This window comes from Dermacentor andersoni, chromosome 1 (assembly GCF_023375885.2).
Source record: "Dermacentor andersoni chromosome 1, qqDerAnde1_hic_scaffold, whole genome shotgun sequence".
In the NCBI taxonomy this organism is placed as follows: Eukaryota; Metazoa; Arthropoda; class Arachnida; order Ixodida; family Ixodidae; genus Dermacentor; species Dermacentor andersoni.
This window is the reverse complement of record NC_092814.1, coordinates 59,796,493-59,868,581: the sequence shown is the minus strand read 5'-3', so window position 1 is coordinate 59,868,581 and position 72,089 is coordinate 59,796,493. Positions and strand designations below refer to the sequence as shown.

The 72,089-nt window shown below is 49.0% G+C and overlaps 1 long non-coding RNA gene across 1 annotated transcript; it reads right to left on the bottom strand.

The window, feature by feature from the left end:
• Positions 1–16,605: 16,605 nt before the first annotated feature.
• LOC140215222 (uncharacterized) lies at positions 16,606–69,845 on the bottom strand. Its single transcript, XR_011892161.1, has 2 exons — positions 69,376–69,845; positions 16,606–16,898 (listed from the first exon to the last, which is right to left on the bottom strand). It is a non-coding gene; the product is annotated as an uncharacterized lncRNA (long non-coding RNA).
• Positions 69,846–72,089: the final 2,244 nt, after the last annotated feature.

Genomic DNA, 72,089 nt, shown 5'->3' with positions numbered 1-72,089 from the left:
ACTGTGTATTGGAAATTCTGATATCATGCATTACGTTGTTGGTGGAATAAAACCTTCCCTTGGTGTAGAGCACGGAACAAGCGCTTCTACCGACGCCCCTGCGTGTTCCACGTCGGGGACGTCCACCTCTCACGCCATGGCGCCTACAGCGTCATGGACTCCCTCGAAGGCCCACGTCTTCGATGTTGTTGTCCCTACGGGGAATGGTCCCGAGACCGTCGTCGACGCGACGGCCTCAATAGTTGGCCTCTCTGAGGTCTACTGCGTTCAGCACATGGGAGGCCTCAACTTCCAAGTCACCGTCAAGAGCATGGCTTCCATGTCTCTAATCGTCGATGCTGGCTGCCTCGTCATCGGTGGCGAGCGTTGTCCCGTCGTCCCCGTCGGCCCGCAGGTAACCAACGTAACCTGCCTCTTTTTGCCGTCCTTCGTCCCGAACGAAGTCCTCGTCCAGGCACTATCACCATACGGCAAGGTTCTGTCTGTCAACGCTGGTCTTATGAGCGGACGACGTGGCGTGCTCACGGGCACACGCTTCGTGCGTATGGAAATGAGTACCACAACCCCGGTCCCAAATTATCTGCGAGTCTCTGGTCATCGTGTGACGTTCGACTACCGCGGCTTGCAACGCGTGTGTCGTCGGTGCGGTTCCAGCGACCACTACCGTGCACAGTGCACCGCCGCGTTCTGTGGCCGTTGTGGCGTCCATGGCCACGAAAGCGACGGGTGTGACCGTCCTTGTCGGCGTTGCGGGGATAGTCACCCTACGGTCGCGTGCCCTGTGCGGCGTTCATACTCAGATGCTGCTGCTGGAGCCTTTCCACCCTTACCGCCGGCGTCAACTGCGGTTGCGACTGCGCGTGACGCCGTAACCAAAGAAATCGCACTGACACTGCAAGAAGCAGCGTCAAGAAATGAAAAAGAAGAGGCATGCAGCTCGGGAAGTCACAACGCGCCATCTTCGCCGGCCTCCTCTACTGAGAAAGAAGATCATGACGTGGCGGATCGCAACACGCCATGTTCGCTGGCCTTCCAAGCAGCGAAGGACACGGGTGCTGTGGCCGAAAGCGCCTCCCCTTCGGCTGCTACCATCAGTCCTCCTGATCGCAGCAACGGTTTAAATGCAGATAAAACACCTGACCCTGCAATCACTACAGTCGATATACCCACGAAATCTGCTGTAGCTTCATCCGCCTCAATTACATCTTCTACAATGGCGCAACCATTACATCTGAACGAGCCTCCAGCTGCCGAAGTTGTCGGCGACGATGAACTCAATCCCGCCGCCCTACCGCTACCGACGTCATCCTCATCAGAAAACAGCTTCAGCCTCGGAGTTGATAGCAGCGTTGGACTCTCGCCAAGCTTGGATGAACTCGACATAGAAATGGCGGCCCCACGAGACGTAAAGCGCGCTCATGCGTCAGCCTCTGGCTCGGACGGCGGCCCCGATCGCCGTGCCGAGTTACAGCGGCCCAAAAAACCTCGGCCTTCTTCGAGAGGGTCGAAGAAGTGACGCGTGCACTGCTTAACCCCTGGACTTGTTCCCAGGGCGCCGACTAGAACAACACGACCAGGTCAGTTTGGTGATACATTTAATTAATTATGGCTGACACCCTGAAGATTATTTCATTAAATGCACAAGGGTTCCGAAGCCCTGTAAAACAAGCCGAAATTATCAGCGTGGCCCGCGCAAAAAATTGTGACATACTGTGTTTACAAGAAACAAATTTTTTCACCATTGGACATGTCCTTAATTTCAAACGCACTTTTAACCTAGACTGTTTCTTCTCTTTCGCGACATCACGATCTAGCGGAGTTGGTATTATTATTTTCAACAGAGCTCTCTTGCGAGATCATCATGTCTTTTATGATGGGACTGGGCGAATATTGGCATTTGATTGTGTACTATCTTCATTAAGGTTACGGATTTTGTGCATATATGGACCCGCGCAGGCCATTAAGTCCAATGATTTTTTCCGTGACCTGGACGTGTATTTCCTTGACGGTCGTCACGTGGTGCTCGTTGGGGATTTTAACTGCGTCTTAGACACGCGAGCAGATGTGCAAGGCCCGGGCTGGGGTCGCCCTGATTGGAACGCACGGGAGTTGCGTCGCCTCGTCCAGCATTTTTCGTTGCTGGATACGTATCAACTTTTTCATGGTTCTTTATTTGCCTGGACCTGGCGACGTGGTGTGTCGTCAAGCAGGTTAGACCGTGCCTATGTGCCAAGCATTTTAGCTCAGTATGTCACCCGGTGTGATGTGATAACGTTTCCTTTATCCCCTGTTTATATTTCCGACCACAAACCAGTAATACTTGAAATTCGTTTCCCTGCTTCCTCATCAGTAAAACCCTGGCGTCTGGACATCCGCGTTCTACATGACGCGCGCTTGCGCTCTTGTTTGTCAAGAGTCTTGGGCGCCTCTGTTTCTAGATCTGACCGAGAGTCATGGGATACGCTCAAGGTGCAGTGGCGTCTGCACTGTTCAGTTGAAGGACGTGCACTCAGACGACGTATGTCAGAAGAACTGGCGGATACTGCCACGAAGCTCCGCATCGCCCTTCGGGTCAATCAACTGACTCCGTTGATGCTGTCCTGGCAGCGTGAGCTACGGAGGCGTTTCCAACGCCTCATCGCGGCGTCGTCTTTGTCAGCTGCTGCTTGGCGATGCAGACGTAATCCGAGTGCACACCCCGAAGTTCTGCGTTTTTCAAGAAACTCGCTTTTTAGACAGCCGAATGCATTTGGTTCTGCGGCCCCAAGAGCACTTCCTGTTACACCACCTCCCACGCGTGATTATTCGCTCTTCGTAACGCACTTTGAAAACATGGCGCGTACGACCATGCAAATAGATTCGGGCTCTCGAGGATTTCATACATTGCTTAGTGGTCTGCCTCAGGTTCCACCTGAGGTAGCTGACCGTCTTTGTGCACGACCATCAGCCGAGGAAGTGAAGGCAGCATTATCTTCCATGAAGCGTGGCTCGGCCCCAGGGCCGGACGGGTTACCCGTTGAGTTTTATCTCACGTTCTGGGAAGATATTGGTGCCACTTTCGTATCTGTCATCAGCCAATGCTTTGAGAACCTTGATTTCCCGCTTAGTTTTCGGGACGGTCGCATTGTGCTAATACCTAAACACGATCCGTCATCAGTTCACCCAGAGGAATGGAGGCCAATCACGCTTCTCAACGTTGACTACAAAACCTTCACAGCTGTTCTCACCCGGCGCTTGAGAAGCCTGATGCCTTCCCTAATAGGACACCATCAGGCATGCTCAGTCCCTGGCAGAGAGATACACAGTCTTTCGTTCGTTACGCGTGACATAATGACATACACGCTGACCAGGTCGGCACGTGGTCTCTTAGTTTCACTAGATCAAGAAAAGGCATTCGATCGCCTTGAACATAACTACATTTTTTATGTACTGACCTCGTTCGGCTTCTCTTCAAATTTTGTTGAACTTATTAGGAATACCTATTCTAATATCCGAAGTACATTGTTCCTTGATGGTCGAGAAAGTGCACCGTTTCCCGTTACTCGTGGCGTTCGCCAAGGGTGCCCTCTATCCCCAGTACTCTTTGTGCTCAGCCTTGAACCATTTCTGCGCTCAATAGTGAGAGACCCTTACGTATGCGGTCTCCCACTGCCTGGTAGCGGTGTTGTGAAGGTGACAGCCTTCGCCGATGACATCACATTGTATCTCAGGAATGAAGATAGCTTAACCCGTAGCCTTCGAATTTTCACTGAGTACGGAAATATTTCAGGTGCTGCGCTAAATTTTTCAAAATGTCGTTATTTGTTCATTGGTTCGCCACAGACACGCCTAAGTCCCCTTTTCCGTCTTCAAAAGAGCAATTCTCTTCGCATTTTAGGCCTTGACTACACCTCTAATGGCATATCAGACTCTGTGTGGCTCTCAATTCTTGAAGATGTAAGGCGAAATATTGAAGATGTTCAAGGGTATGATTTACCCCTATCAGAAAGAAGGTACTTAGCGCAGTCTGTATTTTGCGGTCGAGTGTGGTACGTTTGTCACGTCGTACAGCCACCATTGCGGGTTACTAGGTCCTTGCAGTCCCTTCTTGGTGCCTTCTTCTGGTCGGGCCGTACAGAACTGGTCTGTCGCGCGGCGTTTGGCCAACCACGCTCTCGCGGTGGGTTCGCCTTCCCATCCGTGTCTGTCCGCTGCCGGCTGCTTGCTCTGCGATTTCTGCTCCGTCTATTACAGCATGATCAGTGTCCAGCGCGTGAACTCGCTTGCTATTTCCTTGGCACGAAAATTCGCTACATGTTACCGGGCGTACACTTAAATCACGGACCACAAGTGTTAAACGCACCTACATTTTACTGTACGGCCGTGGCATTTTATCGCCACATACAACAGGTATGTCCTGATGTAGACGTTCTCCAAAACCGTGTAGTAGATACTATGTCAGCCTTACTGCTTCCTCTAGTTCCCCCAGCGCGCCTCGCACGTTCCAATAATGTGTCGTGGGATGCGATAACGGCGTCATTTTTGCCTGGCCACCTACGCGACTTCATGTGGCGTCTAGGGTGGCAAGTGCTTCCAACTCGGGACAGGCTTGAGCGATGGGGCGTTGTCCCATCTTTGCAGTGTCCCAATTGCCCCCTTCAAGAATCTAATAAACATGTACTGCTGCAATGCGTCGTTGCCAGGATATTCTGGAGGGCCGTGCATACTGGATTTCGTGGCCTTGGAGTTAACCGCTTTATTACATCTGGTCGCTGCTCACGTGGCCGCTTCGCGCGACTTTTAATTGCTGCGGGGGCCTTCTGTCTATGGCGTAACCGGTGCGAGGCAGTTGCCATGGGACGTCGTCAGCGCGCTCTGTTTCCACTTATGGGAAGGCTCTACTCTGAGCTACTATCGTTTCTGTCGGAGGAGTTGTTCTTCCTTGGAGAAGAAGAGTTCCTTCGACAGTGGTCATGTCGTTTCCTGTCGGTGGTTGATGGACGCGTATGGCTCAATTTTCGTCCAGCCTGGTTCTTGTAGCCAGACCATCAGAAGTATTAATTTAATGCACATAGAATGCAGGTGCCCGTGATTTCTGTGTGTGTGTCCTCTAGTATACATGATCATATTGTATATACACATCTCGTGCACATCACTTCAAAATTGTGTAAAGTGTTCTATGACATCATCATTGTACATAACCATTGTGTACACTGTATATATTGAAAATCATTTTGTACATATGACATTTAGTTTATGTGTAACTGTGCTTTTCTGTAGGTATACGTGTTTATATGTTGGTGCGTGAGGACTCGGACATTACTTACATTGAAAACGTGCAGTGTTTCGTTTCTTACATGTTATCGTACCGGTGGAATTGTGCCGTGATTGTGACTCAGTGTTCGTATCCGTCTCTTGTCGAAATAAACTTTTTCTAAACACACCTTTGTATATGCATATCTCAGCATCGCTACTGAACTATGTGAAGTCACATCATCATTGTACGTACACATCGCGTAGGCTGTACATATTGAAGAACATTTTGTGTATTGTGACGATTAGTTCATGTGTAACTGTGCGTTTCCTTGGGCCCATGTGGTTATAATGGTAGTGAGTGTGTGCTCGGTCACTTCTTTCAAAACGTGCCATGTATACGATGCTTCGTCCTTTGTTTATGTTATCGTCCTGGTGGATTTGTGCCGTAATTGTGACTCCGTGTTCGTATCGTAATGAGCCTCCCTTTCAGTTTTCATAAATTGTTTCTTTCCTGATTTCGTTTTTTCCTGTTAAGTAGTTACTCATGGCAGATTTCTTTTCCGTTGCCGCTACCCTTGAGATTATTTCAGCTTCTCTGACTATTTCAGCCTCTATTAAGCTTGACGTTCTTTGTTGCTGTGTTGCTCACGCTACAGGCCGCACACTTGCTGGTAAGCTTCCTAGTTCTTTTCCTCCACGGTGAATCAATGTTTTTCCTGTACAAATACCTCAACACGCTCCCAGCCCATTCACTTTCTTCCATATTCCTCAGTCGTTCTTCATACTCAATTGTACTGCGAGCTTCCCTCATTTCAAAACTAGTCCAGCCCATATCACCCTGCACAGCTTCGTTTGTAGTCTTCCCGTGAGCGCCCAATGCAAGGCGTCCCATTGACCTTTCGTTGCCCTCGAGTCCTGATTGTACCCCTGATTTAAAGCAAACAACCCTATTTCCAAAAGTAAGTCCTGGAACCATTACACCTTTCCACGTACCTCGGAGCACCTTGTATCTATTGTGCCCCCATAGTGCTCTGTGCTTCATTGTCGCTGCATTTCTCTTCCCCTTCACTGTTATTGTTTTTTCCTGTGTTTCCATATATCTATTGCCATCGTTTATCCATATACCAAGGTATTTATATTCTGTTACCCGAGGTATTTCCTGGCCCTGTATTGCCACTGTCTGTTCACTGTTCTCATTGAATACCATAACACCTGATTTTCTAAACGGTATTTTTTCTGCTAGGGGCGCTCAAGACGGCTAAATATTGGATCTATAAATGTACATATAATGACCGTCAAATATAGTTAACGTGCAGTTTGTTTTTTTTTCAATATAAACAAACAGGCAATCCTTTTTATTAAACCTACGGTATTAAAACCAGTGCTTTATTACTTGAATAAAAATTTTCAGACCATACTGACGTGTGATACGCAGCAGCCCACTGGTATTGATTGCAGTCCGTGCCGTTTATCGATTCAAATTGTACGGCGGCTATATTTGCGAACACCCCGGGGTGGTCGTTTCCTTTGTGCAGCATCACGCATGTTCGTTTTAATTAGAAAATAATAATATCTCAGCCAGCCTGTGCGTCCGACGTTCGATAGCCGCTACCAGGCGAACGTGTTTAAAGACTGTGAGTTTTATCAGCTGCGGTGTTTCAGTGGCGTTATTGTTACATAAACGGTTTCCGTCGTCAGTGATCTGCCGCGTCTTGCCACGTGATGATGGATTGCTTGAAAAAAATGTACTAGCTAGCGTGAAAACTCGTCGCTGGAACCGAGCACAGTCTGTCTGGAAACTACCTAAGAAAGCGGATTAACCTTGCAGCCTCTGGGTGTGTGCACCGGTGAGTAAAAAAACACTGCTTCGCATTTTCAACTTTCAATTTCTTCGGTTGCGAGGCGGATAAAACAGATTGCTGCAGTCAATTTTTTTTTTTTCAAAGTGGAAAATTATAATAAAGTTATTGCTCTTGAAAGACAAATTAAACAAGGCTCTTGTTATTTTGCCGTGTTGCTAAAATTCCTAACACGACAGTATAAAAAATAAATAGTTTTGGCTGTGTCTGCATGAATGATACACTGCGATAAATTCACAGCACATTAGTGCAAGTGTACTTCCGATCATACAGTTCGATTAATATCATTCGATACATAATAAGATTTCTGTATTTATTACCTAGTAGCTGGCAAAAAACTTAATCGAGGCTTCACTAAGTACAGCCCGCACAAGGACACCATTGAAAGAAATGCAGTGTTCTTAGTCATACATGAATCACAAACTCACCCACGCTTCCACCATAGTAATTGAGGCTTTCTTCTTTTGCCTCCAGCCTCCAAGAGGCTGCTCATATTTGATCACCGCTTTGGTCTCTATTGTCTCTGGACGTACAAGTCAACAGTGAATGTGTCACCACAGAGCCAGAATCGTCGCAAGGTATGTTTCTGAACACTTCAACTAGAACTGTGATTTGTTCTTTAATTGGACAAACTTTTGTTTCACCATTGTTTGCTTGCATGTTTGTCATGGCTTCATGATTTCTCTTTTCAGGAAGGAGGACAAAAGAGAGATTATCGGATTGCAAGCTGCACACGCCAAGCTAAACGGTCACCATAATGACAACAGGTCCTCTTAAACTACGTGCCTCACCATGAAATGTTTGCAAGTTTACCAGATAGAGGGCTTTGAGCGCTATCAGGAAAGCAGCAGTCTACAGTTTTGTATCGTACCGAGCGGGAGTGCTAAAATTTGACATACAAGCTTACTTGATTTTAAGGGCAATCGGAGAAGTAACAAGTTAAGCTTCAGCATGGGAACTTAGCTTCGTCACGGCCCTCACAAATATGTTTGATTGTTGAAGCGTTGGCTACAGACTGAGGCTTCCATTGCTTATCTCTGTTACTCAACTGAAGTGTTCATCTCCTTGTAACCTTTTTGCATTGTTTGAACTCACAAACCGAGATGTTTTTTTTTTTTTTAACATGAAACCGTAAATTGCATTTTACAAGGATCCGTGAGCATTAGTTCGGCATACTTATACGTTTATTTAGTGTCTTTGTTTATACACAATATTTGCAGAGGTCCTTGTAAGCACTGTCGTCTCCGTAACGTTCCTCGAGTACTCCGCTTGTGTCAAAGCCTTTACTGCTGCATCTGAACACTAAATGTGCAGTAGAAATATCTAGAACTCACAATATGTGATCTAAAATTTAGCATAACGTTTTTTTTTTTTCTCTCTACACTTCGTGTCTATCGCCAATATGTTATGAATACAATGCGACATTGCAGCTCGAGCTTACCTTACTGACAGTACATCTTTGCCGAGCACTTCTTATGTTTATTTTTTTAATCTAGCTGAAATCCTCGAAGGCAGACAACATACGTATAGTATGAAACACGTCAAACAGCACTGTACGCAACACAAGTACGATTGTAGCCGAGCACAATATCGTTGTCCTTGCTTTAGCGGCACGCCAAACACGATGAGAAAATTTCGCTCGATTTCAGTTTTTAATTCCATTAAATAGATTACTATCTGTGATTCTGTATGTTGTAAACTCAGTGATCGACAGCATTAGCTCCACCTGACCTGTACGAAAATTGTGGGCGTGTACTGTTTTATTCACGATTGACAATAAACAATGTAAGCTTACTTGTCTAACGTGTTTTTTAGCCAGCTGAGGCCTCTCGGTCACCTGGCGATATAATAAAGGTATCGGTAGTCATCTTAGAGTATCGTACACACGAACACCGCTGCGGAAGCGGTAGCAAAAGGCCAAAAACCAGCGAGCGAGCAGCGCAACGAACCCAACCAGCTCACTACGTAATAATGATGATATGACAGTTTTGATTTTGCCAGCGCCATCTCTCGGTCACATACTTTAGTTCACAACGCCACCGCTACTCTTATTTCCGTTGCACTGCGGAAGGTACAGTTTCCCTTCTCTAAGTTTATATAGGTGTTCTGGGGTATTACTTGGAAGAATTCTTCTAGCGTGTCTGTGCTCCGAGATATCCGACTCCAAGTTTTAATTGTCGTTCGCATGATTATGCATGCAAGAGAGGGTAGGCGCAAAGCTCCGCCCTGATGTGACACGGCTGTTGCGTGCGGCGTTTAGTCTGGCAACGGGGCGGAGGCATAGGCAAAGATGATATCTGTTCCCCTTCCCCTCTCGGCTGCACTGCTGAATATCACGTTTTGCTGAATATCATTAGATTACATGTATAAAGCAACGAGGTAGGGCACAAATGGAATTAAACATCTATAAAAGACGACATTTGACATCTTCCACACTCCCTGGCATTCTTTTCGATTTTTATTTGTAAACGTGGCGTGATCTAACAGTTCCTACGTTCAAATACAGTAAACCCTCGTTATAGCGAAGTCATCAGAACAGCAAACAGACTTCATTGTAAGCGACATTTCGTTAAAAAACAGAGCTCTAAAAGAGCATGACGACGCGGGACTCATCCCCCAAGAGCACAGGGGCATGCAGAACGCTTACTTAAACAAAGCCGCACTGGATAGTGGCACCCTGCAGAGTGGCGAAATTCCGCTTACGCCCGGCCGTAAGCAGCTGCCATGTTCATCACGTGATACAGTTAGTGCCAATGAGCTGCCCCTCCAATGAGATCTTAGCCCCTCCAGGCTGATACATACAAAGCAATGGGTCATTGTGCATGCTACACCGAACGGTCCTGTGCGAATTTGCTGCTTCGCGCACTTCGTACTAAGCGCAGTACAGCGCCGTTGCACTTCGAATGATCCGGTAATGAAGTGTACACGCCGCAGGTGGGACCACTTAAGAACTTTGAATAAAGCAATAGTTCGTATAAAACAATTTCGCTATCACGAGGGTTTACTGTATTTGTATGCGTTTCTCTGCTTCACATCTATGCTGAAAAGTTACATGGATCCCTTTGCCAACAAGGCACTGAACACATTATAGAGGGCATAGAAAGGGTTAATGAAGAGTACGTGTATCCATTCGCTTTATATATTATCTTCATTATATTGTCTTTATACAGTGTCTTCATTAGAGAGAGAGGGAAATTGAAGAAAGGAAAGGCAGGGAAGTTAACCAGACGCACATCCGGTTTGTTACCCTGAAATTGGGAAAGGGGGGCATAGGAATGCAAAGTAAGAGAGGGGTGTGAGAGAGAGCACAGTTTCGCGCACATCTGAAGGTATGCATCGATGTGCAAACGGTCGCCAAGACCTTTCGACTTGATGTACTGCGATAAAGCATTCAATCTTCATTAGAATGATCACTGCGCCTGTAAACCTGGCCTAATAGCATTGCTGTTGTGATCGCATTGGTATGAGAGTGTAGTAGCTCTCCTAAAGGAACAATACGCAAAGTATAAAAGGAAAGCATATTGGCCATTTTGTTATTCTATAGTAGCAGATTAGACACGCGAGGCCTTTGAACACTGTTGCCGACCCGCGAACGAAGCTCGCGCTACCATTAACTATGAAGCGGTGACTGAACGGGTATGCGGCGTCCGAGCGCAAAGTGACGGGCTCGACTCCAGGTCGGAGCGCCCACATTCTCATAGATCTCGGTGCACGTCAAAGCAAGTCTGGTGTTCGAAATTAGCCCGGAAACATCCGCGCAGGAATCCTCAGGCGTTCCTTAAGGCGATGAAAACGTTTAAATAATAATAATAATAATAATAATAATAATAATAATAATAATAAAATGCTCATCGGCCGTAATTCTCCATTGTAGCGAAACATGAGGCATTCGAACCGCGGATCAACACTGCACGTGTGGGGCTCCTGCACCGCTCCGAAGGAGGGCGGCCGGACCACGCGTTCCGAGCGGCCCTCTTGTTTCCCAACGCGGTTGCGCGCGCTCGTCTTCAGGCGAGTGTCAACCTTAACCCGAATAATGCGTGTCCCTCTTCTCAGGTGCTCACTGCATTCCTCGCACTGGCGCTCTCCCCGGGAGAGCAAGGAGACGGCCATCCGAAGAGCACTTTCTCGTCCTCTCCCTCGACCGGCTGCAATCGCATCCAATGTGGAGCGACCCGCGCGCACCGCAGGTCGCGCCCGCCGCGGGGCAACGGCGCGTCGCAGCGCACGCGAGGAGCGGCGCCCCTGTGAACGGAAGCGCCCTCCGGAGCGCGCGATTAATGGCGGAGGCCCTTCCTCGGTCGCTCGAGCGGAAAAGCGGGCCGCCGAGCCCGCGGGACCTTTCCCACCGCCGGCGATCCACCGGCCGGCACACGGCGAGCGCGCGCGCCGCTATGCGAGCCGGCTGACCAGCGGCCGTTACCCTCGGCGCGTGGGAATCCGCTCGGGCTTGTGTCAACCCCGGCCCTCGGAGTGTGTCGCCCGCGGCGCTGCGCCCGGGGCGACGGCGGCCGCCCGTCGTCGGGCCGGAGGGGAGGCGGCGAAAGTGCGGCCGCGCCAGTCTCGCGACGAGGGACATCTCCGCTAGCCTTTAATAGGGAACATGGTAACGAGCAACTTGCTGGGCGTGATGGTGCCCTGCCACCTCCCTCCCACACACACAAAAGAAGTACAAGCACACCGACGAGACGAAAGAAAACAAAACGATAAAAAAGACAAAAAGGAAAGATGACATTCCGGCGAGTAGGTAAGGTGACCTCTACTACGCAACGAGGGAGTAAGGCATGACAAGGGAAGAGAGACAGCCCGTGGTGCACTCTTTTGCATGCGTGTCGTTTCTTGCTGTGCAGAATTTAAAGGGACATTGAAGATGCTAAGCAATTGGGCTGCCCTGACAGAGACGAGTCCCTTTGTCGAAACGTTGGCTACAGATACATATCCCTTGTTCAACCAGTGTTGATCGCCTAAGAGGAATAATAAACTGGATTGGTAGCTCTCTCTTTTATGACACTCGTGACTTTACGTTTGCGATCCAGGTGTTCCAACCACTGTACGACGGCAGTTACGTTAGTTCTAGGGCACTAGAGCTTTCCAACCTGTCCGTAAAGATATTGCAGTTTACGAAATAATGGAAATACAGCCTTGTGGAATACGGCGCTCGTCGCGCCATCATGGGACACTGACGTAAACTAGAGCACACGGAACAGTAACTTCAACGGCCAAGATCTATAACTATCTGCCGGTGCACGGGCATCAGAAGCAGAAATCACTTTAGTGGCTTAATGTCTAGCTCTCTTTTGCAAAAATATGACTCATTACAAGACATTCTCTCAGGCCAACATGGCGTCAGCTCAGATGATGGGACTGTGGTGGCTAGTAAGGCCTTGTAGCCACCATAACGGGTCAGTATTACGAACAGGACAGATGTGCTGAACACGTCCTTTTGTGACAGCCGCTCCTTCCTGTTCGTATATTTCTTGTCCCGTCGTCAGCGCCGTTCGCTGTGCTTAATGTAAACCAACTAGCCCAGCTTAGAACCTCTGTGCAGTTTCTAAGGCGCTGCAGCTGAAGGAGATCATGATATGGCGCTCTCAGTGTTGCTGGTGCCGTCGACGTCCCTGCTGTTCCGGCATTCCATAAACTGTAATGCGTTTTAAGGACACAGCTCTTTGCTGAAAATGTCACTGTTACTATGCATGCCCGGAATCTGGATAAGCTAGAAAAGATACAGAAACAAAGGGTATGAGGGGGGAGGGGACGTTGGAGACGATACTTTCAATTTCCCGCTCTAGGTTCCCATGACGTCATGGGTCTTGGCAGCGTCTGTTTGGAACTGAGGTTGAACAGCACGAAAAGACAAGGGCACAAGAAAACAAATACCGCAGACAAGCACTGTTTGGGTCTCGTTAATGGTTTATCGATAAAAGAGGAGAATTAGATTGCGTTCTAAAGGAGCTCAAGACTCAACCTAGAGAGCCGTGAGGAGTTTCACAGCACAAAAACCACGCAAACGCGCCAAGATTCCGCAGTCCGTGCTGTCAGAATGACGTACCCGCACCGCGGTTTGGCAAAAGGAAAAAAAAAAAAAGAGCACGAGCTTGCGTTTTCATAAATAGGGATAAACTATATATACTTTCGTGGTAGCGCATGCGTCAGATCGGATAAAGAAATCGCCAAGCAAACAATTAAACGCATTATGGAGAAAGTCGGAATGTTATAGCTTGCGATGACAAAGTGTAGGCCCCTTTCTGCACGAGTTCAAGGCGCCGATTGGCTGGTAACATGAGTACTGGGTATATCGTTCTCAGAATAAATTATGTGCGTATATGCTCATCTCGAAAAAAAAATGCAAACAAGTGTCGAAAGTAAAGGCCACTGCTTCCATACTTACATGAGGGGGGCCTGCACACTATCATTTAGACACCGACGTATGGTGCAGGGCAAGCAGTTGCACTTAAAAATAATAATGAAGACAGAAAAAAGAAAATGATAACAATGTCGAACGTAACCTGCTTAAGTAGCCTAACATACTATTTGTCTTTCTTTTTTTTTTTTGTCTACTTGATGCATTCTAGGGTGTGTTCCAATTCTGGCCAGCATCGGAGATAGTCTACGTAGACAACTAAGGAGACAGCCGAGAAAGCTTCGAGGCCATCTAATGGAACGCGTTTCTAGCATTAGTTGCATAGTGTTTTCCCAATATATTTTGAGTGAAAAAAAAAAAAGCTTTTTGGTCACGTGAGGGCGATTTCAATTTCACGAAACAGTGGAAAACCAGGTGCGAAACAAAATATGTCAAAAATCGACCGTCTCGCGTATTCTTTCAGTTTCCATTTTTGCGTTGTCTGATAATTTGTTTTCATGAGAAAACAGTTTCACAAATTACTTTTATGTTTTTTAACCCTTAACGCCGAAGTAAAAATGCGTAAGTTAAAGCGTTCTTGGGAAATTTTTTCACATAAAATGTCCACGAAAGAAAACCTGGAATTATTTTCATAGCACTGTCCCTGAAACGTACTATCCTATAAAATTTTATTTTGGCCTCTGTGATGCGCCCAGGCTCAAAAATAAAAGCCTGAATTCGGCACAAATACTATTTCGGTCTGTGTTCACACATCAGTGCCACACTAAGGTGGTACGTGAAAAAATACGCAGAAAAGCGGATATAGTTGAGAAGCATAACTGCTTTCGCCACGGAAATTTTAATCGAAGTAATTTGCGTTATCACCTGAAAGAACTGTTTGAATTTGAGTCCCATCATTGCAAAATTTTGGTTCGCGCTTCGACTTCACCTCATAGCAAATTGGCGGGAAATACAAACCAGGATGGTGCACGTAGTGGCGTGTGCGGAGAGGAATGATCACCAGAAGTTCGTATGAATATAAATCCTAAAGGTATGCCTACTTTAAGTAGATCGACATGGCGAACTTTTCCGTGCTACTGGTAGTATTGCATATGCAGCCGCCTACGCGTGAAGTGGTAGAGCGGGCCACAAATCGCTTTTATAAGCGCGAATTGGGAGCACAATTTCACGACACACGTTCAGTCACCGTGAAATCAGCAAAAAAAAAAAAAAAAAAGATGAACACATACGGTGAATAATATTGATTGGCGGCTTTAGTGAGCATATTTCGCAAATTACGTTATATACATATATTTAATGTATACATATACTTCCAGCTAATTGGGGCCAGATAGACAGTAGTCAATAAAGTTTTTGTTGGGATGCGCAGCACAAGGCCAATACAGCTCCTTTTTATTAGGTGCATTGTGGTACTTAATATTGTTATACTTTAACTGTGTTTGTGATCGCGCTTATATGCTGTATAATATGCAAAGAAAACTGTACGAAAATAAGGACCGAAAAACGTATGCTAAAGATACACCACCTTTTTTTTTTTTTTTTTTCGTACGCAGAAAGTTCATTTGGTTTGTGTTTCCAACCAACATGCTATGAGGTGAAGTCGAAGCGCGAACAAAATATTTCAATCGTGGGACTGAAATTCAAAACTGTTTTTCTCGGTGCAAGCGTAAACTGCTTCGAATAACATTCCCGCGGCGAAAGTTATGCTTCTCAGTAATATCCATTTTTCTGCGTATTTTCGCATGGACCATCTTAGTGTGTTACCAACGTCTAAGCATAAGCCGAAATAGCGCTTTTGCCAAAGTAAGGCTTTTCCTTTTTATCTTAGAGCCTGTGTGCAGCACATTGGCGAAAATAAGATTTTAGAAGAAAGTACATTTTAGGGACAGTTCTACATAAATAATTTCTGGTTTCCACCCGCAACGGTTCTTTGTTTAAAATTTCCCCCAAATCACCATAATTTGCGCATTTTTACCTCAGCGCTAAGGATTGAAAAACATCTTTTTGTAATACTGTTTTATAATAAAAGCACAATGTTCATTCAGGCAACGCAAGAATTCAAAGTTTGAAAGAATGCGCGATACTGTATATTTTTGGAAAGAAAAGAAATGGTAGGTGACCCGAATCTTCGACTTAGGTGTCTCTTAGTGGCACTCGGACCTCGGCGTTGGTGTTCTTCAGGTTACCTTTAGGCGAACGCAACGCATGAGCCGAACTCGGAGGCGAATGTTTTCCATTAATTAGCCGGTGATTTCTACGATTCTGTGCTTTGGTGCGCGGTAATCAGTGATTTCTAATTAATTCTAATTACTCTAGACACTTCCAAAATATGCCACCTTCTTGTGTGTGACGTCATTTGTGACGTCATGACTTCCGCTTTCTACTTTCGGGTTTCCAGGAATTTCGTCAAAGTCGTGCTCACGTGGCGGGTCTCTAAAGTCTACGCTTCCGTGCTTTGGTGTGCGGTAATCAGTGATTTCTAATTAATTGTAATTATTCGAGACACTTCAGTGACTCACCTTGTAACTAAACTTATGCTCTGATATCATATATGTAATGAAACTAATGAATTCTGTACTGTACAATTTTTTATAATTTTTTAATGATTTATTTTGAATTTCGTCCCTGGTCGTCTCAGGGATTTCTAATTAATTATAATTATTTCAAATAATTCAGTAACTCAACTTGTAATTTTATGCTGTGATATCATATCTATAATCGAACCCATGAATTTTGTACTGTACTATATTTTTTCTATTTTTCTGATCTATTTTGAATTTGTTCCACGCTTGTCTCGGGAGACGAACCGGAAGTGCTGCGTAAGTAACAAGAGTGTCGCTCGATGCTCGTGCAACTAAAAAATTTTTTTTTTTTTTGCACCGGGTTTTCCACCGTTTCAGGAAATTCAAATGGCCCTCACGGGCACTACATTTTCTTTATGCTCAAAATATTTTGTGAAAATATTGCGCAAGTAACGCTTACAAACGTGTATTTTTTTTTTTGTAAACTTTTGAGAGATTTTATTTTTCGGAAGTCATTCTTGATAGACGTGGTCAAGTTTTCGATAGTTGGTTTGTAATGATTCTTATTCAAGGCGGTGAACGAAGAAAAAGGGAAAAACGTCAACGTATACAGTGTTCCAGCCGCTCCCTCTGTATGAACTATTCCCGTTTGTTTACAAACATGCAGCCTGTCTACGTGTAGGGCGAGTACGAGAAGTATGGACGAGAGAATCGCCAGATTTCAGTGGTTCCTCCGGCCCTGAAGCCATTTCCTGCTACCGCAGCATCCATGTTCTTGCAGCGACACCGCCGACTTGTCAAGAACGACTTCAACTTCTTTGCGATGAGGGCGCAACGTCGTCTTCGATCCTCCACTACAGTGTTGCCTGCTGTGGAATTCCGCGATAATGCGTGGAGAGTCGCCACCGCTCTCAGCATCTGCGTAGCACACAAAACCCAGCACAGATTGTGGGCGTCTCACACGTGCCGTTGGGACAAAGGAACGACAGCACAGTAGTGCAGACAATCACAAGGGCGTTATACACCAATCTATAGCTAGCCGAATTATTACCGATAGAACATGCCGATGGGCGCGCGACAAATCGAAGAAGTCCGACTCACCACGACCGGATAGCGAGCGAATATGTTCGTCCGCATGCTAGACACCAACGCCTAATCGTTCGCATGTACGGTCACGCGAACGGTGGTGCGTTCGAACGATCGTGTTTGTGCGTTCCGGCGTCGTGCTCTAGTCTTTCCCAGGACGGTCCCGCGAAGCATGGATCGGCGCAAGCGCGGAACGCCCCCGCCGCTTGCCGACCCCCAAGAGGAAGGGTCGACTCCCTGTATGTCCCTGTCGTGCCCGGGTAGCCCCGCCGTTAGGTGGCGTTAGCGGCGCAACACTCGTGACATCTCTCGTAATATGCCGCAACCACACCGACCGCCGCCGCCGCTTGATACGGGGAGAAGTCGGAGTTCAGGAGACGCGAGAGCCATGCGGAGAAAACAACATCAGGGGACGCGTGAGGGTCGAGCGTCCCCACAGGTTTACCAGACACTTCTGTTGCGCCTTATAGCTACGTGAACCCGCCGTGGTTGCTCAGTGGCTATGGTGTTAGGCTGCTGAGCACATGGTCGCGGGATGGAATCCCGGCCATGGCGGCCGCATTTCGATGGGGGCGAAATGCGAAAACACCCGTGTACTTAGATATAGGTGCACGTTAAAGAACCCCAGGTGGTCGAAATTTCCGGAGCCCTTCACTACGACGTGCCTCATAATCAGAAAGTGGTTTTGGCACGTAAAACCCCATAATTTAATTTCTATAGCTACGTGGGTCCGAATCGCAACTGCGCAATGCCGCAGGGACGCGATGCACTTCGATCTCCATTGGCGTTGGCCGGTGAGGCTTTATTTTTCTTTGCCGTGTGATGACGGTAAGCTGAGCATGAGGAAACGGCCTGACGACAATGACACGCTAACAATGAGTATACGACGAAAATGTAAGGAAGGACAAAACAAACCCAGTTTCGAGCGCTTAACTGTTGTCACACGCAAAACGCAGTGCAGTCGAATTCTGGTTTTATTAACTCTGCGGCCGCTAGCTATACTACAGGCGACTGAGATGGAAGACGGAAGCAACGTAAAATCTCCGCGTCAAAATCACGTCGATGTTATAAGGTGGGACGGCCTCAATGAGTGGGCAGCTTACGAAAAATCCTGGTTCTGCGTACTGTTTGCCATGGTGAAAGAACCAAGCAGACGGAGTGCCCCCGAAACAAGGACCGGGCATTACTGTGCACACATCAGTGACCTTCCAGGAACAAAGGATAGCTTCAGAATTTCGCCGAGGCAGTTTACCGATTGTCAGCCGCGAACAGAAGCAAACAGTTGCGGCTCCACCGTTCATCCGTTTCCCGTGTTGCTCTTTACGGATACTGCATAGTGCGTATACTTGTTTTGCGCAACAAATGCTGATAGAGATCTTCCTCAGGTTGTTTTCCTATCTGTAGTGAAAGAAAGACACAAGAGGGAGGGGGTAGTAGGGGGCAAGGCAGGAACAGGAAGGATGAAAAACGGTGTTGTTATGCTTTGCTAAACACGTGCGACAAAGGACGCCTGGGAACGCCGCCAAGGCGTGCGCTCATCCCCGGGGTGTCCTCGCGGCTGCCGTGCAGAGGAAGGGGAAAAAAAGACAAGAAATGTGGCGCTGGCCGCTCAGTTTTATCGAAGTGCACCACTGATGCAAGACGCTCTTGTGCAACCATTTCCGTGCGGCGCTCGTGCCAGCAGCGCGGAAGGAGAGGGTCGAGCACCCGAGGAGGGCATCCGCGTCCTCTTCTCGGATTTGGCTATTTACGGCACCCGCGGAAAAGGAGAGATGAAGAGACGGAAAATGATCGGCCGGCGTTCCCAGGATTGGCCCGTCTTGCGCCGCCGAGAAGAGCACGCAGACAAAGAGCCACGAATCACAAAGGCCGCCGTACTAGGGCACGCATGACGGAGCGATGAATCGGTAATGGCCGCGGAACGCCCGGTCGTCTTAATTAACCGCGCGGTCGTGCAACCGGAAATAGAGTCGTGCTTTTGTCTCGGCTATCGAGCGATTTCTTCGCGCGAGTCCTTCGCACGCGCGTCCTCGGGCCCCCATTCGATTCGGGTGTTCAGCCTTGGCTCCGCGCAGAGGAGAGAGCCACGCGAAAAAGACCGCGTCGATTTCAATACCAAAGTGGGAGCTCGCTCGTCCGACGCCGCGCTGGCTGCCGCTGCTGGCAGCGGGCACGCACGCGCGCCTCCCCCCCCCCCCCCCCCCCCCTCGACGTCACTGGCGCGCAGTCCGCATCATTGGGCGCCCGCACCAAGGCCCGCTTATAGAAGCCGCGTTTTAGTGTCAGCCGCTCGCGGATCGCCGACAGATCTGTTTAAGATTCGGTCCAGAAGAACGCAGGCGTAAATCGCGTTAATCGCTTCATCCGGCGGGGCAGCCTTGTAATTGCGCCGCAAATCGGCGCGCAATTGCCACGTTTGGCTCGGACGCCGCTTGGCGCCGCTTTCCTCCGTGGCAGCCCGGGCACTTTCATCACCGCCGTAAGCATTTTATATTCAAGGTCTCGCCATCTTTTTTGGTCCGGAATTATCCTCAGACTCTTGCGGTTTAACAAGGCCCCGTAATGGTGAGCATTATTCTTAGCCGCGAGAGGCGAAACACGAGACGGGGTCCGCACGGTCAATTACTCGCGAACAACGGACACCCCGAACGGTTCCATGTGAGAACATGGGCCGGCCAACCTTTGTTTGCAACACTTCACGGGCGCGGACATCCCGCCGTTTCCCATGGCGAGGTTGTGTCCCCTGTGCTCGCCTCCGGGGCAGAGATGCTAACGAACTTGCCCGATCTGCGCACTTGTCACAGGTCCTCTCGCGGCTGCTCGCATTGAGCCGTTCCCTTCCTGCTCCATCGCCGCACTGCCCTGGCAAGACTTTTCTCCGAGCCACGGTCACGTGGCTCACGAGCTCGTCCACCGCTCTGTCTCGGTCACCGCAGGCCCACGCTGTTTTGGCCTTTCGAAATCCCGGTCTCACACAAATGCAACCTGGCAATGACTCCGGCATCTATAGTTCCGCGAGCATGAAGGTCGTCCGCCGACCAATCTTCTCAGTGAGGAATCAGAGGCCTAATAATAGAATAATGGCTGCAAGATGACTGAAAGACGCCAAGGTATACGTGGGTGTAATTTCAGCTCAAGTTGGCACGTGCGTGTTGAGCAACGAACCATGGAAACGGGGTTTATCGCCACGATGTGTTCCTGAGCTGCCCCGACAGATGTGCAGTGGTGCCGAAAACTCGGTTCCGTTTGTGTGTTTCTCATCTACGATAGAGACCGTGAGTGGGGGTGAGCAGCTCTCTTCTTCCTCGTGAATTCGTTAACGGTTCAGTTCAAGTTCATGCCACACACAAAGCGTCCTAACACACACACACACACACACACACACACACACACACACACACACACACACACACACACACACACACACACGCACACGCACACGCACACGCACACGCACACGCACACACACGCACACGCACGCGCGCGCGCACGCACACGCACACACACACACACACACACACGCGCGCGCGCACGCACACGCACACACACACACACACACACACACACACACACGCGCGCGCGCGCAGAGGTAGCCAGAGATACGGCCGCGTTGTCTTTCTGGAGCAAAACACTACTTTGAGAGGCAAACAGACACATAAACCAGATAGCTTTGAAGATTTCAATGTATGTTGATTGGGTTTCAAAAACGGTAATGTTTCCCAAAGTCCTAGGACAACTATACGTGACAGCGAGTTCACATTCCGTGCCTTTCGGTGTTACTGAGTGTTTGAATTGTCTTTAAGAATAGTGTAGTATGGTTCATATAGAAGACATGTTTCCGGCGACAAATTATTCGTGTCGATGGACATCAGGAATTGTGCGATATTTACTTAGAAATTTATAAGTTCAACTAATTAAATAGTTATAAGTTATTTACCTTATGACATGTGTTGCAATATCGATATTCAGACCGGTCAGGTCTCATATGACCTGTTAATTTAGTATGAAAGTGGTGGTGCTGGTGTTACAGGCGGTTTTAGCCTGGGAGACGAGGCTGGCAATTGCATGCGCCAGGTGTAGCGCCTATTTCTGGATATACAGTTTGTCACCACATGTCCGCCCCTAAGAAACGCAAGAAGGCGTAGTACCTTTTCTTATAGGATGATCTGGTGACTTTCTGGAAACACCAGACGTACGTTGTGCGCAATCGTATCAGAGAAACTTCTTCCTCCCGTGGCCCCAAAAATGTAATGTTTCCTTCCACAGTGCAACGCTGGCAAGACCACTTGAAGGGCTTCGCGTCACCCATCTCTCCACAGTTTCCACAGAGAGGGGAAGACGTGCTCCCAGTCTTAAATGCCGAAGCTGCCGTGTACACGCCCAACCCGTTGTGACGCAAAAGAAAGTAGTGTGGCCTCCGAGCGCGTTAGTCTCGACCACGCAGGGCTCATGCGGCGGCATCCAAAGTTTTGGAAGATAACGGCGAGTGGCATTCTTTGTTAGTTGGAAAGTTTTAAGTGGTTTCTCTTTTGAGGAGTTTGGTAACGCTACACGTGCGGTAGAGTCAACATTTTTCACTTACGGAAAGGCCAACATGGGAAGGTATCCATTGAAATTTGACTGTAAATTCCCCCTTTATTTTTTTGAGTTCTCTTAAAAGGTTTAGAGATTGTCGACTGAACTTGTTTGATGGCAAACCGCGCGACAACTGAAGAAGAGCGCATTTTGAGTCGACAAGAATGACCATGTTCTGGGCAGTGCATCTCTTCTGTTTCCTCAGTGCAGCATTTATAGCGGCTGCCTTTGTGGCCTTCGCTGGAAGCAGGTTGTCGTCATACAGCCCAGCTGAAGCCGACGGTCGAAATCCAAAATGCAGCAGCACAACTATCTATATGCCGACGGGCCATCTGTGTAAGCTTGCAGGTGATTCTTGTATGTTAGTTCCAAACGTTCCCGCACCAGTGACCGACATATAGTAGGAGTCCTTTAGACTACCATGCACAAGTTTCGAGATATTTGTTTCTAAAATTTGCTGCAGCGGAATACATTCGCGTTCTATGTAGTTTTATGCCGCAGTGCATAAAGGAGGCCTTTCGGATAATCTTAAGTGGAACGCCAGTGAATTCACCGGAAGTTTAGAAATGACTTACTTCACATCTTCACTTGAGCACCAGCGATGCACTGAAGCGTTCTGGGCCCCTGATTCCAACACCGAAAGACTTCGTGAATTCTCAGCGGTGTGTTTGCATTTACAAAAGAGAATAGTTTTGAAACAGAGCTAGTTGGTGCGAAGTCGTGTCTTGAAAGCTGCACAAAAAAAGTCCTCACATACCGTCTCTTTGCTGCTTTCAATACACGATTTGAAACGAGGTGTTTTATTTATCTGTGTTTTCCGGCTACCAATCTTATCTGACGATGGATGCGCTCTCCGAACGCATCCATCGCCAGGTTTAGTATGTACGCAAAAAAAGCGTCTGTAGCAGGCGCACCACACGACGTTCAGTCAATGAAATGATGCGATGCCAGATACGAGGAAGTCGTTTCCCGACGACTGGGCCTGCCGCAGCAGTACATGCGCGAGCAAAGAGCAAGAGCGCGCGTCGCGTCAAAGGGCAGCCGCTCGAGCGCCGGCGATTTCAGCGAGCTCCGGCAACGCGTCAAGCTACGGCGGCGTCGCCGGCGCACGCGACGAGGGGAGTTTATTCGGGAAGCGCGCGCACGGGTCGAGTCACGTTTCGCGTATGCAGGCGCGTCCATTCGCGCACGGCTCGGGACCCCGGAGGCCGCCACACCGGCGCGATGTGCGCGCTCACGTCTTAAGTAGCCTTCGTCAAATTCCGAACGTTTCCAGGCTGGAAGCCTTGAGGGGCGCGCTTTTTCGGCGGCTGACACGCTTCGCGGCCCAGTATATGCGCCAGCGAGTGAACCGCCGAGCGAAAGCCTCGGGGCACCCGAGCGTCGTGAGCGTAATACTATTATGTGCTCTCTCGCCGGCCCGCTCGATATACCTGTAATGCACGTCAGCTGTTGGCAACCAGCGTGAAGAGCCCTATTCGGCGGACGGCCTGACGCGGCACGTTTCGCGGTCTCGCGTCGTGCCCCCTGTCAGCTGATGCGCTCTCGCCGGCACGCCCTCCCGTATACGCAGCATCCCGAGCAGGAGGAGAGGGACGCGCTGTGCGGAAGTTTGCTCGGTTCATCTCACGGCGGCCACGTCCGTCGTGCGAGAGAGTGCACCGTTACCAAACAAGCCTATTGTCTGTTTTTCTGAATGAGACCGGGGGCTTAAAAAACGAGAAGCAGGCAGTTGAGCCAGGAGTGGGGGGCTCAATGTAATGATTCGATAAAGATAGCAACCGTTCTGATTCGACTTTCCCTCCGGGTTACGAGAAGTTGGAAAAAGGGAACGCCATATAATGATTACAGACCATTTCACGGAGGTGGAATGAAGGGGATCACACGGCATAGGAAGCATTCGTATGCGTCAATCAAACGAAAGGCGCCCACAATGGGGGGAGGTTTGATGTCCGGTCGCCGGAAAAGCGGTGCATGAGCCGGCACGCGCCTGATTTTATAGGCGTGTTCGAGACCCAAAAGTTTGGTTGGTTGGTTTTATTATTCAAAAACAAGGATGCGAAGAGGATAGGCTGCGGAAGTCGTAACTCTATCATCTGTCGGTGGAAAACAAAACAAACATAAATGAACAAAACAGACTCAAAATTTGCAAAAAGAAAATAATAATAAACAAACGTCTAAGCAGATGAACAACATATAGTATTCAAATACGCAAAATGGACGCCGACACATACTGCGCAGTCGTCTGCCTAGCGTTAATTGTGATGCGCGCCTACAGGCCACTCTCCTCCAAGAAAGACGCGAGGGAAGCGTGCGTGCTTCCCCGAGCAGCCGCGCCACGAACACAGGGAAAAGCAACGCGTTCCCGCAGTCGGCCAGCGAGGCCCAAGCTTCTGAAGGCACAGCTGGCGGTGCGCAGTGGCGTGCACTGCCGAAGAAGCAGGCGCACCGTGCGCGGCACAGGTGCGGGGCAGACACCGGATGTCGCGAGAGGATGTGTAGAAAGACATGGAGGTTAACCAGAGGTAGTTCCTGTTGACTACCCTGCATGCGGGAAGAGTAAGCAACAAGGGGGAGAAAAGGGCGGCCTGCTACGCGGAACTTTACGAGAGCAGGACGCGAATCAGTGATGGGTGCGGCACTTAACGGGCGTCAACCGAAGCTCCAGTGGGCAGGTCTGGGCCCACCTTTTAGCGCCAAGAGCTCGGCTGTCGTCGATGAAGCCTGCGGGTCGACGAGGCGGTTCTTGCTGGCGTGTAGCGGGGCTAGCCGCGGCGCTGTAGCCTTGATATTGTGTCGTTGCGTTTGGCCTCTGAACGAATTATTCATGGATGCAAGGATGCACGGTACGAAATTATTGGCTTCCGGGGCGTACCCAAATGTACTGTGAACGAAAAGTCCCTACATTGGGTAGGGTTTCGGGGTCCTGTGAAAATTGTGGATGGTGTCGCGTTATAGAGAATCCTGTTCCGCGGTATTTCGTCACCAACCGCGAACATGTGAGCTTCCACTGGGGGGAATTTCCCAACCCGGAATAGCGAAAGGACAGCCACCACTGCCGTAGCTCAATTAGTAGAACATCACATGCGCAATGCGGAGGTTTTAGGTTCGGCTCCCACCGGCGGCAAGTATTATGGCGATAGCAATTATATGGACACTCCAGGTGCATTTCTGCCGTCGGCGTCGCTGTGAGGTTCCGTATAAAGTCCACGAGCGATAAAATCCTCGCCGCCCGCCGTATGCTGTATGTGCGAGTGAAAGTGTGCGAGGGCGAGCCGGCGGTCGCGGCTCAGTCTCGCGCACGCAAGGGAGGAAAATGGGGAGGAAGCGCGCAGCCTTCTATCACGCGCAAGGCTTCAGGAGGAGGATAGGGAGGACGGAGGAGGGAGGGATGGAGGGTTCTTCCCTGGAAGACCCGGGCGGCCGTGGGCGCCCGGCCGGGCCGCTGGAAAGCCATAAGCAAAGCCATATGAGGGCACAGAGTCCGCGCTGCCCCGAGTTTTCCAGGTGTAGTTCGCGTTCAGGCGAGCGGCTGCACGAAGGTCAATTCGCTCACTGCTGCTGCCGCGTTTCCTCACTGCAGCGTTTTGACAGCAAATTTTCACGGTCATTTAGTGAGATGTGTTCATGTAGGCTTGTGCGCGCGTGACACCATGCTTTTTCAGTTATACTCACAGACAACTTTCTGTGGCTATGAACGCAAAGCTACGGAGGCAAAGCGTGCGCAAGTGAGAGCACTTGTGAAAAGAGTCTCGCATTTTAATCCACATTACTTTAGTCTGGGGAAGAGGAAACATAAACACCTTATTAGCAATAGTTAAATAAGATAGAACGCACCACTGAGCGTTAAGGTTTATTTATTTTGACTTTTTCTTTCCGCGTCTGGGCAGACGCGAAACCGTCGCACGTGGAAGATGCGTCGATTCAGCATCTGTTCCGAGCAACCAAAAGCACTTTCAAACGTTGCTGGACTATATACTTGGCGCGGTAAGACATGTGCAGAAGCTCCGCCCCCGTACCTTTCCCTTCATAGCCACAGAAAGTTGTCCGCCAGTATAGTATGCCTATGTTTACAAGTTTGTACTGCCGATAAAAGTACTATCCTTATTTCGTATAGCTGTCTACTAATTTGCTATCGGAACCGATGGTTTGCCTTTCAGCCGAAACTGCAACATTTCTTTCTTTTATTTGACTTTTCCTTTATTAAACATATCAACTTCTTTGATTGTAATGCATATAGATTTCAACTAACGAAAAAAACATTGCATATACACATTGCCCATAAATGCTTTCCTTGGCTTCATAAGGTTCAATCAATCAATTTATTTCACTTTTCTCACAATGAGAAACCGAGGATGGCAACAGACATCCCGTCTCAACGACTGCTTGACGAACCTCGCCGACCCTATAGAACTAGTACTGTCAGCAGCACCTAAGCGATGTGGTACTATGCATACAAAACTACATAACAGTATGCCGGGTAGCTGGCAAATTAGTGATGGTAGTATGAAATAGCTTTCAGAACAGAGGCACACTGAGAATAATGATAAACACAATACACGCCAGATTGCATAACGTTTTAATTGCGACCTCATCTTCCTTCAGGATTATTTAATAGTTTAAAGACTGTAGCGAAACATTCTGTAGCTCCACGCGCTGTACAAGAAGTCAACAAGGGTATTCGTGATACTTTCCAACAGTGCAGCCACTGGAATATCATAGCATCATCGCTTCAATTTCACGCAGCATAATATATGCCAAAAATGAAACTTGGCCTCTACGATGTGTAGATGCCAGGGCGAGGCATATGAAATCATACTGGATTAGCGTCACGCCAATATATATAGCCGAAAAGTGGCAACGATTGCAAGGAGCCTTTATTGCAGGTTTGTTCGTTTATTCTTCAGACAGACTTTGAACATCGTTCTGCCTCGTGACACCGGCGAAGCAAGGTGGCAGTTTTTATGACCCCTCTTGTACAACAATAAAACGCTCATGCGCCGGGAATAGTTGGCCGTATCAAACGCGTTTCTATAAGAAAACCGATCAAGCCAGTACAAGGAGGGAAAGGAAGGGACAATAGAAAGAAGGGAGCCCGCCATGCCCGGTACTCACGGGTGAGCGGGGGCCTGGCGGGCTGAACAGCCAAAGAAGGCAGCAGACTGCTTTCGCGCATCTTGGGGTCTCGGCGGGAGGCAGCGACCGGGGGCAATATATACGACTCTCGGCGCAGAACACGCTCGCTAGAGACAGCTGGGTCCCTCTCCGAGATCCGCATGATTTTGGCAGAAAGATTCCTCTACGTACTTTCATTGTTTTTTTTTCCTTCTTTCGCTCCCGCCGAGCGCGCCGGAGAAAACAAGCCGCGGCCGGGCGAGCGTCTATTTCGCGCGATGACTGTTCCCCCGGTATGAGAGACGAGGGGGGGGCTTCTGGCGATCCGGAGCCTCCGGCCACTGCGATGACTGCATCTATCAAGCTCAAACGATTCTCCATGCAGTTTTTTCCGACGGTGTCTGACAAGCGGCGCCGCTGACCGGACCTCCCGCCATGCCCCGGCGTATCTGCCGCGCCGTCGATGGCCGAGGGACAGCGGCGGGGCCCGATCGCCGCCGATGACACGCACCGCGGCTGACTGACACGCCCGCGTGACCCGACGCCGCGGGGGGAACGGCGCCGAGGCTGGAACAGCGGCCGCTTGCCCGGCGGCGCGCTCCGGCCACTTTTCCCTGGGGCGCTGCCACCCACACTTCGCACCCCCCCCCCCCCCCCCCCCCCCACCTTCTGCGCCGTTCTTCCTCGGGGCTCTCGCCACGGTATAAAGACAACGACAGCGTCTACCCTCGCGGGCGCGCGCATCCGGATTCATTTCGATCACGGCTGAGCGGCGAGCTCCTAACGAAGCCGTGTCCCGCTTCCGCTGCTGCCTCAGCGAGGTTCCACCGCGAGCGAGTGCCACCCTTCCGTGGGCGCTGCTCGCTAGAAGCGCAGGAAAGGGTCATTTTGTTTCCAGCGCGCGCTCGTTGGCTTCCCGAGACCGCTTCCGCGTCAAGTAATAACGATAAAAGAAAACAAAGCAACGGCGCTCGGTGTCGCAAACCGGAGGCTTGCCTATATCGGCACCTTCCGTGTGTGGGCGTGAAAAATGGACTCCCCTCCGCAAAGGCGCGCGAGCGTCATTGAGCGCGTGCACGCGCTCGCGGCCAAGAAATGTGCAGAGCGGGCCGAGCGCGCGCAAATAGCCTTGCGGATACGACGCCGCAGCGGCAGGGCAGTCGTTGCCGCATGCAGCGACGCGGTACCCAGAGCGCGCCGGTGAATAATGGCCCGCGCGAACCGTTTAGTTTTCCGGGGCGAGTTTGTTTACATGGCGGCGGCGCTTTTCGAATTCGATTTGCGCTCCCGGACGGTTCCCGTGAGAGGTTTTCTTTTTACTTAGCGCGAGGCGGCGGCATGCGCTGGGACCTAATTTGACGAGGAGGAAAAAAAAAAAAAAACAGAAGGAAGGGGGGAAAAAAAAGAAAGCACGGTCGCGTTTACTCTTTGTGTTGGTCGCGTGGAAGTCATGCAAAACACGTAATCAGGTGCCGGACGTACCCTGACAAGCTTACTCCAAGGTACGTAGGAATTAAAAAAAAAGAAGAAACCAGGAGCGGAACGTGCATATAGTTCACTTGATAACTGCGAAGGAAATGAATAAAATGACAATTCATTTTGTCTTGCGAAACAAGTAACCGAAAGAAAATCCAGGGGACATATTCACAAAAATTTTTCGTAAGTGCTGCCTGCCATTGGCCGGCCACCTTAGCCCTAATAATATGTCCAGCAGGCCTTGTAGACAGACTTCAAGCGGTGCCGTATTCTCCTTTCCTTTCTACCCTTTCTTTCTTGCCTTCTTTCCTTTTTTTGTAATATCTCTTTTCTATTATTTTTATTCCCCTTACGCCCAAATTTCTCCAGCACAGGGTAGCCAACCGGTCTGAGAACTGGCTAGCTAGGGAGGTTAGCCGTGTATTCCTTCCTTCCTTCCTTCCTTCCTTCCTTCCTTTCTTCCTTCCTTCCTTCCTTCCTTCCTTCCTTCCAGCATCAGGATTGGGTAAAATTTGCTCTTACGTAGGACCAATTCTAGTGTAAGAAAACTTTGTGAATGCAGGCCCAGGTGCATTTCAAACCATGCTTAAGGGCGCGCTTCTTTAAGAAACCATATGGTACGCCACCCAGGTTCTGGCGGAAAGGTGCGCGTGTATTTTCTGATATTTCTGCACTTTCTGTTGCAATTTCAACTTTCGGTTACCTCGGGCTCTCCTTGACGAGACGCATTGTCGTTTTGCGGATCGCCTCGAGAAATATTGAATGGAGGAGAAAAAACAGAGTTGGGAGACTTGACAGCTCGTCATGTTGTGGGCTGCATCTGACGACGTTACCGGATTCGTCAGTCTACTTGTTACCGGGAAGAATAACAAATTTTACAGAGATGGACAAAACAAAAAATACGCGAAGATCCAACGCAATGTTGGAATCTAAATGACTCAAGGCATACATGCTTGAGTTAGCGAGGTATAGCAGCAGTAGCCGATGTCAGGCCTCGATCGTTACCTGCAGCTGCTAACTATCCACGACACGATGGCGAGATCAATGTATGACGCTTGTCCTGGAAATTCTAGAATGCTGGTCGTGTTTCTCTGTGTCCATGCAACTCTCATATGAGAGGTAGGTGTATGGGCACAGAGAAACGCGATTCGTGTATAAAATACATTTGAGGGTTCTGTACTCTTCGTTTGACAGTGTCTCGTTCATTCAGGGGGATTGGCCAAGAAGAGGTCAATCCCCCTGATGGCTTCGTACTCAGTGGCACCCACCTATAGGTGCATGCACATACCCAGTGCCATCCGGGCACACACCTGCTATTGAGTGGCCAAAGTTGTCTATATGAATATATCCGGCGCGGAAATGACGAGGAATGCGAAACCCCGAAGTGAGGCAAAGAGACGGACGGACGGAAAAAGCTTTAATGGGAAAAGGACCTGCGAGGTTGCCAGCCCGGGCTCAGGCCACCCGGGCATTATGTGCGGTGAGGCATAGCCTTTCCACCGCTGGCCGGGCCCGCTAGATAGCCCATAATTGGTCGTCTAGTTCTGAGCTAGTCAGAGCGCTTAGCCATCGCTCCTCGAGAAGGTCCGGTTCTATTTTGTCCTCTACATGTCCTGATCTGATCTGTGTGTACTTCCATAAGATGTGTGCCATGTCTGCGTGTTCGTGTTTGCAGAGCTTGCAGCTCGCGTCTGGATATTGTGTTGAATTTATTCTGTTTAAGTGTACTGGGTTTCGGAACATTCTGGTTTGCAATCTTCAAAGAGAGCTTCGGGCTTTAAGATAAAACTGCACAAAATACGAGATACAGCGGTATCAAAAAAGGAGAAGAGACGCAGTTTCAGTATCGGCAAAGGTGCGCCGAGCACTCTCAACGGTAAAAGAGTGTTCACCCTGTTACAGACGATTGCAGCTTCGAAGACACAATGCGGTCGACGCAGTCAGTCATGTTCCCCGAGCGAATCTTGCGTCAGCGCCTGCAGTAACATGCGTGCCGCTTCGTACCTACGCTTAGACGATAACAAATTGTTCCCGTTTCCCCCGCGGCGGTATCTTGCCACACGCGTTTTCGCGGGCCCGCTATGCGGTGGCGGCGTGACCGTGGCGCTCAGCAGCACGCCGCATCAGCGTCGCTCGGCGAGATTGAAGGCTTTCACTTGGCGCCCGACATCGACGAAAGCGCGCGAGGAGCCGCCAAGACTCGGGCGGCAGCCCACACGGGGTCCCCCGCTTTAGACACGCACTCCTTGCACCGCTTTGTGGGTCAAGGCGCGCAGCAGCCACCGACTCATCAGAGCCGCGCGGCGTGCATTGGCCAACGACGACGCGCACGCGGTTACGGTCTCGTTGCGGGGAGCAGCGGCGGCGCCCGGAGCTTTTTGCGCGGCCACCGGCGGCATCGTGCCCGTCGCGGCAATGGCCAGCCCTCGGAATCGTGCCGCCGACCGCTGTCACAAGGCGCCCCCGCGGTGCCTCGGTGGGCACCATTCTGCGAGCGCGGAGCCTCGCACGGCAACTCGCCGTCTTCTAATTTGCTCGCGCCCGAAAAAGAGAGCGGAACGCTCGCTGACGCCACTCCGCCGGGCACTGTTTGCGGACAGGCCCCGTCATATTGCACGGTACGAAGGCAGCGCGGAAGGAATCGGCATCCGTCATTTGGCGAAATGCGCGGCCTCATGTGCCTGCCTCGATTGAGTTCCGACTTGCGCAGATCTTTGGATATGCGAAAGCGGTGCGCCGGCCTCGGTTCACGCTGTCTTCCTTTTTTCTGTTTTCTGTTCGCTCTGTTTCTCTGTTGCTGCGCGCAGGCCGTGCGCCCCGCGGCGGGACACGCGGGAGACTGCGCTGCCCTTTCGCCCGGCGGATCAGCGCCGAGGATCGCTGCCGCATCCGCCTGGGATGAAATGCGCGTTTAATTGCCGTCCGAAGAGTTGTCATGGCGCGCGCTTCAAGCGGCGCGCCGCGGGGGAAGAGCCATCATCCACGGCGGCCGATCGGACCTGCGACCCCGCAGCGGGCACCCCGCCGGCAACTGCGCGCCGCCGAGATTTCTGGGCCTCGCTTTTAGGGGAGCCTCGCAGCGACGGCCGACAGGCACCTTCGGCGCAATCCGACGTCTCCAGGCTCTTCACTCGGTGGCGCTCTTCTTGGCCACCGGAGCGGCAGCCGTATCTCCGCTTCGGAGAGACAACTCGCGCTAGGCATTGTCCGCCGACTAAGGTTGTCAGATTACATGTGTCGGCGCAGCGTATATACGGGACGGCAAGAGCACGTCGCCCAAAGTCGAGGGAATCATTACGGAACGCTAAAAGTGGTGTAAAGCTCTCCGGAGGAGAGCGAGGTTTTCCTTGAAGCGCGCAAAGCATCTTACGGGAGATCACCGCTGGCACCTCATCGCCGCGAGGTCGCGCCCGTTTTCCGCAAAGGAGGAAAAACAAGGACGCCGGGAGGCGGTCGCTTGGCAGCGGTCCTCCGCGCCATCTTGTGCGTCCGCAAAACGCAGAAAACAAGAAAACGGAAGTGTCCGCGCCGGGGCTCGTGCCGATGAGGCGGCGGCGCGAGCCGCGCCTTGTTGCCGGAAGAGCTCGGAGCCAGGGACGCGTGGGCGGGAGCCCGGGGCAGACAATCGCCGCGAAAGAGAGCCGGATGTGGCCGCCGGGGGAAGCGCAGATATACCTGCCAGCGCTCGTCTGCTCGCTGGCCTTGTCACTGGAAGAAGCGGCGCGAGCAAACTGGCAGGCTTCCATCGCGGCGCGCTCTGTTATTAGCAGCGCGGCGGTGACCTCGATTACGCCGATGGCTCGCGCGCGGTGCCGCCCAGCGCGGGGTCCGCGCGGCTCGGGCGCTCGGGCCATTAGCTCGCCGCGGGCATCCGGGCCCCACGGTCAGGGGCGCGTGCTGCATTCTCGGCGGCAAGCTGGCGCGCTGCCTTGGCGGCGCCCAGCGCTCGCGCAGACAAGGTGCGCACACACACACACCCCTTCGCTTCCACAGCTCTTCTCAGGTGAACTCTGCTGCTGCGCGTACCCGGTGATTAAAGCCGCCGCGACTCCTCCCTCGCTGAGCATCGTACGTGTGTCAGCACCGCGACCGAGCCGGCAAGGTCGTTATTAAGACTCCTCCGCCTTATCCGGAGGAGAAAAAAAAAAAAGTGGCACATATTGCGCACTGAGAAATGACGTCTCTCACAGGCAGAGCAGTCAGAACAATCTGCAGTGGTAAGCGTCAGCGCTTTTCTCGAATCGTGCGCGACTTCCGCTTCCTACAGCAGATCGGCCATCCTCGATTTTGCCTTGTGACGTGCGGAGCGGTTTGAGACCATCCATGTTTGAGACCACACAAGTGTCATGCATCACAACTGTTGCTCAACAGCATGCTATAGAGATCAGCTTTCGCGAACAAGTAAACGTCACGAACGCGTCATAAGTTGGTCGTCGTATGATGGCGGCATCTGGCGGCTGCAAGAATTGATGCCCCGTCGCCGCGGTTGCTATGAGAACAAGCCGCGTCGTAGCAAACTTGGCGTTTTAGGCTATTAGATGAAGTCTATGTGGTGCTCCCCACCAGCACATTTGTACCGTGGTTTCCTTAGGCACGCTATCTGGTAGCTCATTCGAAGTAATGTTAATTGGGAGCTCCTTATTCAGAATCACCCTTGTTCCGCGCCTATGATCTTACTGAAGGTTATCTTAGTGAAAGGTTCTTCCGAGTTCATTTGTTGTGACTCCACCTTCATTGCGGCTCACTTTTCGATACTAAATACTTGCTAAGCCTGTTAAAATCGTTTTTCTTTGTTTTGTTTACAGGAAATATGTTTTAACGGGCATCTAAACAAGGACAGGTCCGCATAAATGTCGCAGAAGTCGCAAGAACTTCTTCGTTTCACTTACCTACAGCATTTTCATACTGCCTCGCAATACCCTTTAGGCAGGTGGCGAAACGTGCAATGAAGGGGAAAATATTGACCGTTTGAATCTGTACAGATTCAAGGGTTGCATATTAACGTGCCAGAGTTATCTAGCGAACTGGTACGGCACATCATATTGTCTTGTTGTAGTAATAAGAAAAGCAACTCCACACGCGAGTTCTCTTCCGTAAAAAATAATGTTTTCGCAGACACCTCAGGGAAGAGCAATACTTAGCCATCGGCGAGGGCATTTTCAGGTTCAGGTTAGTTGGAATGAGTTGCTGGAGACGCGTAACCGAGATTATGAAGGCAAAGTGTTTCTTTTTTTTCTTATCGATAATAAACTGCCACAAATAGTGGTGAAAACATCAAAGCACATAACCACTTTTTTTATTGTTATCTCAAGTATATTATCTTGTGTCTGGATTGTAAAGGGAAGGTCTTTCAACTGTGCCAACCATTGAAAAGTTGAGAATTAATTTTATATATTATATAGCTAACACATAGCTCAGATATACCAATTATGTTATTACAAGTAGCAATACGAGTGCAAGACTGCGAAATGGTTTGGCACTGATGTAGTAAAATAAGCGAGCTATGCACTTAACGAGGCTGATTAATGCGATGTGCCGTTCTTGTCCAAAAATAAAACAAAAGTAATCGAACAAAGAAAGAAAGAAAAAAAAAACAAAGAAAAACAAATGAGCTGTAGTGTTTACGGCAACGTTTCAAATAATGCATCCGTAACATTAAAAGTTACTGTTTTCATTATGTAGTCCATTGCAAAGCCAATTGTGTTAGTAAGGAGCACATATAGAAAGTACCACTGAAAAACTTGTTTATTTGTAAGTCATCATTGTTCGTGTGACATTACGAACATTACATTACATTACAGATACTACGAAAATGATTAAGTTTTCAGAAAAATAGTACGTTCTTGAGTCGCTACATAAAGCAACGTTCGTCGGCAGTTTGGAAATCGCGTAATACTTTCGAATGAAACGAAATAGATACGCAAGTGATTGTGCAATATTACATATTATAGGAACTCCGGCATTGTAGCGAGCAGGTGGAGTACAACGTGACTCGTGAGCGCGAGCGGTGTGTGGTTCGAGGGTCGGCTGGGCGCTCTTGGGCGCGGCCGGCCAGGACAGGGGACTGCTGGCATGGACTGAGGGACCGCGCCATTCCCACAATATATATATATATATATATATATATATATATATATATATATATATATATATATATATATACCGCGTTCCCAAAGTTTGTGCCATTGTTCATAGCACACAAAGCCACCTTCTCAACGGCACGTCTCAGAAATGACGTATACCGAGGATTTCGGCACATATGTGACTCAGTTGTTTTATCCCTAAGTTCGTTTATTTTGCCATCGTGTGACGCACCCTCAACATACTAAGTTCTTGCAATGATGCGAACCGTGATGCTTCCGTGGGCCCTGCAGACGCGTTGCGGTTGGAGCTGCAAGCCAGCTCCGTAAACTTTACGCAGCCATCGAAAAATACTATTTTATGCAATAGCTTTCTTCTCTCTCTCTCTCTCTCTCTCTCTCTCTCTCTGAGGATGGTGTTTTTCTCCGCAACTGTAAAAATTCTGCGGGTTCCATTTGCTCCAACAGTTCGAGGTTGCAATAGGCATTGAGCCGCCTTCATACGTGATGCCATGCATAGCGTGGACAGCCGCCTTCTGGAATATTTCGGAGTACGAAAAATGAGAATAGGTTACATTTTCACGCGACTTCAGCATAGAGTGTGATAATGCATGTCAGGAATGGGATGATTGTATGGAGAAGTGCCAACTGTACCTTTCGCTTGAAGGACCTGTGCCCAGGGTGCGAAGAAATTTAGATTTCACTCGGACCCCGTGTTCTGAAAACTTATGTGGGAGGGGGCACTTAGTTCCTTTGGCAAATCTGGGCTCGTTTTCTGTGCGATCAGTTGGGCGTCAACAAAGAAAAAAAAAAGAAAAAGAAAAATGATGTTTTCTCATAGCAACTGCGCTGATTGTTGATCTCTATACTTTATGGGCTTGGTCTGTACTCGTCATTTCGGACACACTCTCAATTCTACCTTCCACAAGTCTGTAACTTAATCCTTATCCCTCTGCACGAGAAAGCTCCTGGTTAGGCCTTCGCATATATGGAGTGCCTCTTCGCAACACTTTCCGATTTTTCTCTTTAAAGTAATTTCTTTACCAGTATAAAAGTTGCTACTTCCGCTCTTGATAAACATATTTCACTCCCCGACTTCTGACATCCCTTTTTGCAACGGGTCAGCCTTCAAATTTGTCTGTAGGCTGTAAGATAGGTCACGAAGAGCCAGAGCTTGAACTATCCTATAATTACCCTTGCGGTAGTGGTGGTTGGCTGGTGGGCTCCCTTCATTTCCTCTTTCGCTCGCTTTGAGGCTCCTGGCTGCTGTCTTGCACGATGAGCCAGTACCGGATATAGTTGAAACCGAGGCATAGAGCCCAGATCAACCGGGGGAGTTACGCAGCGAGCGCAGACGCGAGCTCTAACACAAACAGGATGGGGCCGAAGCGTATAACTGAGTGCGGACGCGTCAGAGGCTCGGAAGAAGCGCCAAACGCAGCAGGAGTGCCTGACCCGCAGCGAAGCGTGGTTCTGAACGCGAGCGCAAACTGGCCAGTAAGCGCGAAGTCAAGCATGCAGCGTCGAGTGTCGGGCGGCGATGAGGCGCAGAAGGAGTGCGGTGACCATTTCGGCCTGAAACGCGAAGTTGAGCAGCGTCGGTGCTCAGCGAAACGCGTCTGTCCACTTGCTCGAAAACGCGAAGCCGGGCGACGTCGATGCGCGCAGTGATGAGGCATCAGCGCAACGGCACCGTATCGGTTTAAGAACGCAAAAAAGTATACGCTGAGAAACACTGCGCAGGGCGAGTTCGGTCCGGTGTGCGATGGACTCATCAGTTTCTCTCCTACGTGTCTGCGGTGTGTTGGAGTGCCGCAAGTTTACGTTGAATGAGGCGCTTCTCGGCGAAAACGTGTCAAACTTCGCGCTGTGGTCTATAGTATACTTGCCAATGGTCCCTAAAAGGAACAACATGTTACCCGAAAACATCAAATAATGCTTCACTTTAACAAATTTCCCACAGCGCATCCAATCCGCACTAAAAAAAAAAAAATTCTGTGAGAGACATAGCGAATAACATTTGTTCTATCTATACGACTTTTTGCTGACGACTGCGTGATATGCAGGCAGATAGTTAATGCTAATGACATAACGATTTTGCAGGCTGTCTTACTGCCATTGCATGTGAAGCCAACAGATAAGGGAGACATGGAGAGAGAGAAAACAAAGAGGAAAAGCAGGGAAGTCAACCAGACAAGCGTTCAGTTTGCTATCCTGCACTGGTGGCAAGGGAAAGCGGAATAGAAAGAGAGAAAGAGGGCGAGAAAGAGAGAGTGTGACCAGGCTCCAATAATTTTTGTTTCAGAAGATTTTGTGCTGGAGCTTAGTCAGCTTAGTGTGGTCTATAAAGATTTGCGCTTGATTTCTTATTTAGGCCAAGCGCACAACAGGTGTTCACTGGTTTCTACAGAGCCAAAAGCATCGCACATTGGTGTATCATAAATTCCAAAACGGAAAGAATACGCGTTAGTAAATTCCACTCCAAGCCTTAGGCGGCAGAGTAGTGTTTCATCCCGACGGGAAAGGCTAGTTGGCACGTCACTCCGTAACAAAGGGTCCAGGGTACGTAGGCGCCAATTAGATACGCTCGGAGAGCCCCAGAAAGCTTGTGTCGTTGTGCGAGCAAGCAAGCAAAGTTCTCTAGCGGCGTCAGTCCTTGCTAGTGGAATTCAAATAGTATGAGTGCCTCCGTGGGCAGACCGGGCAGCCTTGTCAGCGAGGCCGTTACCTACAATGCCACAACGACCCGGAAGCCACTGAAAGATGACGTTGTCCCCTTTTTCCTAAGAGTGATGGTTACTCCCTGTTACTTCATGATATCATCTGAGTGAGTTGAGTTGAGTTGTTGTAGGCTACTGGTGGGATTAGCCTTGCAGTTGCTGCCGGCAATTGCTCCACCGTAGCGACACTTAAAATAAGTAAATCACATAATCAGACACAGTCCTCACAAAATACAAATGGTCACTCCTCAGTTCACCATGTGGAGGCCAAATCTGTGTCCTGTAGGTAATTTAAAAAAAGGCGAGAGACCTCCTTCCTACACAACCGGTTCCCGCGCGGGAAAACAATGTCTTGGAAAAGAGCTGTGAGGAACTCCTGTCTTCTTGAGGGACCCGAATAACACCTTCCTTTCCGCGTTATACACAGTACAGCACATTAGGTAATGTTCTATGTCACCGCACACACCACACGTTGAACATAATGGTGATAACGCCAGGCCAGTCTTATACATCCACGCAGGGGTTCGAGCATAGCCCGTGCGAATGCGGAGCAGTAAGGTGGCTTGGTTTCTTTTGAGGCCCTTGATCACACATGGCTTGTGAGGTGAGCTCCACAAAGAACTGAGGTGGCACAACACTGCTTCTCTGAAGAGTCTGTTGTCGTCTTGAGGCACTCTTCTCAATGGATTCCCAGACAGCGCTCTATGGGCGAGGCTGTCCGCCATCTCGTTGCCTATGATACCTGTGTGCGAGGGCACCCATTGGAAACGTATGGAGAAGCCTTTGATATGGAGATTGTGCACCAAGCGTAGGGAGCTAAGACATAAGGCATCAGTAGGGAACCCGTGCTCTAACCTTTGAAGGGCAGATTTTGAATCTGTAAGAATAACAACAGGTTGAGGCGTACAAAACCGTGGTTTCTTTAGAGCTGCCTCAATGGCAACGCTTTCGGCCGTTGTGGAGGACACGACTGCAGTGAAGCGAACAGACCAATCATACTTCAAAGAGGGAATGTGAAAAGCAGCTGCACTAGATCCTTTGACCTTGTCCACAGAGCCATCAGTAAAGATTTGAAGATGACGTGCATATTCAGACTCAAGATGTTCCAGTACCAGCGAACGCGTCGCCGCCAGAGGAGAATTCCGCTTAGCGCGTACGTGAGGAATTGTCAACGAACAATCGAGGCTCGCGAATGACCAAGGTGGTTTCAACCTCTTAGTTCGACCTCTAGTGTCAAGACCCAGGTAACCAAGAGTATTTAGTGCCAAGTACGCTCGGGACTCAGATCTCTTTCGAAGGCGCTGTAGAAGGGCTCGGCCGGCTGCCGTCTGTTTGAGGCGGCCAATTTGCATCAATAATCTTTGTGAAGCGACTAGGCTAAGAGGTCTCGATAGAGATTCACAAAGTACTGCTTTGTTAGGAGCAGTCTGCGGAACGCCAAGAGCCCTTCTCAGGCCCTTTCTGTGCAGAACCTCAAGTCGTTCCAGCTGTGATATCGAGGGGAAAATTAAAGGCAGCTGATACATTATCCGACTCGTCACTAGTGCATCGTGCAACCTGATCATTGAGGAAGGGTGATTTCCCCATTGCTCACTCGCAACTCTACGGATCACATTGAGACGCGAAGATATCGATGTCACAACCGAGTCCACAGCTCGTCGCCACTGTAGACGGTAGTCAATAATGACACCCAAAAAGCGCTTGTGTTTCAATTGTCGAAGGCAAGATTGATCAAGGTCTATCTTCAGCCGCGCATACCTTCTTCCTCTACCTGGAAACATGATGAAGCCAGATTTTTCCACCGAGAGAGTCAACCCAACACCTTGAAGGTAACTTTGAACTAAAAGTAATGCCTGTCGAGCTATCAGAGCTAAACGCTTGTGTTGATATCCGGTTAACCAAAGGCAAATGTCGTCCGCGGATATCATCTGCTCATATGTACCTTGACGTAGAGCAGATTTGACTCTTTGAAGAGCTGCTTTTGAGTCACGAAACACGAATCATTTCTCTTCTTGTTGGTCACTGACATTAATTAAATTAAATTATGGGGTTTTACGCGCCAAAACTACTTTCTGATTATGAGGCACGCCGTAGTGGGGGATTCCGGAAATTTCGACCACCTGGGGTTCTTTATAATCTGCAGCTAAGCCTAAGTACACGGGTGTTTTCGCATTTCTGCCCCCATCGAAATGCGGCCGCCGTGGCCGGGATTCGATACCGCGACCTCGTGCTTAGCAGCCCAACACCATAGCCACTAAGGAACTACGGTGTGTGTGTCAATGACATAGTTTACAGCGGCACGGAGGGCCGCAAGTTTTGCCGCCGTAGATGTCGTTATATGCGACATCCTGGATTTTTTTTTTTTTTTTTTTTTTTGTGTGTGTGTGTGTGTGTATGTGTGTGTGCGGGTATGTGTAGATAAGCATCAGGACGACACGTGCAAATTGTGCCAGGAAGGACGAGCAACACTCAAACACATGCTGTGGGAGTGCAATGTAGTTATAGGAAGGATAGCAGTTGCTCCGGAGACCCTGTCGTCGAGGTGGGTCGCCGCTATGCGCAGCTCAGACCTCGGAATCCAGACGTGGGTAGTCCAGCAAGCCCGTGAGCCGGCGTTGAGGCAGGGCCTTGACGTTCCCCCGTGGGAGACCTGAGCCCGGGTCGCGTTAAATCTTGCCGGACGTACAAGAAAGTTGTATCCATCCATCCATCCATCCATCCATGCATCCATCCATCCATCCATCCATGTCTGTATGTATGTGACCACTTTGTTCAAATGACAACAGCAGCTACTGAGCTGGTAGGCGAGGTTGAACCATCAGTATAAATATGCATGCAGTGTCTGTATGATTCGTGCAATAAGAGCAGTGTCATCTGCTTCAAAGCTATTGACGAACGATTGGCTTTCTTGGTAATTCCTGGAATATGCAGTTGAGGCTGTTGAAGGTACCAAAGGGGACATGAAGGTTTCACCGGTGGTGTGTAAGCCTATGGTGTAAGCCGTGTTGAGCGTTCAGCAGTCGTGAAAACGCAACTCGGGCTCGCCGTGCCGGCAGGGAAGCGAAATGACGGCGAATGTGTGCTTGAAAGATGGCGAATCCTTGAAAGATGGCAAATGTGCGCTCTGAGCGAGTTGACGGCTACGTGAGTTGGAAGCAGATGATCTCTGGTAACGGCGATTGTTGCTGATGTTGAGGTACATTGAGGTAATTAAACCCAGATACGTCCATAAATCTTGACCCTGTGTGCTCTCCAGAGCGCGAATGTTCCTCTTGCATGTGTTTGAGAAGAGTGGCGGACTGTAACGCTGAAGTCCCAGGAACAGCGCTCTGTATAGGTGCAACGTGGAATGTGATGGTACACCCCAAGTTTTCAGACAGAGGAATTTCAACACCTGAGCAATACCATAAAGCTTCTTCTTCAAGTAGACGCAGTGGGGGCTCCACGAGAGGCTGCAGTCAATGACGACGCCAAGGAAGCAGTACGTCTTAACATAAGACACAGTTTGGCCGTTGTTAGAAACCGGATACGAGGATATTGCCTTCCCTGTAAAGGCGATTAATGCGCAGTTTTCAGTCGACACAATCAGGTCTTTTGCTCGAAGATCGGACACCGCCATGTTTGCCGCCCGCTGGAGTCTAGCCCACACCTGAGGTCGAGTCACTGCAGAGGCACAGATGCAAATTTCATCATCTTGTATGGATCGGTGAATTGTCCACTGTAAGCATTCTGTAAGTCCTATGATGGCGAGCTTAAATAATATGGGGCTCAACCCTCCTCCCTGCGCAACTCCTCGGTGGATGTAGTGTTCCTAATTTGGACCATCCTCAATCTCCAGGAAACGAAAAAAAAAAAAAAAAAACGCGTCTCAGTTAAGCTGTAACGTATCCACCACACACTCAACCGCCAACTTTCACGGCCTCCACTTGGCTTAGAATGGCTTCACGGGTAACGTATGTACCTTTGACATCCAGAAAGAGCGCTATTGATAGGTGCTTGTTTGCTTCTAGATGATTACGTTGTACCCGCCGTGGTTGCTCAGTGGCTATGGTGTTGGGCTGCTGAGCACGAGGTAGCGGGATCGAATCCCGGCTACGGCGGCCGCATTTCGATGGGGCCGAAATGCGAAAACACCCGTGTGCTTAGATTTAGGTGCACGTTAAAGAACCCCAGGTGGTCGAAATTTCCGGAGTCCTCCACTACGGCCTACCTCATAATCAGAAAGTGGTTTTGGCACGTAAAAACCCCATAATATAATTTAATAATTACGTTGTCAGCAGATCATCCGATCTGGTGACACGTCATCGATCTGGGGACATCTGGTCATCCGATTTGGTGACACATGATCAAGATCGAGGACGTTGTCAACAGAAGAGCGCCTTCGCCGAAAGCCTACCATGCCTCTGCAGGAAATATGTTGAGGCGTTCGAGATATTATTCCAGGCAAGCAAGAATAATTCTTTCCATCACTTTGCCTATACTTAGCTGTGACGTGCAATCGGGCGATGGGACCATAAGTCGAGCGAATACTTCCCGGATTTTAGAATGGTGATCAAGCGGTTCATTCCATCGTTGAGGATCGACGCCGTCGTGCCAAGACTGATTGTAGTAACTGAACAGCTCACCACGTGCTGCTTATTTCAGGTGGGAAAGGGCCGCGTAGGTGATGTCATCTGTTCCTGGTGCACGACAAACGTCGGCAGATCGCCAATGTAGCGTAAATCTCCTTGGGTAAAAAAAAGAAAAACACGTTCATTTCTGGTACGCCTGTCTCAGGGACGATGCTCAGAGCTGCATTACTGGTGGTGACCATAGCGCCTGCAATTCGTGCGCATATTTCTTCCTCCACATCAAGCTGCGAGCGACGTTCATGTAAGGCCAAATCAGATAAAGGATACCTTTGATGTGCGCATAAACGGAGACCGTTCACTGTCCCCCATATTTACGAAAGTGGTTTCTGAGGATCAAGCGACTGGCAGAAAGACTTCCAGCGCTTGTTTTGCAGTTTATCCATGCGACGCTGCACTTTCTTTTGTATGCATCGTGCAGCTCTGAGATCCAGAATGGACTTCGTGCGTCGATACCTTCTTTCCGCCTGGCGATGAACCACACTCAGCCTCTGCAGTTCTGTATCAAAGTCTGTTCGTCTTGATGACATTGTAAGTGGACACATGAAAATGTTCATGGCCTCCACAATGATATCTTTTATATCGTGCGATGTTCCTTATATTTTGACCAATCGATTGTACGCAATACCGCAGAGGATCCGTCAACTCCACTAATCTTTCAATAGGTCGGAATATGGTCGCTTCCGTGCGTATCTATGTCCGCATAAACCATTGTACTCTCGAAATGAAGCGCTGCGACACCAAAGTCAAGTCGAGGCAGCTACTATATGTCAGTCCTCGCAAATAGGTAGGGCTGTCCTCATTCACAAAGCACAAATCAGGATCGTATAGGCAAATGATGCAAGTTTTCTGCCTGTGCGTTGTGCCTTGGAGTCACTGTGGCTTTGGCTGTGGCTTGGGATGTAGCTTTGGCAGTGCAGGCCATGCTTAAGTATTCATTATCTCCGGTGGGTTATTACAACACATATTAAAGCCAAGGAATGCACAGGGGAAGTTCTTTGTAGTTTTTAATTGAAGTGTAGAAATGATAAGCTACAGGGAAATGAAAGTAGGCGAAAAAACAACTTGCCGCCGGTGGGAGCCGAACCCACAACATGCGCCTTTCTAGACTTCAACTAAAAACTACAAAATCTTTCACCTATGCTTTCCATCGCTTCATTAACCGCCGGCTTCATATCGTTCCGACTGACAAAAACTGGGTATCTCGCTTCCTGTTCTTGTCTTTCATTGCGATTGCACGAGTGGTACGCATGTGACAGATGGAAATTAACGTCGAAAACATAAAGGCGCGTTACATTTTCTACGCTGACTAGCACACATGATAATACGTACTAATATTCGATATCGTAGTTGTAAGAGTTCTATTTCTTAAATATCTGGGTGTGCATTTATCGTCTGAGACAACATGCAATACGCACGGGCGAGCGTTACAACTAAGGCATTCAAACAGGCCTCCTCGAGCGGCATCTGTCTGCTGCCAAGGCTGAAACAAAGTTTTACGCCTATAGACCTTATGTCACTCAATTTGACCTACATTGGATTGCGCCCAAATTAGGAGGCATCCATATACAGCGCTGATCTTGATAGCAGTCTCGACTCTGTGCAGAATAAAGCCAGCCAGGTTCAACTTGATACTTAGCGCGCGAGAGCGTGCCGATGTCGAAACAAACGCTTACTGTTTCCAGTCGGCACGCGATGAAACATTCTCGCGCTTATCGGTCTTTCACTCGTTGTATTACAGCAAGATCACTCTTGATGACCCTCACACCGCACCAGCGCATATAAAAAAAAAAAGCATGACTACTCTCATAAAGTGCAACCGATTTTCGCGCGAACGTCGAATTATTCGCAACTCTCCACTTGCCTTATTATCAGTCAATGAATGGAATGAATTAGTCATAAGCTATTTTTCTTTTCTATGCCGGACGTACATTGGTATCTTTTTTTAAATATTGCTTGCGCATGTTGATCTATACAAAATGGTGAAATCTTAATGGATTCATAAGGTTCGACATCCCGAACGTTACTCTGGGGAACGCTATATATAGTCGAGAGCTCCGGATGAATTTCGACCACCAGGGGTTCTTTAACGTGCACCTAAATTTAAGTGCACACGCGTTTTTTTTTTGTTTTTTTTTTCATTTAGCCGCCATCGGCATGCGCCAGAGCTGCCGGGAATCCCACTCGCGACCTCATGCTTAGCACCGCAACGGAGCGCAACGCAATGTGTACCGCCATCAAGGTGGCGCCACCGCCAATCAAATGAAGCCCCTCCATACACGTTTCCTCCGACCATTAGGTGGAGTATAATCTGTATTTGAGACCTGTCTTCTCTGTGTAATAAAAAAATTATATTCAGTTCTTGCATTTTCGTAAGGCAACGCGTATATAGTGTAAATTGCTTTCGTTGTTGTAAACACTCATGGGTTGATTGTCATGCATGCACCATCTTTTGTACAATGGCATTTGTTGACAACAATTTCTCATTACCACTGATTGTGAAATGAATTCCTTTTTTCCATACGTAATGCCTCTCCGGGCCTTTTCGGGCAAAATAAGACAAAATAAATTAATAAATTGATTAATCAGCACCTAGCGAGAGAACAGGGCTCTTGTTGACAAAAGTTCGTTGGCCGCCGTTTATAGCCGCCCGTCACATGTGATAACGAGACAATCGCTGCCACGATGGTCAATCGCAGCACTTAGCTCAGAAAAGTTTTGTAAATACAGGCTCGGGGGCCATCACGACGCACCCCTGGTGCAGCCCAACGGCGGTCGGGGTGCTGCAGCACGTGAACACCGCCTGGCTGGGAGGAGTGCATTTTCCAATAAAGTTTATTCTCTCTCTCTCTCTCTCCATCACGCGCCATCGCACAGTGGAACACTGCGGGCTCCACAGGCTGTCAGTGCGATTGACACTGCGAGCGACTGAGCTGATGGTGCGCGAAGCACGGGTGCGCGCCCACGTGCTCGCCAAGTGCGATTGATTTCGCGCTTCGCCCATGGCCTCCGAGATTGCACATCTCGGAGGCCATGCTTGGCCACTGAGGTTTAGGAAGGAGCGGAACTACAGCTCTCCGCTGAGCGCACTCACGCGCTCGCTTCCCCCTCGTGGGCGCGTTTACGCGCGCAGTGCGGCCGCATTTCGAGTGGCCTCTGCAGTGTTCCAAGATATTTCCAGCGTAACGAGCCAAGAATGTCTGGGAAACGCGCGCACCGAGCGCACGTGAATCGGCGCTGCCAGTTTCGAGCACGGCTTCCGCTCTTAGCGGCAGCGTGCTCTCGATTTCAGGAGACACTATGTTGCATTTAACCTGCTCCTCTTTTTTTTTATCACCGGAAGGTGCTGTTTCGTGGGAAAGCCTCTTTTCTCCTGAATTATACATACAGAGTTGGCTGCCAAGACGGAAGGGGGACAGAGAGAGGCAGTATGCTGCTCACTGCGTATGCGGCAACGCACATGACCTTGTACTTATCGTTGCTTTTCGTTGATCCTTTTTTTTTTTTTGCTCCACTCTGTGCACTTCACTAAGAAGCTTTCCACGATGTGAAGCACTGCTGTGCTCCACTCTTACATTTATTTTATTTTATTTTTTGTAATTCTGATTTTAGGTATAACCTAGGCAATCGCACTCAAGCCGTGCTGGCGCTTGGTTCAGTGGACGACGCTCTTTCTTCAGCGACATTCGCACCGCTAGAACCGAAGCTGCCAACTTTGTCGAGAATGCAAGGCGTATAGCTCCTTCGTGGAAGCTCTGCGTGACTTGGGCAAGTAAATATCCCGCGACGATCGACTCGGTATATGCCTGGCGTTCCAGCGAATATTATAGGTCATTCCTGAAAGGATCGAGACATTGAAGCGGAATGTTAAGTCGATGTCCATTAGTAAATTATGCTTTTGCAACAGCAAAACTGACACCCTTACCTTGAGATGAGACTTGGTAAGACAGCAAAGACGTATAAAAACATAAGACGAGCGGCGTGAACTTAGGGCACTAGCTCGCTGCGACGTAATAGATCTCGACAGCGTCTGTACTCGGGACTGGTTAAATTTTTATCGGTAAAAATAGAACTACACTGCATTGTAAAGGAGCCGCAGACTCGACCTGGCAATTTTTGAAAGCTTTCTTTGCGCCAAAATGGCCAAAATAATTTTAAAAAACATTATTTGAGGTTCTTGACGTCACACTGACGTAGTCGCGCTCAGCGTTCGGCACAAAATAATAATAATAATAATAATAATAATAATAGGCAGGTTCGGCCTTCGTATGTTCACCAGTATTATTCAATCTTTTCCCGTCAATGAACAAAAATATAGTTTTGACAGAATATATTATAATTCTAAACTGAATTAGGTGTTGCGGTTTAATGTGCGTTTAACAGAATAAGTCCACTTTATATACGAATTAATAGCTTCGTTTTTCTGAGCACGTTATTCGCGCCGGCTGACATCATAGGTCGTTCGATTTTCACTGATTAAAATATTAATTGAACAAAATTCAAGAATAAACACTTAAATTAGGTACCTTCACGAAGTTCTTCCAATTGCGAAAGCAAAGTCGGTCGCTTAAGCGCATGTCCCATTGTATTAGGCACCCCGATACTAGCACCAATTTCGAGATGTCCATTCGGAACCATCGAGATTATTTTCGTACAAAGCCTTCCTTGGGCACGGCGCGGTTCAAAACTATGTGGAACACCGCTGTGTTTCGTTGGTGATATTGCAGATGAATGACGCGGATCTAGTGGTGGTATGTGGACATACCTTAAGCACTGACCAACTTATATTTCGCATTTGCAACATCTGCCTTAATGTAATTAGTCACACAGTAAAGTTGGCCTACTAAAAGGGTTATTCAGTCATTATCCCGCAACTTATACTGTCCGCAGGCACAAAAATAGCATCTGCCAGTGTGACCGAAAAAACAACCTGTTCACCTTTCTTCCACTGTTTTTCAGAATTGATTTCTGAAAAAAGAATGCTATGAATTGATTTCATAGCCATCGAGGCGCGTTAGAGAATTTGGTTTAGCTGTCGTGCGTTATTAATTAGCTGAATAAAAGACGCATTCTGAATGGGAAACAGGAGAAGAATCCTTCCGGGCTGTTCTTTCTTTATATGCCGAACTTTAGCAATAATCTTGCATCGCCTCTCTTTTGTCAAGAAGGGCTTGAGTAACAGCACCGAAAGATATACAGAGGCAACAGAAAATCCACAGAAAAACGTTGAAGCCAACAGTCCGTTAAAAAAAGAATAAAAAAAGAAATCGGTTTTACGGTATATCGAGGCAACGAAGACCATCGGAATAGGCAGATAAAAAAATAAAAATAAAACGAAAAGAGAAAAGCGAACGAGGCCGAAGCGAGGAAAGAAGTACACGACGAGGATTTTTTGCAGGACTTTCGCGCACTGTTCTTTTTCGGGGCATGCCCTTTGCGGGCATGCGCAGGCTCGTGCAACAACTAAATGTGGGCCACTGTACACTTAGTGATACCACCCATCAACAAAAAGAAAATGGGCCGGCTTCAGCGACTCTTAAATCATTCATTGCGGCAGCAGTAACCCCTCCCATGCAAGTGCTTCCGAACGCCCCCAATTTCTTCGTCTTAGCCCGCAGCAGAAGTGCCATGCTGTGCCATTCTCGCAGTCTCGGAAGAAACACAACTTTTTTTTTAAGTAAACATAAATGAGTATAAACAAACCGTTAATAAATTGCCTAGCACAAACGGTTGCGCGGTGTATAGGATGCCTGGCTCCCAATCGTACGCTGATTGCTGCACGAACATATGAGTTCGATCCAAAGCGGCAAATTCTAGGTACACGAGCGCTTTTTTATTTCGCCCCCGTCGAAATGCGGCTGCCGTGGTCCAGGTCAAACCCACGAGCTCGAGCAATGCCACAGCTGCAAATCTACGGCGGGCACAGAAGTGTTGATTTGACGTGTGACCGCTTCCGTGTAGTGTCCCCTGGACCCTGCGATGCGCTTTAATGCGGTTCTGCTCTGATTGTTGATGGTCCTAATAAAACAAATCTCCTCCCTACAGTCGGCATAAATTTAAAATTTTTCTTTTATCTTCAACAAACCTCAACAAATGCGGTGAGGAGGATGCCGAAGGAAATGATGTCACCGTTCCTATGTATTTAGATAGGTGCTCATGAGGTAAAGGACGTTGGCAAGCAAGCTGAAGTTCACGGCCTACGAGTTCGCTACCGGTTCATTTATGATATACAGCTGCTAAGGAGCTTCATAACTGACTGCCGTCCTCTGAATCGCTCTTTATGAAGTCCAGAAACTGCTGCTGTTAACATGGAGGCCAGAATGCAGCCACCTATACTTCTGAAACTCACTTGTTGCCTAACACAGAGAGAAACGAATAAACATGGAAAACACCTGCCTTCTTGATTTATCAGTCATGAGAAACTTTACATTGAAAGTGACTTAACTAATGACTCTTCAACTAATAACTCTACACTAACGCAGCCCCAGCTGAATCCGGTGTTCCACAGGGGTCTGTCCTTGGTCCTCTTTAATGTTTTAATATATGTAAACCATTTGCCCGATATCATTTCCTCACACATTCGCTTATTCGCTGAGGAGCTGCGTTCTATATCGTAAAATAACTAATGCTTCAGATGTAACAACCCTTCAATTTTATTTAAATAACATACATCATAAGCGCCTCACTTGGCGCATGGAGCTCACCATTACTAAATGTAAATCTATGCCTATTTCTCGTTCTAACGCCACTTGCCATATATCTACGCGCCCGATGACTGCCTCCTTCAATCCGTTACATGCTACCGTTATCTTGGCGTTCATATGACCAGCCATCTTTCTTGGAAGCAGCATGTACAATACCTAATATCTCAAGGTAACCGCTCCTTGGGATAATTGAAGATAAATTTTTTGCTTGCGCCTGTTTTATTAAAACGACTGTTGTGTACAACTTACGTCCGCCCTCATATGGAATATTCCTCATCCGGCTGGGATCCTCGTCTGGTCACATTAATCTCTTCGCAGAAAGGGCAAAGAGCAAAAAAAAAAAACAATCACCAGCGATGTTTGCAAAATGGCTCAAAGACGTACACTGGTATGTAACCATGCTGGGTGTGTGCCACTGGGTACATGCCCCAAGGGCCAGCGGGCATCTGCCGCTCTTCAATGAACCTTTTTTGACGTAAATTCTGGGATCACTGCAAGTATCACAGCATCATCACACCTACGCGGCGACATTCACGTAACGCGACTTTTCTTGCAAATGAGGGTCGGCGTCGACGTGGTGTTTTTTTTTTTTTTTCGGCTCTCAAAAAGCGCGTTCTTGCCAAATATGTCCATCAACATCGCGTTTGTGCACGTTATGGGCTTTGAATTGGAGATATTAAGCTAAAAGTCTTTCGCTGCTATGGAAGCAGTACAAGAAGACTATTTTGATTTTTTCGTTAATCACATAAAGACGAAGTATTTGTCAGAAGACTGCTAAGGTTACCAGAGTGACGATCGTGGTTATGAGCGATAACTCGTAGGCCTGCGCGCTGGTTCTTCGGCTCCGTTGCCGTACATTGGTGGTACGCCTCTCGTTACTTCTTTGTAGATTCACATCTTAGCATCGCTACTAAACTATGTGAAGTCACATCATCATTGCATACACACGAATTGTGTAGACTATATATTGAGCATCATTTTGTGTATTGGGACGATTAGTTCATTAAATTGTGGGGTTTTACGTGCCAAAACGACTTTCTGATTATGAGGCACGCCGTAGTGGAGGACTCCGGAAATTTCGACCACCTGGGGTTCTTTAACGTGTACCTAAATCTAAGCACACGGGTGTTTTCGCATTTCGCCCCCATCGAAATGTGGCCGCCGTGGCCGGGATTCGATCCCGCGACCTCGTGCTCAGCAGCATAACACCATAGCCACTGAGCAATCACGGCAGGTTCGATTAGTTCATGTGTAACTGTGCCTTTTCGTGGGTCTATGTGGTTATATGTTAGTGAGTGTGTACTCCGACACTTGTTTCAAAACGCGCCATGATTTACAATGCTTCATACTTTGTATATGTTATCGTCCTGGTGAAATTGTGCCGTGATTGTGGCTCCGTGTTCGTATCGTAATGAGCTTCCGTTTGAGTTATCATAAATTGTTCCTTTCTTGATTTCATTTTTTCCTCTTGAGTAGTTACTCATGTCAGGTTTCTTTTCCATTGCCGCAACCCATGAGATTACTTCAGCCTCTCTGACTTTCCGCTTGACATTCTTTCTTGCTGTGTTTCCCACTCTACAGGCTGCATACTTGCTGGTAAGCTTCCTAGTTATTTTCCTTCACTGTGAATCAATGTTTTTCCTGTACAGATACCTCAACACTCTCCCAACCCATTTATTTTCTTCCATATTCCTCAGTTGTTCTTAATAATCAATTTTACTGTGAGCTTCCTTCAGCGTCCAATGCGAGGCGTCCCACTGACCTTTGGTTGCCATCGAGTCCTTATTGTACCCTTGATTTCAAGCAAACAACCGCATTTTCAAAAGTAAGTCCTGGAACCATTACACCTTTCCACATATCCCGGAGCACCTCGTACCTATTGTATCCCCATAGAGTTCTGTCTTTCATTTTGGCCACATTTCTCTTCCCCTTTGTTATTGCTTTTTCCAGTGTTTTCACATATCTATATATATTACCTTCATTTGTCCATATACCAAGGTATTTGTATTATTTTATCCGCCGTATTTCCTGGCCCTGTATTGACACTGTCTGTTAACTGTTTTCATTGAAGACCATAAAACCGGATTTCTTTACGCTGAATTTTAGTCCTTAATTCTCCCATTCCTGTCCACAGAAATTAGCCCGACTTTGCATATCGCTTTGCTTGCCAGCAAGCAACACAATGCCGTCCGCATAAAACAAACCTGGAAGCGGCTGCTCTATACTATTGTGCCCGCCTGTTTGTATGAGAGATTAAACCAGACATTAATTTCTTCTAGCGCCCTTTACACCCTTACCATGTACAGTCGGCGTCGCCATTGCGTAGAGCGCGGGAACGGCGGCCTCCGGGCCGCTCCGGAGGCACCCAGCGACGTCTAACGGTAGTTGCTATGCCAAAACGTGTCCTGCAGCTACCGTCTATGCGTCAGGCTTATACGTCAGGCCCAGCATCATAGCGTTAGACGTCGCTGGCTGCCTACGGAGCGCCCCGGAGGCCGCCGTTCCCGCGCTCTACGCAAGTGTGACGCCGACTGTGCCTCATGAATAGCAGCGGGTATAAAGGGCACCCCTGTCTCAGTGCCTTAGTGATATCAACTTTCTCCGCGCTCCTCATACATTCTCTTTCAACGAAAACGGTGTTTTCTAGGTAAATCTTCCTCAAAAGCTGTATACAGTCGTTGCCTAAGGCTTCCTTTTTCAGAATATCCCATAAAATGTTGTGGTCTGCGTTGTCATACGCTCCGGTAATCTTTCAAAAGCCGCATATAATGGTCTCCTTCTCACGCAATGGATGGATGGATGGATGGATGTTATGAGCGTCCCCTTTGGAACGGGGCGGTGGGTGGCGCCACCAAGCTCTTGCTACTATGCTGCCTGATATCCTACCTAGGTTAACCAATGAAAAAAGAAAAGAAAAAAACACTATGAACTAACACGTCCAAATTTTCTGATCCCCTATTGCGAACTGTGTTTTTGTACGTCTCCGTCTTTTGTCGTTTCCCTACTTTTCTTCCACCAATCCTCCAATCGCCTCTTACTAATGTCTATTGCGGACTGTGCCTTTTCGTGGGTCTTTGTGGTTATATGTTAGTGAGTGTGTACTCCGACACTTGTTTCAAAACGCGCCATGATATACAATGCTTCATACTTTGTATATGTTATCGTCCTGGTGGAATTGTGCCGTGATTGTGGCTCCGTGTTCGTATCGTAATGAGCTTCCGTTTGAGTTATCATAAATTATTCCTTTCTTGATTTCGTTGTTTCCTCTTGAGTAGTTACTCATGGCAGGTTTCTTTTCCATTGCCGCCACCCATGAGATTAATTCAGCCTCTCTAACTTTCCGCTTGACCTTCTTTGTTGCTGTGTTGCCCACCCCACAGGCCGCATACTTGCTGGTAAGCTTCCTAGTTCTTTTCCTCCACTGTGAATCAATGTTTTGCCTGTACAGATACCTGAACACTCTCCCAGCCCATTTACTTTCTTCCATATTCCTCAGCCGTTCTTCATACTCAATTTTACTGCGAGCTTCCCTCACTTCAAAACTAGTCCAGCCCATATCCCCCTGCACAGCTTCATTTGTAGTCTTCCCGTGAGCGCCCAATGCGAGGCGGCCCACAGACCTTTGGTTCCCGTCGAGCCCTGATTGTACCCCTGATTTAAAGCAAACAACCGCATTTCCAAAAGTAAGTCCTGGAACCATTACCCCTTTCCACATACCTCGTAGGACCTCGTACCTATTGTATCCCCATAGCGCTCTGTGCTTCATTATGGCTGCATTTCTCTTCCCCTTGACTGTTATGATTTTTTCCTGTGCTTCCATATATCCATTGCCTTCGTTTATCCATATACCAAGGTATTTATATTCTGTTACCCGAGGTATTTCTTGACCCTGTATCTCCACTGTCTGTTCACTGTTTTCATTGAATACCATAACACCTGATTTTCTAACACTAAATTTCACACCTAAATTGTTGCCTTCCTGTCCACAGATATTAGCCAGACGTTGCAAATCACTTTGCTTGTTAGCGAGCAACACAATGTCGTCCGCATAAAATAAACCTGGGAGTTGCTGCTCTATTACTGTACCTGCCTGTTTGTATGAGAGATTAAACCCGATATTACTTCCTTCTAGCTCCCTCTCCATCCTCACCATGTACATCATAAACAGCAGCGGGGATAAAGGGCACCCCTGCCTCAGTCCCTTGTTGATTTGAACTTTCTCCGCGCTTCTCATCCCTTCCCATTCAACGCAAACGGTATTTTCTAAGTAAATCTCTCTCAAAAGCTGTAGACAATCGTTACCTAAGCCTTCCCCTTCCAGAATATCCCACAATATGTTGCGGTCTACGTTGTCGTATGCTCCTGTAATGTCCAAAAAGGCCACATACAACGGTCTGCTTTCTGCTTTTGATATTTCGATACACTGAGTAAGAACAAACAAGTTATCATCCAAACGCCTACCTATTCTAAAGCCATTCTGAAGCTCTCCCAAAATGCCATTATTCTCTGCCCATGCTTGAAGCTTTAATTTGATTGCCGGCATTGCTAACCTGTATATTACCGATGTAATGGTCAACGGTCTATACGAGTGAATTCTGTCTTTCTCCCCCTTACCTTTATAAATTAAATTCATTCTACTTTGTCGCCAACTGTCTGGTATTCGTCTATCTCTTAAAATTTTTTCCACTGCTTTCACCAGAGCTTCCTTACTTTTTGGTCCCAGTTCATTTATCAGCCTAACGGGAACCTCGTCTAGCCCTGTGGCTGTGCGCTTAGGAATTTTCTGTTCCGCTTTCTTCCAGTTTTAAGTTTGTCAGCACCAGCTCCTTTTCCACTTGGGTCTCTTTCATGCTATTTTTTTCCTCAAGTACAACCTCGTCATTGCCTTGGAAGGATTCGGCTGTTGCGTTTCGGATGTAATTTATTGCCGCTTCTCCTTCCAGTCTGTTTTCATCTTCGTCTAGGATATGTTGTTGTATTGTTGCTGACTTCCTGCCTAATAATTTTATGTGATTCCAAAATATTCTAGGTGCGGCCTTCTTTAAGCAAATGCCTGCCCTCTAGTGGCAGTGCCGAGAACCAGCTCATCTAGGTCCAGCCTCGGGTTCTCACATTACAGCGTGCGCTGCGACGTTGCCTCGTAGTTCTCAAGTGGTCGTGATGCAGTCGCGCAAAAGCCTCAAAAGGAAAGAAAGCATAGATATTGAAAAAATTTTGCTGTGTGCCATTATGCGTGTCATCGCGGTAGGAAGACAGCAACGTGTGATTTCGTCGTTTTCCTAATGAATCAAACGACGCGCTTCCGAGACCAACATTGATAAGGATCTTACGCATTGAGGAAAGGCGACCGATACCATGCTGGTTTATTTGAAATACTTCATTCTGGATGTCTTCTTTATTTCCAGCGAGTATATAATTGCTTAGTCTTTATACATTTCAAACTTGTTGCTGGTGTTTCAACTCGCGGAGTGTACCTATAGTTAAAGCAGGCGCTGTAATAATTTAGTGGTGTACGCTTACGCTTCATTTAGCTGTGTGTAGTTTCCAGTCCCTGCATTATTGTTACTATAGTACTTTAAGCAGCACTAGTGTTCTCGCTAATGTACTTTTGTCCGCAGGCACTGGTGGCAGGAACGACTATAGCTCGAAAGAGAAAGGTGCACCCCGACTCACAAACTACATTCCCATTTGTTTTTGTCCTAAGACACACTTGCCAGGTAGCTGAACAGTTTTTTAGCCTCGTTCCATCAGTGCACAATATCCGCATTTAGCTTCTGAAGGCACGGCAGACCTTGCTGCCTATAAAGTGTGAGGTGCTATGTTACAGTGCGGAGCTGCTTACGTAAAGGTCGAAAACAGTCGAATATCACACCTGTAGCAGTGGAGAAATGCCGCGAACAAGCGCTTGCACCTTTCGGAGGCCCGCTATACGCGCAAACACTACACTTTTTTAACCTACGAATCGCTTGAAAGGCTCTTTGCCTTTAAGAAGACTGATGCTGTTCGCTAGACAGGTCGGACGTTTGCATGCACAGCGCAACTATTTCCGCGGTTTCGTCGCTGAAATCGCTGAGGCCGATCAAAATAAGGTAATCGGCAGCGAGGACCCTTTCGGGTTAGACGAAATACCTCGATTCTACGACAGAAACGGGAAGCCTGAGAGCATAGCACACACAGTACCAATCGAAGTAACCGCCGTGAAGCTGTATGTCGCAGCCATATTTGTTTATTTGGAGAGTGTTGCCAGCACAGGTAACGGATCATGTTGTTGCCAATGGAGATCTTAGCAGGTTACAGGTTTGTGGTTGGAGCGGTACAGAAGTTCTGGAATGACAGCCTGGACTGAATAACGGGCAGTTCGCTGGAAAATGGTTGTTTTATGCTGAGGCTGGTACGGTAGGGGAGCCCTCCTTCGAGGAACTGATGGCCCAGCGCCAATGGCTGACTGAATTGTAGACGTGGCCTCGTCCGTAGCTGACGTGGAGATCTTGACTACTAAACGTTGACGGCTTGTCGATATGATGCTAGCCAGTAAGAGGAGCGTCACAATCAATGTCTCATTGAGCCCGATTCGCTATTCCGACAGTTCTGTTACGCGCGCTGCCTGGCCGGTGTTCTTCAGTTGAAGATCAATAATGGAAGTTAAAAAAAAAACACTAATACGACTGCCCTTTGTAAGAGACCGCTCAGCATTTCCGAAAGGAGGTGTAACATACGTAGATGAGATCACTTGACTGTAAAAAGTGAAATGACATAATGACATCGTGCCTGCAGGATGACTTATATTGAAATCGACGGCAATATTTATGAAGGCGTTCTTGACGGGCTTGTATGCAAGCGCATGTATACGCATACTAGAGAGCACAGCCACCGGTCAGGGCGGTACGTCAGTCTCCGGCAGCGCGTACATGTGCGCGCCTGGCGCGTCCAGCTGTGTGCCTTCCGGCGCCCGTACATCGCTGACGCAATTTGCGGGGTGACGAGGAAGCCTTCAATATTGCTAGTGAAAGCGGCGACCGACATGGCAAGTGTGCCGTCCAGCCGCGAGTCGCATAGTTTGTCTTCGCGCGCTGGCACTGCCGCCCGTTGACCCAGAGCGGCGTTTTTTCTTTCCTCTGGGCGCGCGCGGGCTTCCGGGCAGCGGGGCAAGGCCTCGGGGCGGCCTGGACGCCTGCCCGGCGGGAGGCCGTTGGACGCGCGCCACCCGAGCGTCCTTATCGGCGAGCGTGACATCACCGGCCGCCATGGCCGGCCCCAGGATGTGTGCCCGCAACCTTGGGCGCGCCGGCCTCTTCAATGAAGGGTGGAACAAGGCGCGCAAGCCTTTCCCTTTCGGTCGCTCGTTTGCCGATCGTTTGGGGTTAAGGCGCCTGCCACACAGGGCGGCCGCCAATGCTGGCACGGGAGGACGCGCGCCTTCTTCGTCTTGATCATCGCACGAGCGTACCGGCAATTAGACGGGAGGAAGTGACTCCGAGCACTTATACTTGGCGAATCCTGCCGCGGGCCGAGCATCGCGTGCTAGCAGATCGCCGTGGCGAAGACGTGTGCGCCCTTGGACGGGCCCGGCACTCTCCGGGAACCGTGCTGGCGGTGCGGCACTTGGGCGCGACCCTCTTTCTGGCTCGCAGACCGTCACGGTACTCGCTGAGGTGCCCCCCTTTTTTTTTGCTTGGCGACATCGCTTATGACGAGGCGCAGAGTGCCAGAGGACTCGCGCACCTGTAATCAGAAGTGGCCGTGAAACGAAACAGGTTTGTCATCGTTGTTGCTTCCTTTAAAACAGGCTGATCGACGAAGCCATTCCTTAAGGTGTAAAGATTTACACAGACACACTGCATGCACTTTAGAAACAAACGCACATGCACACACAAAGACACAAAAAGGCAAAATCCTGGCGCCTATTTGTTGCCATTGGGCCAATCTTTGCAAAAGTAAGCGCTAAATAGCATTTTACGGAAATAAATACATGCTAGAGTCGTAACTTCAAGATCGGCTTTTTTGCGGTGCAAAAAAGGGGTCATTAGGCTGCGAGACGTGCCTGTACTTCTCTAATCCATCACTGGCAAGATAAATTCTTGGTGCACATAAAACAAACAAGAAAATGGAGAGGGCAGCAAAGCAAATTTCGAGCATAGCAGGATCTGGAAAAACGCCCGTGCCATGCCTCCGTACGAGAGACAGGCATCTCAGTCACTTCGTCCTCGTGCAGGAGCGTTCCATTTATTTACTTTCTCGAGAGACCATCTCGAGAGAACTTATCCTCCTCAAACCAGTCTCGAGCGTACCTTGAATAAAATAAAATCGCAAGAGATCCAAGTAAAAAACAAGACAGAAAATAAAATAAGGAAGGAAAAAAGAAGGAACGTTAAAGAAAGAAGACTTCAAGGAACGCTGGAGAGGCAAACACCGTGCGGTTCGAAATTGGCTTCCTGCCCGGCATATTCCCGCTTCTCAAAAAGCTGGGCTCGGCGTCCTCATTTTAATATTCGCCCCAAGTTTCGGCGAGAAATACGGAAGAGGCAAAACATGAGCAAAAGAGGAGTAGCGAGAGAAACGCTCGCGGCAAGGAAGGAGGACCTGCGCGGGGCGCGCAGGGCCTTCGTCGTGGCGAGCGCTGCGTGGAGAGGCTGTCGCAGAGAGGGCGCGCGCCAAGCAAAAAGCGGAGCCCCCCTTCTCGAATCCGGGGCAGGAAGAGGCAGCACGCGCGTTCCGACCACAATCACGGTTTCACCTTGGCCCTAATTTCACTGTCCGCCGCCGCTCTCTCGCTCCGGGCCCTTTGTCTGCCCCTCGCACATGGGCGAGCGCGTCGCGGTGCATCGCGGACGGAAGAGCGCCGGGCTCGTCGGAATAGAAGCGGAAAATACTTTGTTTTGCGACGCGTGCTCGGGCAGCATGAAAATTTGCGCCCCGCAGACGGCGCGCGGAACGACCGTGACGCGCGACATCGGGAAAGGGCAGGCAGCAGAGCGATCCATGCGCGCCGCCGGAAACCAATATTATGTGCGCGAGGACCTCCCCTCGCGCCGCTAGCCTCATTGGCTTTCTCCTCAAATGCGTGCCGGCCGTTACATCATTAAGGCGCGCACGCGGGCCGCTCCTCTATATGCAGGACATGACGAATGCACGGGCGCCGGAGAGGGAGGGCGAAGGACACGACTCATTCATCCCGCGCCAGTCGCACAAACAAGAGGATCCTCTCCGAGGCCCCGAGCCGGCGAGGAAACAAAGCCGGCAAGCCGAAATGGCAGGAGAAGAAACCCCCGCGAGCGACCGGCAACGCGAACGAGCTGAACGACGCGATTTACGGTGCCGCAACAAAAATTAACGGGACTCTGTGTATTGGCGATTAAACACTGTCGTTTCGCAGCTGGCGCCTCCTCACGGTTATCTTTGGGTAGCTTTAGCTTGGGCCGTATGATGCCAGGATGCCTCTCGCTCGATTCCATTCTCGTCTGTCCATCCACCGCTTACAACCGGCCGATCCTGGTGATAAAGTAGGCGGGACACTGCTCTAATCACGTATATATTACTGACCTCCGTCTTCCTCGTCCATCAACCATACGAGGAAAACAAGCTTACCATCCTATACGTGAAACCCCCCATCCGTCGTTTAACCCCCTGAAGATCGAAGGAGCTTAGTTGGTATTGCATCCAGTAGTTACATCCAGTGTAATAAACCCCACATTTTGGGTTGGCAACGTTATTCCTTTTATAAAACAGAAAGAAATAAAAAAACAATTATCGTTACGTTATCACTACCTTAGATTCGTTTGCAAGAGGTCCAACCTGATCGGACAGGTTTCATTTCACTTTCATAAGGGGTGCACCAACTGCAGTTACATGTGGGTACAGTGCACTCTTCTAATCAGACCCTTCCGGTCCTGCTCACTCACATAGCCCGGCAAATTTATCGGGCAGAAAAGACAAGGGGGCAGTAGCATGGCGTGCGTGCTCGAAGATTTGCAGCACTTTTCCCCTGTATACTATAGTTAAGAGTTTACAAGGTTATGCATGCCGTACAATTTACACGAGAAATCATAAATATTAGTCTTGATGCATTACGCACCTTTCTTTTAGCTGAAAACGCACTTAAAAGCACGCTTTTTGTTCCGCTGTAATAGACCGATAAGACCCGTTACACCGGAAGTTTCTGGGGGCCGTATGCTCGCTACTGTCTTGGAGCACGCGCACCGTTCCTTCTGTTCGAGTCATCCATTTCGCCGAGTGGCCGACGATGCCGACGAAGGAGGCGGTCGAGTCAGTGAAGAAGGGTGGAAAGAATGGAAACGATTAGACGCGTTACAAAGGCTAGCCCCTGGAACCTTCTCCTGTGACTGCAAAGTCAAATGTAACGCTTTTTGTTGGCGACTAAACAGAAATTACAGTATAATGGATACTATTTATTTTATTTCACTTTTTCAAGAGAGAAATAAAGAAACAAGTAGACGCCTCGGAGGGAGGCACCGACTACGCCATTCGCAATGAGCAGACGGATGTGACTGTAGTTAGCGGTTAAAGGGGAAAACGCTGCCATTTTATCTTCAACAGCAGTTCATCATGGGTGAGGATAGTACCGTCGTAAGCGCACGAGCACGACGCAGGCGATAAATGCTAACGACAGCGACACCTATACATCCACGCACGTGTATAGCGTGTGCTCCGGCTCCTGTGACAGTATGGCGCTAATGATAAGGCCGTGCGGCGCCGAGGAACCGACGGGCGTCATTATTCCGTCGGGTGCAGCCGGCAAAGATTTACGGCACGCTCAATTACGCATCGTAATTTCGGCTTACGTTGCTCGGCATATTAACCTTGCCAACACGACCACGATGCCGAGCCGATAAGTGTCCGAGGTAGGGAGCTCTCACACTGCTGTTAACAAGAATTATTGCGCTGCCATCGACGTTGTTCGTGTACGTGGGGTGGCTGATCGATATGAGAGAGGACGCAATGCATTACGGCGGCATTCACTGTCTTGTACACAAGAGGCAAAAGTCGAATAAGACATGTGGATTCGCGTTAGACCAAGTCTATTCTACTAAACGTAGTTCGACTAAATGGAGAAATTTATCCTTCTATAAACTTCTTGTTATTCCTGTTTACTACATAGAGGGCGAATCGGAAAGTCATTGCCCGTATATTTTATTAGCCAAGATAAGGTGAACGCGAGTAATTACAAATATGTACGTACTATTCTACGCACCTTACACATTTTCCCACATAATCTCCCCACCCGTTCAGACATTTGTGCCATCGCAACACTAAATTTGAGATGTCCCTGTGGAAGCAGTGATGCACGCGGCCTCCCCGAACGTTCGTTGTGATACAAGCCTTCACGGCCTTTTGCGAACTCACAACACCAGTCCCCCAACACTTCTGATAGCGAGACACCTTTCCCCACACGTGGGCTGCATTTCCCTGTGAATTTCGATGGGTGTTCGTCCCTTGCTCAACAGAAAACGAATCACACTTCGTTGCTCGTACGCCGTGGACGTGTGAAGCACGACCGCCACCTTCAACAACTGTCAGCAGCGCCGTCCCACGGAGCTACCGACAGATAAGTACGGGCCCGTCCAAGAAAGGTCCGCCGCTGGGAATGAATATGTTGACTTCGCATTTGCAGCCGTTTCTGGCAAAAAAAAATAAAAAATAGGGGAAAAGACTTTTTGATTCGCCCTGGTGACAACACCACAGACATTATTTATAACTATTGGAAGAGAACACGTGTATTATCTCCTGCCTCGTCACCTGGAGTTTCTGTGGAAGAAACAGCTACGCCAACGTCGACGATGACATGGAAACCTGCAGAGCTCATACCGTAGAAAGAATAATTAAAGGGACCCCAATGTGTCTCATGCAGCCCGATTATGCCCAGGATCCATAAAAACCGGCTTCACGCATGATGCTGATAGTGCCCTGAACACTTTCGTGCATCACAACATGAGGCCACTGATGACCTTCTGAGAAAGCAAGGTGAGATGTCAGGTTTTGAAACAGGGCACAGATTTTCAAAACGCCGGCAAGCGAGAATAACTGAATAACTTAAGCAAGAGGGCACATGCAAAGCTTTGAATCACGGAAATGCAATAAATGTATCTTTTTAAAATATCTCTTTTGGTTTTAATGGCGTTTCCAATTTGTATTTCCTGTCGTGGACATTTAGGCGTACCAGAAATGGGATATTTTGAGCCCTGTGGATCACTTCCGTTAAGGCTACCTTCTTATAAGACAAACAGGTTTTTCACGGTCCCTTCGAGTTCGTCTTAACGGGAGTCTATATAGCCCGGCAAAGAGTTCTTTTGAACGATCATGGCTCGACCAGCGTCAGTCCAACGTGTACTTGAATACTTGAGTTACACTCTCAGGTGTAAAGAATCACTCGCTCTTGTTACGGCTCGGCTGAAATAAAATCCTGCGGCTCGCATTTCAGGCGTTGAGCGACGCCGCGGCGCTGATCCGTTCCACCACCGTGCTGAAGATCTCCCGCCGAATTCTCTGGTCGCGCGGAACAGCCCACCGATCGACTGAGCCGCCGAGAAGGGCCAACAGGGCCCCCGACATGACGCGGCGCCGAGTCGTGGGTCCCGCGGGACGTGCACTGCAGGCCTTGATTTGGCCATTGCGTGCCTGAAAAAGTGCGAGCGTGGCCAAGCTCGCGTGGCAAACGAGGGGATCGAGGAAGGCCGGCGCTCAAGGCTGGCACGCCGCGCTGCACGCCCACGCTCGTGCTTTTGCCCGCAGACCCACCCAGGCATGGGCGCGCGCTCCAGCACGGCTCCAGCCTTGGGCCCTCGCCCCTCGACGGGCGGGCGTGATGCGCCTGCGAGATTCGATGCAGGAAGCCGTTCACGGTGGCGCGCGGTGTTCGCTGCCACACCATGCGTCGCGCCGCGAAGGCTCGACCGAAGCGGGTTTCCCGCGACGTGCACTGCGGAAGCGGTTTGCCCCGATTTACGAGACAGCAAGGGCGTTGTGATGTCGTGCAAAAGGTCGAAGTGAGGGCGCCAGAGGCAGGGCCCATAATGAGACAACGTCACTGAAAGCTCTGCCTCGACGACCCTATAGCGTCGCAATTTGCATGTTCGAGATTTCGTACGATCTAATCATGAAGTCTTCTTTCGGGCGGCCTTACATAGCACAGTCGATTTCAGGGGTCGCAAGCACGCTCCCCATGGCGTCCGCTTCAGTTGTTCGCTCCATCCCTACTTATATAAGCTGCCAAACTAGGTTGCAATCAACCCCCCCCCCCCCCCCCCCCCGTAACAGTGTAACTGTTAAGGGGGGGGGGGGGAAGAATTATTGTAGTGCGCCCTCAATTACGTGCGTGTACGTGTGTGCGTGTGTTTGTACGTGTGTTCCAGGCTTCTCAAAATATCTCGGATAATGGGCAAACAGCTCAGCCGACGTGTGCGGAGGCTGCAGCTCGGAACATGTAAGTCCTGAACACAGCTTTCAGAGTCAAAATTAAATTTTATTGCCATATTCGAAGTTGTTACAAAATGCAATATACAGGAGGAGGTCCCGGAGTCGGAGACTGAAGTGGGACCTCCTGTGCGTGGTATACACAAATGGAAAAGTAAACCTAGTTTAGCAACGACAGTAAAGAAATACAAAACTACATAAAGAAATTAGAGAGGCAGTTAGTATAAGAACAGTAGAACACGAATCAAAACAATTAAGCGTCATATAATATATGAAGAAATTGAGAAAAGAAATTGGGCATGTTTAAACAGTTTCATACGTGATTAATAAGCATGATGTAGTAAACTGTGGTATCTACCAATGGAAACAAAAATGCATGTATTATGTGGCATATACAAAAAAAAAAAATTCTGCCAAACTGGGTTGGTTCAAAAGAAACTTTTAGAAGTCTGTCCCCAAATTGTGCCCAAAACTCTACAAATAGACGCAAAATTTTCGAAAAGGCCAAGGTACGCCACAGATAATAAAATTAGCCAAGAAAGTCCCCAAGCAGCGGGTCATATATCAAACCGCATGCTCACAAGATGACGACGCGGATATGAGCAGCGCCTTCCACTGAAGCTTACGGAAAGCGAAGGTACTTAATTTGACCACTTGGTCATCATTGTTAACAAATAAATAGTCAGGAAGAATCCGGGAATTGCGGCATTGGAAGCTTGAAACCAAAGTAATAATTAAAAAGAAAAGCAAGGCACAGTGGAGCTAAAATTTAGTTTGCAGCAAGAAGGCGGTGAAAGACGGTGTTTTCGCAAACACGTTATTTGCGGCAGCGTACAGGATATATAGAATCATCACTGTAAATGAATATGAATGAATAAAAAATAACATTAACGAAATATTTATTAACGACATTGTGGGCAGCAGAACGCCACAGCCACTCAGCCACAGTGGAGGGTCCTGACGAAGAAGCATCGTTTAAGATCTGCAACAAGAAATCTGATGAGGATGAAGAAGATATTAAAGCCAGTGGCACTTCCCCGCTCAGGAGGATTGGCCAAGAATCGGGCAAATTTCAGAAATAAGTTAAAGGTATCAATTTAGATTTCTCTAATTATTATATATAGTAAGTGAAAGCGAGTAGAATGTGGAGATATTTTCCTCCACAGTCGTTCTCGTAGATCACGCACAAAGAAAAAAAATCTGAAGGAGACGATGGGCGAAGATCCAAATGACAGATGAGAATAGCAATCAAATCGATTGAATTCGCAAATGAATTTCTCTACGGCGATGCATACATTCTTGGGTGAGTGTCCAACCACCGAAGTTCCGAATCAAAGCAACACAGGAAACCTGAAACGGGGACCCACGTTTTCGGAGGGAGGTGGGCACGTGCCCAGTATGCCACCCATTGGCTACGTCACTGTAGCAGGGCAAACTTTCGAATTAAAACAACAACAACAACAAAACATAAAGATTATTCGGTGGTCGTATTGTTAGAAAAGAGAAATTTATCGCACTTCAGGGACTCATGTAGGTTACGCACAAGTTGATAAAATCACAAATCACGTAGTCTTATAAGGACAACAGTAATCACTGGTTCTGAAGCACTGCTCTAAGTTATAAACCAATTCGTGTACAGAAGTGTCATAACGGACCTGTGAAATTGCGGTGATCTTTTCAGCGGCGGAGAGGGCATTTAAAGACTTCCGATGAGCCACGAGCGCCGCCACCGACGGCCAAGCGGGCCGTTTAAGGGCTCGCGGTACTGGCCGCGCCGTAATTGAATCGGCGCGCCATTGTCCCGGTAGTGCGGCACAAAGCCGCGCGACCCCGATGGGCGGCGGCAGCGGCAGCGATGAAGTGCTCGCGAGTGCGTGCCTCGGCGCGCAAGAAAACCAGCAGCGCGCACTCCCCGCGGGCCGCGTGATTGACGGGGGGCGTGCACCGCTGCTCCCGGTACACCCTCGCGTCTCGCCCTCGCCCGGCCTGTCAGATTTCTCGGCGGCCCTTAACAATGTACTCACTTCTCAAAGAGAACAGAAACAGACTGCACCCTCCTCCCCGGCCTGACTGTCGGGAGAAGCTTTGTTGCCTATCGGCGGACATCGCTGCACGCACACGTGGGCGCGTTTTGCCGGCAGTGATGGTCAGCGCATTCGGGTCGGTTGCAGTCGTCCGCAGCCGCCGCCGCTGGAGTAGCTGTTGCATTTGTATGGGACGCGCTTATCTGCCGCCCGACGCGTGTCTCGGCCGAGCGGTGACTGAATCGAGTGCAAGGACGGCCCCCCGCTCGGCCGTGTCTCGTTTGCGAAATGCACTGAAATGTCCGCGCGCAACAAGAGGGAAGCAAGAGGCCGAGGCTGACCGTTACAAGCGTCGGCCGGCGACTGATTTGCAAACCGCGTAACAATGATGGATGCCGTATGCACGAGCACGGTGATTTTCATGCCCGTGCGCTCAGGGGTGGCCCATCCTTTTGACACTGCTCGCCCTCGGGAGGATGGATCGCGGGACAAAATTAAAGTAGCACATCATCGCCGCAAATTGAGAAGACCAGAGATTAATCATCGAATTCCCCTGCGGCTCCCAGGGTCGGACACTCGATTAGACCACAATGACGCCGCTCGATGATGGGTGGTCAGCGCAGCAGCGAGCGAGCGAAGAGCCTGATGGGGGACGGGTGCTCGATTTTTTTTTCGTAGGGCTCCGTTTCCCACTCTGCTCACAGATGGCGCTGTGCTCCCGCGTTTCGCGCCGTGATTGCGCGACTGTGCCGGAATCGTCCGTCCAGCGACAAACCGGTCGTCGCTGTGTGGCTCCAACGCGTGGGGCGCGCGATTTCGCTTTTCAGCGTGAGCGAAAAGCAGTAGTCACAACAAGCGCATGGCGCAATCGGCGTGTCTTACAAAATCGTGCAAGCGAGCGCTGCCCTCTTCGACGAGTCGCGAGGACAAATCGATACCGGCGTCACGAGCGGGAAAGTGACGGAAAAAATAAATATCAAGAAGTTGTGGTCAGCCAAGCGATTCAGGGGGCAGATGCAAGGATGACATCGGACGGTACAAGGAAAAAGTCAACGTCGTTCCCCGCCGCCCCTCGGAGTACAAGTGTCAGCGCAGCTAGCGAGCAGTAGTGATATGTCCGGTTTCTCAACACGCGGCGATGTTGCGAAAAATTTGCTTGCTTCTTCTTTCATCTTCCTAGTGAAAATTGCTCAATTTGAAATGAACCTTTTTCCCGAAAGTTTGGGCAGCAGAAGCTACTCCTGAGCCCTATTCAGTAGACAAATGGCGACTTATTTAACGATGCTGCATATCGTGGCTCATTGAGTGTGAGCCGAATCACCACGCTGGGCTTTTGCCTAAGGAAGTCATGCAATTTCCACATGACCCCAAAACCTGGTTATTGATACATCTGATGCATTCATCACTCCTTTTCCCAGAATTGATCCCTCACATGGGCCCTTTTTCTGTTATTCCCGTATACGATGTAAATACTTTTGGCTCATCGACTCTGTCAATATAGAACACTTGAGAAAAACGGTACGCTTCCACTATGTTAGCAGCAGAGAAAGAAAGCCCCCTGTCAAGCTCTCAAAAGAAAACAGTTTGTCTGGTAACATGCTGTCAATTGCAAGAAGGTTTGTTATGGAGAATGTGTGGAGGTAACGAATAGTTAATTCTTAATTCTGGGGTTTCACGTGCCAAAACAAGGACATGATTATGAGGCACGCCGTAGTGGGGGACTCGGAAAATTTGAACCACCTTGGAATCTGTAACGTTCACCCAATGCACGACACGGGCGTTCTCGCATTTCGCCCCCATCGAAATGCGGCCGGGATTCGATCCCGCGACCTCGTGTTTAGCGCAACGCCATGGTCGCCAAGCCACCACGGCGGGTAAACGAATCGTAAATGATACGAGGATAATTACCGATCTTCACATTGGGTGTATAGGAAATTATTATACTTATATTTGCCAACGAAGCAGTATTAAGTTCTCTTCGCGATGCCAAAAGTTGAGCTCTCTGCTGCAAGAACGGCTTGCAGGATAAGGCTTAATTACGGGAGATGAAAAGAAAAGAAACAAATCAAACCAAAAACTAATTAAACCAGCTTGTTCATAAAAGGGAACTATTTTTAGAAGAGCAAGTCCGGAAAGAGGACTGGTATAATCGGTTTTATAACATAATTTACGCCTCTGTGATAACTGTTATCTTCGAATGCATCTGGGAAATAGACTAGACTGCGGACCGTGGAGCCCGATTTCTTTCCTTCCGTCATGTACCACAATCTCTCGGGTGCCTTGAGACCAGTGGAACATCTCTGTCACGATAGGTGCAGTTCTTTTTTTCTTTTTTTTTTTTAAGCAAACGTCTTCGCCAGGTACTTGATTACGTCGGCGTGTCATCGGAGCCGGTGGCAGCAGCAATAACTGCAAGGGATCGTGACAGCGAACGGATTCGAGGTCGGGATCGGCCGTCCAGAGGGAATCCCCCACACTGTTTGTCACCGCCGTTCGCGCGAGCGCGGTATAGCCCCGTGGGGCAATCGAGACCATGCGATCGCGAAGCCGGCGCAAGCGCATGGCGAGGGCGATTCTCGTCGTTCAGAAGAGGAGTCGATAAGAGCCGGGTTGCCTCAGTTGCGCGCATCCTGCAGGAACTGCGGCGCAGCGCTGTGCAAGGAGGACTCTGAACAGCGCGGCCCCCCTCCGGGAGGACGGGGGCTGTAATGACAGACCCGTGGCCCCGTGGCCGCCATCCGACAATCCGCGGAGGAGCCCTAATGGTTTTCAAGAGCGCAGCGGCGCGTCCCATCAGGCCGGCGGAATGTCGCACCCATGTGGAGTGGAGGGGTATTCCGCTGCGGCGCATATCCGCGCACACGCGCGCGAGGGCCCTTTCGCCACCTCTTTTGTCCCGGAAGGCGGCGACGACGCCGGCTGCGCAACGCCGCCCAGTGGGGACGACGACGACGCGCCGGAAAACACACACCTCGGTCCAGATTTTGGCGCCATTGTGGAAGCGCGGACCTTCGCTATTCAGGGCTGGCGGCGGAGCGTGAGTGAATGGACGACGCGCCTTCCGCCGCGGAAAAGTGACACGCGTATGCCAACGGCTAGAGATGGCGGGGGGAGAGAGCGAAGATGAAAAGAGGTATTGCGCGAGTGGATTCTCCGGCTTCTTTTATGCCACTTCGTCGTCGGGCTGGGAGTCGAGCGGACGTTTGAAATACAAGGCGCGCGGCGACGGCACGAGACGCATGTCGCCCCCCCCCCCCCCCCCCCCCCCTCAGGTTGATGGGGACACGCGCTTTTTGTTCGCACTCTGCGCGCTTGCGGTCGGCCGCGCTTTCACTTTCATCTGCCGATCTGCGACGCCGCGGGCGGCAAAAATAAAGGCAAAGGACACAAACATTGCGCTAATAGTTGTTTCTTTTTTACATCAAAAAATATTTTGGTATAACGTCTTCACCGCGGTAAGACGAACAAACTCGTTGGACGTTCTTCTGCACGGGGGAGCCCATTTAGCTATGAAATGTAGAGCATACGTGACTTATTCAGCAGATATTACTTGATACCTCGTTCATGTGGTTTAACGTTCTTGTTTTTTTTTTTTCAAGTCTTTAGACGTTGAGTTTTGAAGCATACACGAAAAATAAATGAGAAAGATGCCCGATAATAAATATAACTATCAGTCATGATCGGCTTAGAGCTTGCTGGAGCGCTTTCATTATAACGCGCCGCTCAGGCTCACTTGCCCGTGACGTCCGTATCCACAAACTACGTTGTTTTGGTGCAGCACCAATAGACACACTGGAATCAGCATCGACAAAATATGTGTCCGTGCTAAGACATTCCGCTAGCGTACTTGTCGGTATGCATGTACCGCAAGCACATACTGGCCCTCGTATTTCGCTCAAATGCTTTTATAGCTCCCGCTTAACTCTTCTGTGCATTCGAGCTCAAAGGAAGGGCAGCCAACAAATGCTGTCGCGTCTTTAAAAGTAACGATTCATTGTATAGTACACGACCTGTGAAATATAGCGGCGCAAGCATGTCGCCGTGTTACAGCGCTGGTACAAAAGCTCTTGTGCAAACTTACACATGGGTAGATTTACCAATGGGCCGTGCGTATACGGGTGAGATGCTTAGTACAAGCAGCCAGAAGAGAGCGAGAGAGATGAAATAAGTGATAGAAGGCAAAGAGGTTAACAAGATTCAAGAATATTGCCAACAAATTTATTTGCAATAATCAGCACTCCTCTCTGTAATGCCCCCGAGCCTTGAGAGTATGATAATGAATAAATAATAAAAGATTAACTGCCCAGTTGGATACTCCGAGCTAGGGGATGGGGAAAGAGTAGAAAAAAAAAATGAGGAGAAAAGAAGAGATAGTGTGAACAGAATCTGTCCATGCAAGCAAGAGGAAGGCAACTGACAACGACTACAGTTTTTCATTCGGTCCAGATGCTTGAAAAAATTTAGGTGAAAGAGTTCCCTGATGAAGCGAAGCTTTCTTAGTTTTGGGGAACAGTGCATTAAAACACAACACATGTGGTGTGCAATTCACAGATTACTACGCGTCTATGCATGGTTTCGGATCTTATTTATTTATTTATTTATTTATTTATTTATTTATTTATTTATTTATTTATCAATACTGCAATCCCCATTGGGGATTTTAGCAGGGTGGGAAACAATACATATGTAAAGAACACTATAGCATAGGCAACGAAAACAATACAAATCAGGTTAAGAGAGCTTGAACATAGCAGTGGTACAGCAAGAAAACAAATTGTTACTCAATACTTGAAACAAACGCCGAAAGTGATGATATTAAAACTTGGTCCTTGGTTAGATGATTCCATTCAACGACTGTTCGGGGAAAGAAGGAATACTTAAAACAATTATTACGTGTACTAAATGGGGTTATTGTTCGGCTGTGTCGCTGTCTAGTAGCATAACCAGTTCTTTTATTCTTGTTCCGCAGCTGCCTGGATCTTGCGAGGGGGCGCACTTCACAAATGAGAGAAAGGGTCTTTCTTCTCAGTCTCTTTGATATACGTCTGACGACATCGATTCCTTCTTTCTGATTTATTAGTAGTTCAGAGTTTCTTTTTCCTCTTATTTGCGAAACCCACTGCTATTGCTACTGCCGAAATAACCAGTGCTCACAATAGGGCTATTTTTATTATTTTACCTGCACTTCGTGCAGGCTCATGCAGACGCGTGTAGTGCCGGGTAGAGGCTATGACGTCGCATGCTGCACTTGGTAGACTAAGCTGTAGCCAATCAGAGCAAACTGAGCGTCGCCTTTCGCATCAGCAGACAAAAAGGGCCAGATTTCGCACTTCGCCTGACTTCAAACCCACTGGCTACGTACTTCCCCTCGCCTGAGCGCTAAAAGCCCCCAATGTACTAGCTTCCTTTCAACAACAAATCTAGACAATACAGTAGATAGGTACATCACGAATGTGCAGCCCACGAAGACAACTTCTCTATGCACGTAATACATCGCAGAGCCTGAATGCGCACCATACGTGAGTACCATAATTCTATGTTCTTGGAAGATTAGCTCACCTTCTTCGGTGGCACATGGTCACTCCAGCATTTAGCTGCCGTCCCTGCAGCGAACCTTCACTGTCGTCGCCCGCATACGCACACAGAAAGCGCCGGCAGTCACATGCAAAATGGCGCCATGCGTTTGCGACGCCAGCCTGTTAGTCTATCGTCTACCACCTACACTCATCAAATCTGTGGTGTAGAAAGTATAGTTTTCATGCTACACTTCCGCAACAAAAAATTACATAGTGCAGGTGGGCGGAGCTACAGTTCTTGTACACCGATTAAAAAAAAAAAAATATCACGACTTCCTACACTAGCTACAGTCATGTAGCCAGTGTAGGTCAAAGAAATATAGCACTAATTTCCGCGTGTTTAATACCGGTTCCACACGACCACTTTCGATAGCGTTCATGCCCGATCCGGGTCGAAATTCTCGACCGCAATAGGCTCCCTCGTGCAGCTTGCGCAAAGGAAGCAGTCGCGACTGAGAAATCCTATTCAGATCGGGCTTGATCGCGATCCAAAGTGCGCCGTGTGACACCAGTATTATTCGCGTGCTACTATGCGCATGCGTGATAAATGTAGCGCACAGCCTTTAGTCAAACGCCAGGCTGATTAGGTATTCATGAGAATTATGGGTGCGAAAAAGCTGCAGCATGTGTGGTCCGAATGAGGCCCTATACGTTTAAGCTGATATAAGATTATGTGATGCCAGAGTGCCTCCGCGCAGTCGATCGAGTTTCGAAGAACAAACGGACACGAAAGTGTGGGAGTAATGGTAGGAAAGCTTCGCTTTAACACGCGCTAGCGCTTTGAAGAGCAACTCGAGCTGGCGTCGGCTGGGGGGACCAGGGAAGCGCGGATGCCCGGCGGAAGAACCGAAAGATGCCCGCCCCCGGGCACTGCGCGACGGAGCCTAGGGAAAGCAGCGCGGCGGCACGGAGCGTGGATCCCACCGCGGCGCCGTCCCGTCCTTGGCGGCGTCGCTTCCCGGTGGCAGGCTCGAGCGGAGGCTTTATTAGCGCCTCATCTGGCCATTAAACCGTAACGCGCCGGAGCGAGGCTGGAGGGCGACGCTTTTTTTCCATGTGGGGTCCCCCCCACCTCTTGAAGACCAGTGCTCACGGCGCGGCTATTAGCGCCGGCCAGAAATGGCGGTTTCGTGATGCCATGATCAAGTGTTACGATTGGGGGACTCTCTCGGATTTGCATAAGTGAAGAGCCACGCGCGCGGCTGGCGGCGCCGTCCTTGTCGGGACACCTCGGACGCTGCCGCACGGAGGCGCACTGGCAGGTGGCCTTTGTTGTCCGCGCGGGGGGCGCTGATTACTCGCGCTGCCGCCGTCTCCTCTGGGGCGCATTATCGAGCCACTCAGAGCCGGACCGCGAGGCCGGCCGTCCCGAGGCGCGACCGGTGATGGACAAGACACGTTGAAAGGCAAACACCGCTAACGCCCGGCCATCCATTTTCGCCCCCCTTTCCGGACGCAGCAAAGCCTTCCCGGGCTTCTTCTTGCAGGAGGGCCGCCACGCCTCTGTGTACAGAATTTTCTGATCGCCGCGCTGAAAACCGCCATGGACGTCGTTAGGGAATAATTTGGGAAATCGCCTCCGGTTAAAGGGCACTTTGTTCGACCTTATCGCGGGCCGTCGTATAGGGCGCGAACGACGACGACAGCCGGTCATTTCCGCAATGTGCGCACGGGTGATTTTCTTGGCAGAGAAAGCATTGTCATAACCGAGGGACCGGAGCACGCGCGCCGCTCGAAACGCATCCTGTCGGAAGCATAAAGCACGGCGCACGCGGGAAGACGTCTAAACTGTGGGCGCTTGGCCACAAGGGCGCCTGTTGAATGCCGTTATTGCGAGTATGGCGCGAATTGTGAAAGCGCTAGAGAACTAGCCGTTGTAATTTGCCTAAAGATTTGTAACGTTGTAAACAAAAAGCATTCGCTCACTTATTTGGTCGATCGACAGATCAACTAATGACAAATCAACTCACTGAGCGCATGCAAGTGATTTGGTTTGGTCTACTATAACGCGGAACACGTAACCTGGCATGAAAGCCTTACAATCACGATCTTAGTTAAACGTCACAGATATGAATGTGAGAGCCACGGTTGCATATCAAGGAAAATTTCATGGTGCTTGGAGTGGCGTATTCTGCCATGACTACCTGGAATCCGTGCATACACAGACACAAGAGGGAAACGGACAACCCAAACGTCGACAATCAATCAATCAATCAATCAATCAATCAATCAATCAATCAATCAATCAATCAATCAATCGATCAATCAATCAATCAATCAATCAATCAATCAATCAATCAATCAATCAACGTTACCACTATAATAAGTATTATCAATAATAGGCGGAAGTGCAGGCGTTAGCCGGCCTTCGATTATCTTACACAAAGATGAAATATCACGCCTGAACTTATCCTGCGCGTAAGTCCGCGCGTGTCCCTGATTGATGGTTGGCGCTGCCTCTCCTGAGCTTGCGCAGATAAGTTTGGCGGGTGGCGACGCCATTCCTGAACATGCGCAGATAAGTGTCGTGCCTACCTTCTTTTCCGCCACTGTGCGATACTTCAGTTAATAGTCGACGTTTGTGTTGTCTGTTTCCCTCTTCTTGTGTCCGTGTCTGCACGCCTAACTTTTTTCTAAAACGAATTCCTACCGACTAGTTCAACTTTCTGCCATACTGTACTCATTAATTGTCAGCAT